The sequence below is a fragment of the Arachis hypogaea genome, chromosome 19, assembly GCF_003086295.3.
Source record: "Arachis hypogaea cultivar Tifrunner chromosome 19, arahy.Tifrunner.gnm2.J5K5, whole genome shotgun sequence".
NCBI lineage: Eukaryota > Viridiplantae > Streptophyta > Magnoliopsida > Fabales > Fabaceae > Arachis > Arachis hypogaea.
This window is the reverse complement of record NC_092054.1, coordinates 40492298-40558340: the sequence shown is the minus strand read 5'-3', so window position 1 is coordinate 40558340 and position 66043 is coordinate 40492298. Positions and strand designations below refer to the sequence as shown.

Sequence of the window (66043 nt, the reverse complement as noted above, 5' to 3'; positions counted from 1 at the left end):
TCAGCTTCTTTGGTGGGAAAAATTTAGTAAGAAACTCAGTAACAACCTTGTCCCAAGTATTCAAACTCTCCTTAGGTTGTGAATCTAGCCATAGCTTTGCTCCATCCCTTAGAGCAAATGGGAAGAGCATGAGTTTGTACACCTCTGGGTTCACTCCATTTGTCTTTACAGTATCATAAATCTGCAGAAAATTACAAATAAATTGATTTGGGTCTTCGTGGGGAAGACCATGATACTGGCAATTTTGTTGCACCAGGGTGACCAATTATGGCTTCAACTCAAAGTTGTTCACAGTTATAGGAGGCACCACAATGCTTTTACCATAGAGATTTGCAGTAGGAGCAGAGTAAGAGCCAAGCACTCTCCTTTGTTCTTCATTCCCATTCGGATTTGCTACATTGGCATTAACAGCATTATTATGATCCATAGTGGATTCTGTAGCCTTGCAAAGTCTTGCTTGTTGTAAACGTCACCTAAGAGTCTTTTCAGGTTCAGGATCAAAGTCTAAAAGAGGTTCCTTGTCTCTGTTCCTACGCATAAACAAACAGAAGATAAGAAAAGATGGGATTCTCTACGTCAGAGTGCAGAGAACTCCCAGTGAGGTAACATATGTAAAATACTAAAATAAAATTACTAAATAAATAAAAATTTGAAAATAATAACTGAATTAAAAAAATCAAAAATTAACAAGAAAAATAAAATTAACTAGGTGACACCAAACTTAATTTCAGAAATTAAAGAAAAATATTAATACTATTATTAGAGAAAATTTCGAAAATAAAAAGGCAAAATTTAAATAAAATTAAAACTAAAATGCCTAATCTAAGTGGTGTACGAAATTACAATCACACTTTTACAATTCCGCACAACTAACTAGCAAGTGCACTGGGTCGTCCAAGTAATACCTTACGTGAGTAAGGGTCGATCCCACGGAGATTGTCAGCTTGAAGCAAGCTATGGTTATCTTGTAATTCTTAGTCAGGATATCAATAATGATTCTTAGTTTTAATTGTAAAAAGTAAAAGAACATGAAATAAATACTTGTGATGCAGTAATGGAGAACAGGTTGAGGTTTTGGAGGTGCTCTGTCTTCTGAATCTCTGCTTTCCTACTATCTTCTTCTTCACACATGCAAGGCTCCTTCCATGGCAAGCTGTATGTTGGTGGATCACCATTGTCAATGGCTACCATCCGTCCTCTCAGTGAAAATGGTCCAAATGCGCTGTCACCGCACGGCTAATCATCTGTCGGTTCTCACTCATGTTGGAATAGGATCCATTGATCCTTTTGCATCTGTCACTACGCCCAGTACTCGTGAGTTTGAAGCTCGTCACAGTCATCCCTTCCCAGATCCTACTCCGAATACCACAGACAAGGTTTAGACCTTTCAGATCTCAGGAATGGCCGCCAATAATTCTAGCCTACACCACGAAGGTTCTAATCTTAGATTAGAAACCCAAGAGATATGCACTAAAGCTATTGCAAATAGAATGGAGGTGGTTGTTAGGCACGTGTTCATAGGTGAGAATAATGATGAGTGTCATGGATCATAACATTCATCAGGTTGAAATGCAAGTGAATATCTTAGAATGGAAACAAGCATGATAGAAATGAAAACAGTAGTAATTGCATTAATTCATCGAGACACAGCAGAGCCCCTCATCCCCAACCATGGGGTTTAGAGACTCATGCTGTCACAAATACAATATGAAACGTGTAAAGTGTCATGAGGTGTGTAAATACAGTGGCAAAAGGTCCTATTTATAGAAAACTAGTAGCCTAAGGTTTACAGAAATGAGTAAATGATGCAGAATCCACTTCCGGGCCCACTTGGTGTGTGCTTAGGCTAAGCATTGAAGCTTTCACATGTAGAGACTTTTCTTGGAGTTAAACGCCATCTTTTGTGCCAGTTTAGGTGTTTAACTCAAGCTTTTATGCCAGTTCTGGCGTTTTGACGCCATAATTTTTATGCTGACTTGGAACGCCGGTTTGGGCCATCAAATCTCGGAAAAATTATAGACTATTATATACTGCTGGAAATCCCAAGATGTCTACTTTCCAACGTAATTGAGAGTGCACCAATTGGGCTTCTGTAGCTCCAGAAAATCCACTTTGAGTCTAGGGAGGTCAGAATCCAACAGCATCTGCAGTCCCTTTTCATCCCTTGAATTAGATTTTTGCTCAGGTCCCTCAATTTCAGCTAGAAAATACCTGAAATCACAGAAAAACACACAAACTCATAGTAAAGTCTAGAAATATGATTTTTGAATAAAAACACAATAAAAACTAACTAAAATATACTAAAAATAATGCCAAAAAGCGTATAAATTATCCGCTCGTCACAACACCAAACTTAAATTGTTGCTTGTCCCCAAGCAACTAAAAACAAGATAGGATAAAAAGAAGAGAATATACAATAAATTCCGAAAACATCTATGAAGATCAGTCTTAATTAGATGAGCGGGGCTCTTAGCTTTTTGCTTCTGAACAGTTTTGGCATCTCACATTATCCTTTGAAGTTCAGAATGATTGGCATCTATAGGAACTCAAAATTCAGATAGTGTTATTGATTCTCCTAGTACAGTATGTTGATTCTTGAACACAGTTACTTTATGAGTCTTGGCCGTGTCCCTAAGCATTTTGTTTTCCAGTATTACCACCGGATACATAAATGCCACAGACACATAACTGGGTGAACCTTTTCAGATTGTGACTCAGCTTTGCTAGAGTCCCCAGTTAGAGGTGTCCAGAGCTCTTAAGCACACTCTTTTTGCTTTGGACCACGACTTTAACCGCTCAGTCTCAAGCTTTTCACTTGACACCTTCACGCCACAAGCACATGGTTAGGGACAGCTTGATTTAGCCGCTTAGGCCAGGATTTTATTCCTTTAGGCCCTCCTATCCATTAATGCTCAAAGCCTTGGGCCCTTTTTACCCTTGCCTTTTGGTTTAAATGGCTATTGGCTTTTTCTGCTTGATTTTTCTTTTTCTCTCTTCTTCTTTCTTTTTTTTCTTTTTTTTTCGCCATATTTTTTTTCACAGCTTTTTCTTGCTTCAAGAATCAATTTTATGATTTTTCAGATTATCAATAACATTTCTCCTTTTTCATTATTCTTTCAAGAGCCAACAATTTTAATATTCATAAACAATAATATCAAAAATATGCACTGTTCAAGCATTCATTCAGAAAACAAAAGTATTGCCACCACATCAAAATAATTAAACTATTTTAAAATTCAAAATTCATGTACTTCTTTTTCTTTTTCAGAAAATATTTTTTTCTTTAAGAGAGGTGAAGGATTTATAGGACAATTATAACTTTAAAGCATAGGCACTAGACACTAATGATCATGTAATAAAGACACAAATATAGATAAGCATAAAGCATAGAAAATAAAAAAACAGAAAAATAAGAACAAGGAAATTAAAGAATGGGTCCACCTTAGTGATGGCAGCTTGTTCTTCCTCTTGAAGATCTTATGAAGTGCTTTAGCTCCTCTATGTCTCTTCCTTGCCTTTGTTACTTCTCTCTCATTTCATGGAGGATAGTGGAATGCTCTTGTTGAGGTCCATGAGTGGGCTCTCTTATTTTCTCCATCCTTTTCTTAGTGATGGGCTTTTGAGATAAATCTCTCCATTTTCCATGACTCGGAGGTGGAAGCTTTTGCCTTCCCTTTCCTCTTTCTAGAGGTTTCTCTGGCCTTAGGTGCCACAAATGGTTATGGAAACACAAAAAAGCAATACTTTTTCCATACCAAACTTAGAAGGTTTGCTCGTCCTCGAGCAAAAGAAGAAAGAAGGGAGGAGAAGAAGAAGAAAATGGAGGAGATGGAGAGGTGTGAGTGGTTAAGAGGTGATAGAGAAGAGTATTTGGTGAAGGGTGTTATTGGAATGTGTAAACGCCCCTTTGAGTGCCAATCCTGGCGTTAAATGCCAGGTTGCTGCCCATTTCTGGCGTTTAACGCCAGCTTGGTGCCCTTTACTGGCGTTAAACGCCAGTCTGGTGCCCTTTTCTGGCATTTGAACGCCAGTAAGCTCCTCCTCCAGGGTGTGCTGTTTTTAATGCTATTTTTCATTCTGTTTTTGCTTTTTCAGTTGTTTTTATGACTCCACATGATCATCAACCTAAAGAAAATATACAATAACAATGGAAAATAAATATATATAATTAAAGAACATTGGGTTGCCTCCCAATAAGCGCTTCTTTATTGTCTTTAGCTGGACCTTGACTGAGCTTTATTCTAGTCTCAGTTTTGAGCATTCTTGCTCAAAATTGCTTTCAAGATAATGTTTGATTCTCTGTCCATTAACAATGAACTTTTTGTCATAGTCAATATCCTGAAGCTCAACATATCCATATGGTGACACACTTGTAATCACATATGGTCCCCTCCACCGGGATTTCAATTTCCCGGGAAACAATCTGAGCCTAGAGTTAAACAGCAGAACCTTCTATCCTGGTTCAAAGATTCTACATGACAGTTTCTTGTCCTGCCACCTTTTTGCTTTCTCCCTATAAATTTTTGCATTTTCAAAAGCATTGAGTCTAAATTCCTCTAGCTCATTCAGCTGGAGCAATCTTTTCTCTCCAGCTAACTTAGCATCCAGGTTTAGGAATCTGGTTACCCAGTAGGCTTTATGTTCCAGTTCCACGGGCAGATGACAGACCTTGCCATACACAAGCTGGTATGGAGAGGTTCATATAGGAGTCTTGAATGCTGTTCTGTATGCCCACAGAGCATCATCTAAGCTTTTTGCCCAATCCTTTCTACGGGCAATTACAGTCCGTTCCAGGATTCTTTTTAGTTCTCTATTAGAGATTTCAGCCTTCCCATTTGTCTGTGGATGATATGTTGTTTCTACTTTGTGGCTAATTCCATATCAGACCATAGCAGAGTAAAGCTGTTTATCGCAGAAATGAGTGCCCCCGTCACTAATTAGTACTCTGGGAACACCAAATCTGCTGAAGATATATTTCTAGAGGAACTTTAGTACTGTCTTAGTATCATTAGTGGGTGTGGCAATTGCTTCTACCTATTTAGATACGTAGTCTACTGCCACCAGAAAGTACGTGTTTGAGTATGATGGTGGGAAAGGACCCATGAAGTCAATACCCCATACATCAAATAACTCAATCTCTAAGATCCCTTGTTGAGGCATGGCATAACCATGAGGTAAGTTACCAGCTCTCTGGCAACTGTCACAGTTACGCACAAACTCTCGGGCATCTCTATGGAGAGTAGGCCAGTAGAACCCACATTGGAGGACCTTAGTGGCTGTTCGCTCACCTCTGAAATGTCCTCCATATCGTGATCCATGGCAATGCCATAGGATCTTCTGTGCCTCTTCTCTAGGTACGCATCTGTGGATCATTCCGTCTGCACATCTCTTAAAGAGATATGGTTCATCCCATAAGTAGTACTTTGCATCAGAAATTAGTTTTTTCGTTTGCTGCCAGCTGTACTCCTTGGGTATGAACCTCACAGCTTTATAATTTGCAATGTCTGCAAACCATGGTGCTTCCTGAATGGTGAAGAGTTGCTCATCCGGAAAGGTCTCAGATATCTCAGTAGGAGGGAGGCACGCTCCTGCTACTGGTTCTATCCGGGACAGGTGATCAACTACCTGGTTCTCTGTCCCTTTTCTGTCTCTTATTTCTATATCAAACTCTTGCAGAAGCAACACCCATCTTAGGAGCCTGGGTTTTGAATCCTGCTTTGTGAGTAGGTATTTAAGAGCAGCATGGTCAGTGTACACAATCACTTTTGATCCTACTAAGTATGATCTAAACTTGTCAATGGCATAAACCACTACAAGCAACTCCTTTTATGTGGTTGTGTAATTTTTTTGTGCGTCATTTAAAACACGGCTAGCGTAATAAATGATGTGCAGAATTTTGTTATGCCTCTGTCCTAATATTGCACCAATGGCATAGTCACTAGCATCACACATTAGTTCGAATGGTAATGTCCAGTCTGGTACAGAAATAACTGGTGCTGTGACCAGCTTAGCTTTCAGAGTTTCAAATGCCTATAGACACTCTGTGTCAAACACAAATGGCATGTCAGCAGCTAGCAGATTGCTCAGAGATTTTGAAATTTTCAAAAATTCCTTTATAAACCTCCTATAGAATCCTGCATGCCCCCAGAAAGCTTCTGATTGCCTTAACATTGGCAGGGTGTGGTAATTTTTCAATTACCTCCACTTTAGCTTGATCCACCTCTATTCCCTTATTTGAAATTTTATGCCCAAGGACAATTCCTTCACTCACCATAAAGTGACATTTTTCCCAGTTTAAAACTAGGTTGGTCTATTGGCATCTTTTCAGAAAAAGTGCTAAATGGTCAAGACAGGAGCTGAATGAGTCTCCAAATACTGAAAAGTTATCCATGAAGACTTCCAGAAATTTTTCTACCATATCAGAGAAGATAGAGAGCACGCACCTCTGAAAGGTTGCAGGTGCATTGCACAAACCAAAGGGCATCCTTCTGTAGGCAAATACTCCAGAAGGACATGTGAATACTATTTTCTCTTGGTCTTGAGGATCCACTGTAATTTGGTTGTAACCTGAATAGCCATCCAAAAAGTAGTAATATTCATGACCTGCTAGTCTCTCTAGCATTTGGTCTATGAATGGTAAAGGAAAGTGATCCTTCCTAATGGCTGTATTGAGCCTTCTATAGTCAATACACATATGCCACCCTGTAACTGTTCTTGTAGGAACCAGTTCATTCTTTTCATTATGAACCACTGTCATGCCTTCCTTCTTGGGGACAACGTGGACAGGGCTCACCCAGGGGCTATCAGAAATAGGATAAATAATCCTAACCTCTAGTAACTTAGTGACCTCTTTCTGCACTACCTACCTCCTTGATGGCTGGATTTAGCCGCCTCTGTGGTTGAACCACTGGCTTAGCATCATCCTCCAATAGGATCTTTTGCATGCATCTTGCTGGGCTAATGCCCTTAAGATCACTTATGGACCACCCAAGAGATGTCTTGTGTGTCCTTAACACCTGAATTAGTGCTTTCTCTTCCTGTGGATTTAAAGTAGAGCTTATGATCACCGGAAAAGTGTCACCTTCTCCAAGAAATGCATATTTCAGGGATGGTGGTAGTGGTTTGAGCTCAGGTTTAGGAGGTTTATCCTCTTCCTGAGGAATTTTCAGAGGTTCTTTTATTTCCTCTGGTTCCTCCAAATCAGGCTGAACATCTTTAAAGATGTCCCCTAGCTCTGATTCGAGACTCTCAGTCATATTGATCTCTTCCACCAAGGAGTCAATAATATCAACACTCATGTAGTCATTTGATTTATCTGGATGCTGCATAGCTTTGACAACATTTAACTCGAACTCATCCTCATTGACTCTCAGGGTCACTTCCCCTTTTTAGACATCAATGAGAGTTTGTCCAGTTGCTAGGAAAGGTCTTCCTAGAATGAGAGTTGCACTTTTGTGCTCCTCCATTTCCAGCACTACAAAGTTAGTGGGAAAGGCAAATGGCCCAACCTTGACAATCATGTCCTCAATTATGCCTGATGGGTATTTAATGGAGCCATCAGCAAGTTGAAGACATATCCAGGTTGGTTTTATTTCTTCAGTCAAGCCAAGCTTTCTGAAAGTGGATGCAGGTATTAGGTTGATACTTTCTCCAAGGTCACATAGAGCTGTCTTGGTACAAGCACCCTCTAATGTGCATGGTATCATAAAGCTTTCTGGATCTTTAAACTTCTCTGGTAAGCTTTTCAGAATGACTGTACTGCATTCTTCAGTGAGAAAAACTTTTTCAGTTTCTCTCCAATCCTTCTTATGACTTAAGATCCCTTTCATGAACTTAGCATAAGAGAGGGTATTTGCTCAAGTGCATCTGCAAACAGGATCTTTATCTCAAGAGTCCTGAGATAGTCTGCAAAGTGGGCAAATTGTTTATCCTATTCCGCTTGGCAGAGTTTCTGAGGATAAGGCATCTTGGCTTTATATTCTTCAACCTTAGTTGCTACAGGTTTATTTCCTATAGAGGTGGTTGGAGAAGCCTTCTTAGAGGGGTTACTATCAGCACTTGCAAGTGTGTGATCCCTCATTGGCGTTTGAACGCCAGGATTGGGTGCTGGATGGGCGTTTAATGCCAGCTTCCACCCTTTTCTGGCGTTTGAACGCCAGAACTGGGCAGGGAATGGGCATTTAACGCCAATTTTTCTCCCTTTTCTGGCATTTGAACGCCAGAAGTGGGCATCCACTGGGCATTTGACGCCAATCCTTCACCCTTTTCTAGCGTTTGAACGTCAGAATTATTCCTCTCTGGGCTCTTGCTGTCCTCAGAGGGATTTTGGGCAGTGGTTTGGTCATCCTCTGTCAGTTGTTCCTTTCTTGACTTTTTGCTACTTTGAGCAGAATTATTCAATGTCTTCCCGCTCTTTAGTTGAACAGCTTGGCATTCTTCTGTTATCTGTTTAGATAGCTGCTGTCTTGTGTGATTCAATTGTGCTTCCATATTCTTGTTAGCATTTTTAGTGTCTTGGAATATCTCTTTAAATTCTGCTAATTATTTTGTCATAAAGAGTAATTGTTGATTAAGGTCAACAATCTGTTCTTGAGGATTAGGATCAGTAGTTACTGCCCTAGCCTCTTCTTTTATGCAGGACTCACTGCTTGAGTACAAATGTTGATTTCTAGCAACCGTATCTATCAGCTCTTGAGCCTCTTCAATCATCTTTCTCATGTGTATAGATCCATCAGCTGAGTGGTCTAGAGACATTTGAGCTCTTTCTGTAAGCCCATAGTAGAAGATGTCTAACTGTACCTAGTCTGAGAATATTTCAGAGGGGCATTTTCTCAGCATCCCTCTGTACCTCTCCCAGGCATTATAAAGGGATTCATTATCCTCTTGTTTAAAGCCCTAGATGTCCAGCCTTAGCTGTGTCATCCTCTTTGGAGGGAAAAATTGATTCAGGAATTTGTCTGATAACTGTTTCCATGTTCTTATGCTTGCTGTGGGTTGGTTATTTAACCACCTTTTAGCTTGATCCTTTACATCAAATGGAAACAGTATTAATCTATAGACATCCTGATCTACGTCCTTATCATATACGGTATCAACAATTTCTAAAAACTGTGCCAGAAACTCAATAGGTTCTTCCTGTGGAAAACCGGAATACTGGCAATTTTGCTGCACCATGATAATAAGCTGAGGGTTTAGCTCAAAACTGCTGGCTCTAATGGGAGGTATACAGATACTACTTCCATATGAAGCAGTAGTAGGGTTAGCATATGACCCCAGAGTCCTTCTGGACTGTTCACTTCCACTTAAGTCCATGATGGAGAAAGGGAGATGATGTGGATAAAAAAATTTTATTCTTTTATTATTATTATTATTTATTTATTTATTTATTTATTTATTTATTTATTTATTTATTTATTTATTTATTTATTGAATATTGAAATTAAAATAAAATAAAATAAAATAAAATAATTGAAAAATTGAATATAAGTTCAAAAATTAGAAGAAAATGAAATAACAGCAAATTGAAAACTAAATTAATTAATTAATTAAAAAGATTTTGGAAAAAGAATGCTTAGTTAATTTCGAAATATGAAAGAGAAAAGTAGTTAGGTGATTATTTTGAAAAAGATTTTGAAATTAGCAATAAAAAAGATATGATTAAAAATTATTTTGAAAAAAGATATGATTGAGAAGATATGATTGCAATTTATTAAAAAAAAGATATGATTGAAAAGATATGATTGAAGAAATTAAAAAGATTTGATTTTTAAAAAAGATTTGAAAAGATCAATTTTTTAAAATTAGAATTTTGACTTGACTAAAAAAAAAGATATGATTTTGAAAATCTTTGACTAATTTAATGCAAATTTTCAAAATTTATGAGTAAAATAAGGAAAAGATATTTTTAAATTTTTGAATTTTAATGAGGAAAGAGAAAAACAACAAAATGACACTAAACTTAGAAATTTTAGATCAAGAAAGAACTAAGAACATGCAAATTCGACAAATTGAAACAAAATAAAAGCATGCAATTGACACCAAACTTAAAATATGAAACTAAACTCAAATAAAAGACTCAAATTTAGTGACTCTAAACCAACAAAAATAAATTATTCCTAATCTAAGCAACAAGATAAACCGTCAGTTGTCCAAACTCGAACAATCCCCGGCAACGGCGCCAAAAACTTGGTGCACGAAATTACAATCACACTTTTGCAATTCCGCACAACTAACCAGCAAGTGCACTGGGTCGTCCAAGTAATACCTTACGTGAGTAAGGGTCGATCCCACGGAGATTGTCGGCTTGAAGCAAGCTATGGTTATCTTGTAATTCTTAGTCAGAATATCAGTAATGATTCTTAGTTTTAATTGTAAAAAGTAAAAGAACATGAAATAAATACTTGTGATGCAGTAATGGAGAACAAGTTGAGGTTTCGGAGGTGCTCTGTCTTCTGAATCTCTGCTTTCCTACTGTCTTCTTCTTCACACACGCAAGGCTCCTTCCATGGCAAGCTGTATGTTGGTGCATCACCATTGTCAATGGCTACCATCCTTCCTCTCAGTGAAAATGGTCCAAATATGCTATCACCGCATGGCTAATCATCTGTCGGTTCTCACTCATGTTGGAATAGGATTCATTGATCCTTTTGCGTCTGTCACTACGCCCAGCACTCGTGAGTTTGAAGCTCGTCACAGTCATCCCTTCCTAGATCCTACTCGTAATACCACAGACAAGGTTTAGACCTTCCGGATCTCAGGAATGGCCGCCAATAATTCTAGCCTATACCATGAAGGTTCTAATCTTAGATTAGAAACCCAAGAGATATGCACTAAAGCTATTGCAGATAGAACGGAGGTGGTTGTTAGGCACGCGTTCATAGGTGAGAATAATGATGAGTGTCACGGATCATCACATTCATCAGGTTGAAGTGCGAGTGAATATCTTAGAATGGAAACAAGCGTGATAGAAATGAAAACAGTAGTAATTGCATTAATTCATCGAGACACAGCAGAGCACCTCACCCCCAACCATGGAGTTTAGAGACTCATGCTGTCAGAAATACAATATGAAACGTGTACAGTGTCATGAGGTGTGTAAATACAATAGCAAAAGGTCCTATTTATAGAAAACTAGTAGCCTAGGGTTTACAGAAATGAGTAAATGATGCAGAATCCACTTCCGGGCCCACTTGGTGTGTGATTGGGCTGAGCATTGAAGCTTTCACATGTAGAGACTTTTCTTGGAGTTAAACGCCAGCTTTTGTGCCAGTTTGGGTGTTTAACTCCAGCTTTTATGCCCAGGATGTCTACTTTCCAACGCAATTAAGAGCGTGCCAATTGGGCTTCTGTAGCTCCAGAAAATTTACTTCGAGTGCAGAGAGGTCAGAATCCAACAGCATCTGCAGTTCTTTTTCAGCCTCTGAAACAGATTTTTGCTCAGGTCCCTCAATTTCAGCCAAAAAATACCTGAAATCACAGAAAAACACACAAACTCATAATAAAGTCTAGAAATATGATTTTTGAATAAAAACTAATAAAAACATAATAAAAACTAGCTAAAATATACTAAAAACATACTAAAAATAATGCCTAAAAGCGTATAAATTATCCGCTCATCACTAAGCAATCAAACAACTGATAGTTGTTAATCACAGCCAATCCCCGACAACGCCACCAAAAACTTAGTGCAGAATTTATAACCCACAAACAAACCGACAAGTGCACCGGGTCGTACCAAGTAATACCTCAGGTGAGTGAGGGTCGATCTCACGAGGATTGAAGGACTAAGCAACAATGGTTGATTAATTTACTTAGTTAGGCAAACAGAAAGTAGTGTTTAAATGTTCAATGAGCATTAAACAATTGTTCAGAAATTAAAATAGTAAAGTAAATGAGTTGGGAATATGTATGGAGAAACAGTTAAGGTTTCAAAGTTATCTATTTTTCCGGATTAACTTTTCTTACCAACTATTTTAATTATGTAGGATTTAATTCATGGAAAACTATGTGTGACTAGACCCTAATTCCTTAGACCTTTCTAGTCTCCTCTAAAATTCATCAACTGCCAATTCTTTGGTCAATTAATTCCAAGTAGAGGGTGATGATCAAATTTCAGTTTACATGCCACAAAAATCCTAATTACTCAAAAATATAAGGATTATATGTCACGTATCCCATTAAATCCAGATAATTAAAATTTAGGAGAATATGTTTTCAAGCCGTTGTTCATGTAAAGAATTTTTCCAAGTTATACAAGAACACAATTAGAAAGAGGGTCATACTTCCGTTCCACCCAAATTCATAAGATAAAGAGCGAAAACAATTCTTAAATTATAAATCCATACATAAATTAAAATAGAAAAAGCAATAAAATCAATCCATACAAATAGACAGAGCTCCTAACCTTAACAATGGAGGTTTAGTTGCTCATGGTAAAGAGAAAAATAAGGATTATAAATTGGAATGGAATAATGTTGTCCTGGAACCCCCTGTTGGAATTCCCTTTTTTCTCCAATCCTCATTAATTTAAAATATATTCTCTAAAACTAAAATAATATCTTTTCCTAAAAATAATATTTGAATTTAAATTAGAATTAATTAACAAGTCTTCAGTTGATGGGTGGGAACCACTCGTTTTGTCCATTCTGTAGCTTCTAATCTGTGTTTTCTGGGCTGAAAACTGAGTCAAAATAGCCCAGAAATCGCCCCAGCGTTTTTCTGCGTTTTCTGCACGTGGCACATATCACGCGTACGCATCAGTCACGCGTACGCGTCGATGGTCTTCTTCGCGTGTCACGCGCACGCATCGGTCACGCGTACGCGTCGTTGAGAAAATCTTCAAATCATGCGTACGCGTCAGTCACGCGCACGCGTTAGTCACGCGTACGCATCGCTCCTCGCTCCCATCTCCTTTGGTTCTTGTGCTACAAAAACTCCATCAAATACAGCCGAATGCTACCTAAAATAAACAAAATTGCAAAAGACTCAAAGTAGCATCCATACTGGCTAAAAGATAATTAATTCTTTATTAAACTCAACAAATTAGATGCAAATTCACTAGGAAAAGGTAAGAAAGATGCTCGCGCATTAGCGCCTCTATCTTAGTATTGATAGCAACTAATACTTTTTGTTTGTTTAGTCCTAGACGAGTGGATATAATTAGAACATATATACTCATTTGCTCATTGCTTTTGTTGATATCATTGCATTCTATTTTTCCTATTCATCATGAATTATCACCCTTTTGGCTTGGAGTCTAGTTGTTATCATGTTGTAGGGGGTAGCAATTCCGACATTGGTTCACCTCAAGGTATGGGAGGTCAATTCGAGGAAGGGTCACAAGCAATCAACTCTTGGCAACAAGGACTGTTGCGAGGGCCCTATGATCTTAATATCTATCAACCTCTCACACCTAGTGGAACACGTCCTCATTACAATTTTGTCCATCTATATGCTTATGCTCCATGCCCTCGACATGAGATACAACCATCATACCCTCAAGCTCCTTTACCTTTTCCACCACCCATTTCCTCTCTACCCATCTACATACCGCTACATTTGGGACAACCTAGCTTTCACCACCATCCCATCCCCATTAACTTCCCTTATGGAGAGCCTTGCTTTCAAGCCGTCATCCAAGAGCAAAGGGAATTTCAAAAGAAGCAAGAGAATTGCATGGCAACTCTTGCCAAGGCTTTGTCACGTCTGGCACCCTCTCACTCCACCCCTAGTAACCTTGCTCCTTCACCCTTGCCACCCCCATTAATCCCAAAATTTATAGCATTAATGCTATAACTCTGGAAGGAAGTGAGCCGCTTATTGAGATAAACCCTCAACCCGCTCTTCCAAAGGAGGAATCTATTAATGGGGGCAAGAATTTAGTTGAAGATGGGAGAGAGGAGGAACTTGAGGTAGTAGCCACCATAAGCCTAAAAAAGGTCTAAGTGATGAGGAGAGCTCACAAGCAGGAGACCTTGAGGATGAAGAAGATAAAAATACCCCACCAAGTCTCCACAACCAAGAGGATAAGTTACCCCACCAAGAAGCAAGGGAAGATTTGAAACCACTACCACCCCATGTTAAATATGCGTTCCTTGATGAGGAACATAAATTTTCGGTGATAGTGGCAACTGATCTCTCCAATCAAGAAGAGCAGCAACTCCTCAAGGTTATCCGGAAGTATAAGAATGCGATCGGATGGAGCCTAAGTGACATTGTGGGAATAAGCCCTCAAGTGTGCCTCCATAGGATTTTCTTGGAAGAAGGTGCTAAGCCGGTCCGACAACCGTAAAGACGGCTAAATCCCATAATCCTTGATGTAGTCAAGAAGGAAGTAACTCGCCTCTTGGAAGCGGACATCATTTACCCCATTGCAGACAGTGAATGGGTAAGTCCGGTCCAAGTAGTGCCAAAGAAATCCAGGGTAACAATGGTGAAACAGAGAGTGGAGAGCTTGTGGCCACCCGAGTCCAGAATACTTGGCGAGTGTGCATTGATTACCGCCAGCTGAATCAAGCAACGCGGAAGGACCACTACCCGTTGCCGTTCATTGACTAAATGTTGGATCACTTAGCAGTTAAATCCCATTACTATTTTTTAGATGGATACACAGGGTACTTTCAAATTCACATAGCTCCTGAGGATCTGGAGAAAACTACTTTTACTTGCCCCTTTGGAACGTTTGCGTATAAGAGAATGTCGTTTGGCATATGCAATGCACCAGCAACATTTCAAATATGCATGATAAGTGTTTTCTCAGATCTTTTGGAGCATTGTATGGAAGTCTTCATGGACAATTTCAATGTGTATGGTAGCTCCTTTGATGCTTGTTTAGGGAACTTAGCTAGGGTACTAGAGCGATGCACCAATACTAACCTTGTTTTGAATTTTGAAAAGTGTCACTTCATGGTGAAGCAAGGTATAGTATTGGGTTATATTGTCTCTAAAGACGGAATCTCCATCGACCTGGCTAAGATCGATGTCATTTCAAGTTTACCTAACCCCTCCTCGGTGAGGGAGATCCGTTCCTTCCTTGGTCATGCAGGCTTTTGTCATCAATTCATCAAGGACTTTAGCAAAGTCACCTTACCTCTCTCCCGCCTACTGCAAAAGGATGTGAAATTTCATTTCAGTGAATATTTGCAAAAAGGCTTTTGACAAGTTGAAGGAAGCGCTAACCACAGCCCCTATTGTGCGAGGCCCAAATTGGAATCAACCTTTTGAGATCATGTGCGATGCCTCAAATCACGCCGTAGGTGCCGCGCTAGCACAGCGCGATGGTAACGCTCCCCACACTATAGCATATGCATCAAAAACTTTGGATTCAGCTCAGTCGAATTACACCACCACCGAAAAAGAGCTTTTGGCCATTATTTTTGCTCTAGACAAGTTTCGACCTTATTTGCTAGGCTCTAAAGTGGTGGTGTATTCGGACCATGCCGCATTAAAATATTTGCTAAAGAAGAAGGAGTCAAAGCTTAGGCTCATTAGGTGGATATTACTTTTGCAAGAATTTGACTTGGAGATCAAAGATAGAAGTGGATCCCAAAATCTAGTGCCGGACCATTTGCGTCGGCTCGAACATTTAACTCCGGATCCCTCTCTTATCAATGACTCATTTCCCTTAGATACCTTGCAAGCAATATCCCAAAGCACCCCTTGGTTTGCCCCGATAGCTAATTACTTGGTCGCTCGTGTTTTTCCCCCATAATTTTCAAAGCATCAAAAAGATAAATTGAGAAGCGATGCTAAGTATTATATTTGGGATGATCCACATTTGTGGAGGCGTAGAGAAAATCAAGTAATTGGAAAGTGTGTACCGGAATCTGAGTTCCAGTCTATCCTTCAATTTAGCCACTCATCTGAGAGTGGGGGTCATTTTGACCGGCAACGAACAGCGAGGAAGGTTTTAAACTGTAAATTCTGGTGGCCTACTTTATTTAGGGATGCCAACCAATTTTGCAAATCCAGTCATCAATGCCAAAAGTCTGGAAATACCTCACAAAGAAATGAGATGCCCCAATAACTGATGATTTTTTGTGAGATTTTTGATATTTGGGGCATGGATTTCATGGGGCCATTTCCAAATTCCAACGGGTTTGTGTACATATTGTTAGCAGTGGATTACGTCTCTAAATGGGTGGAAGCAATTCCTACCCGTTGCGATGACGCTAATTCCGTTGTTTCATTTTTTAAAAATAACATTATTTGTAGATTTGGGTCACCACGAGCAATCGTGAGCGACCAAGGAACCCATTTTTGTAACAGAAAAATTGAGGTATTGATGAAAAAGTATGGGGTCATTCACAAAGTTTCTACAACCTATCACCCCCAAACCAATGGGCAAGTGGAAGTATCCAAGAGGGAGATCAAAAGAATCTTAGAGAAAGTAGTTAACCCACAGAGGAAGGGTTGGAGTTCTAGATTGGGAGATGCATTATGGGCCTATAGGACCGCTTACAAGACCCCAATCAGAATGAGCCCCTTCCGTATTGTTTTTGAGAAGCCTTGTCGTGTTCTGGTTGAAATCCAACATAGAGCCTATTGGGCGGTGAAGAATTGCAATCCGGACTTAAAAGGGGGCGGGTATGGAACGTAAGCTTCAATTGGAGGAATTAGAATGTCTTAGGTTAGAAGCATATGAGAATGCTAAGTTCTACAAGGAAAAAGCCAAGGCATTCCATGACCAGAATATTAGGAGGAAGAACTTCAAGATAGGTGATGAAGTGCTTGTGTACAATTCAAGGTTGCGATTAATGCCCGGAAAATTGAGATCTAGATGGGACAGGCCGTTTAGAGTGGTAGATGTCAAGCCTTATGGGGTGGTGGAAGTGATTCACCCTATCAATGGAGTTAAATTCAAGGTTAATGGTCATAGGGTGAAGCTTTATCACACTCAACCCAAGAATGCCAAGGAGTTAGAGATTTTCCTCCTTGGTGAAGTTTCCAAGTGACCAATGAAGCCATGCAAGTCCAACTTAGGACTCTAAACCAAAGTGCTTGGTGGGAAACACCCCACCATGGTAACATTGTTCCAATTTTATCTCTTGTTTATAACCTTTTGAATTATTTGCTTTCTTGTGATATAATGGGTAGCTTAGGTTTGGTTTGATGATTTTAAGTTGAATAAGTTAAATTACTTGTGGACCATGAAATTGTGCTTGTTTGAATGATTTGGGGTTGGTGTGTTGATATGCTAAGAGTAGGAACCTTAGTTTTGAAGAGAAAAGAATTTTCTGAAACAGGGCATCTATGCGTACGCACCAAGCCGTGCGTGCGCACAAAACTGTATTTTTCGCCATCTGTGCAGACGCACTAGCCTGTTGGTGTGGGAAATCGTGATTCACACTTTTCACAACTCCGCACAACTAACCAGCAAGTGCACTGGGTCGTCCAAGTAATACCTTACGTGAGTAAGGGTCGATCCCACAGAGATTGTCGGCTTGAAGCAAGCTATGGTCATCTTGTAAATCTCAGTCAGGCGGATTCAAATGGTTATGGGGTTTTGATAATTAAAAGATAAATAAAACATAAAATAAAATAAAGTTACTTATGTAATTCATTGGTGGGAATTTCAGATAAGCGTCTGGAGATGCTTTGTTGCTTCTGAACCTCCGCTTTTCTATTACCTCCTTCCAACCATGCGCACTCCCTTCCATGGCAAGCTGTAAGATCCTCTCAGTGAAAATGGTCCTCTACGGTTTCTGCACAGCTAATCAACTGTCGAATTTCTCGTCTCGGATGAAAAATACCAAGTACAGCTACCGCATGGCTAATCATCTGTCGATTCTCGCTAGCGTCGGAATAGAATCCATTGATCCTTTTGCACACTGTCACTGCACCTAACATTTGCAGGTTTGAAGCTCGTCACAGCAATCCCTTCCCGGAACCTACTCGGAATACCACAGACAAGGTTTAGCCTTTCCAGATCCCAGGAATGGCTGCCAATAATTCTAGCCTATACCACGAAGATACTAATCTCACGGACTCGATCCGTGTATTAGATATCCAAGAGAATATACTCCGGCTGTCGTCCAATGACTATGTTGAACATCATGTAGACCGTTTTGTGGTTGTCAGGCACGCGGATCTTGGCTAAGCGAGTAATGAAGATTGGGTGATTGTCACGAGTCACCCCTTTATTCTGACTTAACTAAATTAAGTACGAGAGTATATCTTAGAGAAGAAGTATGCGTGAATTGAGAGAAAAACAATAGTACTTGCATTAATTCATGAAGAATAGCAGAGCTCCACACCTTAATCTATGGGGTGTAGAAACTCCAACGTAGAAAATACGTAAGTGAAAAAGGACTAGGCATGGCCGTGAGGCCAGCCTCCAAAACGTGAACAAATGGTCTAAGGACTAAACGTCCAGAGATGTAAAGATTTTAAAAATACAATAGTAAAAAGTGCTCTTTATACTAAACTAGTAACTTAGGTTTACAGAAAATGAGTAACTAAGTACAGATAGTGCAGAAATCCACTTCCGAGGCCCACTTGGTGTGTGCTTGGGCTAAGCAATGAGATTTACACGTGCATAGGCTATTCCTGGAGTTAAACACCAGCTTTGGTGCCAGTTTGGGTGTTTAACTCCAATTCTGGTGCCAGTTTGGGCGTTTTACGCCAAGATATTTTAGGCTGGCTTTGGACGCAAGTTTGGGCCATCAAATCTCGGGCAAAGTATGGACTATTATATATTGATGGAAAGCCCATGATGTCTACTTTCCAAAGCAATTGAGAGAGCGCCAATTGGACTTTTAAAACTCCAGAAAATTCACTTCGAGTGCAAGAGGGTCAGAATCCAACAACATCTGCAGTCCTTTTTCAGCCTCTGAATCAGATTTTTGCTCAGGTCCCTCAATTTCAGCCAGAAAATACCTGAAATCACAGAAAAACACACAAACTCATAGTAAAGTCCCGAAATGCGATTTTTGCATAAAAACTAATAAAAATATAATAAAAAGTAACTAAAACATACTAAAAACTATATAAAAACCATGCCAAAAAGGGGTATAAATTATCCGTTCATCACAACACCAAACTTAAATTGTTGCTTGTCCCCAAGCAACTAAAAACACAATAGGATAAAAATAAGAGAAAATACAATAAATTCCAAACTTATCAATGAACTTAGTTCCAATTAGATGAGCGGGGCTAGTAGCCTTTTTGCTTCTGAACAGTTTTGGCATCTCACTTTATTCTTTGAAGTTCAGAATGATTGGCATCCATAGGAACTTAGAATTCAGATAGTGCTATTGATTCTCTTAGTTCAGTATGTTGATTCTTAAACACAGCTACTTTATGAGTCTTGGCCGTGACCCTAAGCATTTTGTTTTCCAGTATTATCACCGGATACATAAAGGCCACAGACACATAACTGGGTGAACCTTTTCAGATTGTGACTCAGCTTTGCTAGAGTCCCCAGTTAGAGGTGCACAGAGCTCTTAAGCACACTCTTTTTGCTTTGGACCATGACTTTAACCGCTCAGTCTCAAGCTTTTCACTTGACACCTTCACGCCACAAGCACATGGTTAGGGACAGCTTGATTTAGCCGCTTAGGCCAGGATTTTATTCCTGTGGGCCCTCCTATCCATTAATGCTCAAAGCCTTGGATCCTTTTTACCTTTGCCTTTTGGTTTAAAGGGTTATTGGCTTTTTCTACTTGCTTTTTCTTTTTCTTTTCTTTTTTTCTTTTTTTTTTTTGCCTTTATTTTTTTGCCATTTCTTTTTTTTTCGCAAGATTTTTCTATTCACTGCTTTTTCTTGCTTCAAAAATCAATTTTATTATTTTTTAGATTACCAATAATATTTCTCCTTTTTCATTATTCTTTCAAGAGCCAACAATTTTAACATTCATAAACAACAAATTCAAAATTATGCACTGTTCAAGCATTCATTCAGAAAACAAAAAGTATTGTCACCACATCAAAATAATTAAACTAATTTTAAGATAGAATTCGAAATCATGCATTTCTTGTTCTTTTGCAATTAAAAACATTTTTCATTTAAGAAAGGTGAAGGATTCATAGGACATTCATAGCTTTAAGACATAGACTCTTGACACTAATGATCATGTAATAAAGACACAAACATAGACAAAACATAAAGCATAGAATTCGAAAAAGAGAAAAACAAGAACAAGAAAATTAAAGAACGGGTCCACCTTAGTGATGGCGGCTAATTCTTCCTTTTGAAGATCTTATTGAGTGCTTGAGCTCCTCTATGTCTCTTCCTTGCCTTTGTTGCTCCTCCTCATGGCTCTTTGGTCCTCTCTAATTTCATTGAGGATAATGGAGTGCTCTTGGTGCTCCATCCTTAGTTGTCCCATGTTGGAACTCAATTCTCCTAAGGAGGTGTTTATTTGCTCCCAATAGTTTTGTGGAGAAAAGTGCATCCCTTGAGGTATCTCAGGGATCTCTTGATGAGGAATTTCCTCATGCTCTTGTTGAGGTCCCTGAGTGGGCTCTCTTGTTTGGTCCATCTTCTTCTTAGTGATGGGCTTGTCTCCTTCAATGAGGATGTCTTCCTCTATGACAATTCCAGCTGAATTGCATAGGGTACAGATGAGATGAGGGAAGGCTAACCTTGCCAAAGTGGAGGGCTTGTCCGCCACCTTGTAGAGTTCTAGAGGTATGATCTCATGAACTTCTACTTCCTCTCCAATTATGATACTATGGATCATGATAGCCCGGTCTATTGTAACTTCAGACCGGTTGCTAGTAGGAATGATAGAGTGTTGGATGAACTCCAACCATCCCCTAGCCACGGGCTTGAGGTCAAGCCTTCTTAGTTGAACCAGCTTGCCTCTTGAGTCTCTCTTCTATTGAGCTCCTTCCACACAAATGTCCCTAAGGACTTGGTCCAACCTTTGATTAAAGTTGACCCTTCTAGTGAAAAGGAGAGGATCTCCTCTCATCATTGGCAAATTAAATGCCAACCTCACATTTTTCGGACTGAAATCCAAGTAATTCCCCCAAACCATTGTGAGCCAATTCTTTGGGTTCGGGTTCATACTTTGATCATGGTTCTTAGTGATCCATGCATTGGCATAGAACTCTTGAACCATTAAGATTCTGACTTGTTGGATTGGGTTGGTGAGAGCTTTCCAACCTCTTCTTTGAATCTCACGTCGAATTTCCAGATATTCACCCTTTTTGAGCATGAATGGGACTTTGGAAATCACTTTTTCTCGGCCACAACTTCATAGAAGTGGTCTTGATGGACCTTTGAGATGAATCTTTTCATCTTCTATGACTCGGAGGTGGAAGCAATTGCGTTTCCTTTTCCTCTTTCTAGAGGTTTCTCCGGCCTTAGGTGCCATTAATGGTTATGAAAAATAGAAAAGCAGAGCTTTTTCCACACCAAACTTAAAAGGTTTGCTCATCCTCAAGCAAAAGAAGAAAGAAAGGAGTAGAAGAAGAAGAAATGGAGGAGATAGAGGGGGTGATATTTTCGGCCAAGGGGAAAAGAAGTATTTGTGATGTGTGAAAGTGAAGGTAGTGAGGAGGGGTATTTATAGGGTAGGAGAGAGAGAAAATTCGGTCATGAAGGGGTGGGTTTGGGACGGAAATGGTTTGAATTTGGATGGTGAGGTAGGTGGGGTTTATGATGGATGGATGTGAGTGGTGAAGAGGATATGGGGAAGAGTTATTGATGGGATTGGTCAAGGGTATTTGGGGAATAGTATTATGGAAAGGTGTGAAGAGGAGAGAAGAAGAGGTGGGATAGGTGGGGATCCTGTGGGGTCTACAGATCCTGAAGTATCAAGGAATTCTGCTTCCTGTACCATTCTGGCATTAAATGCCAGCTCTGCTACCTTTCTTGGCGTTAAACGCCAGTCTGCTGCCCCTTTCTGGCGTTTAACGCCAGCCAGACACCCTTTTCTGGCGTTAAACGCCAGTCTGTCTGCCATTTCTGGCGTTTAACGCCAGCCAGACGCCAGACACCCTTTTCTGGCATTAAACGCCCAGAATGCTACCAGGCTGGGCGTTAAACGCCCATTCTGCTATCCTTACTAGCGTTTAAACACCAGTAAGCCTGTCCTCCAGGGTGTGCTATTTTTTATTTTGCTTTAATTCTGCAGTTATTTTTATGACTTCACATGATCATCATCCTAAAGAAAACATAAAATTACAATGGAATATAAATAAATATAATTAAATAACATTGGGTTGCCTCCCAACAAGTGCTTCTTTAATGTCAATAGCTTGACAGTGAGCTCTTAGAAAGCTTCACAGAGACTCAAAGCTTGATGATGGCCTCCCAACACCAAACTTAGAAGTTGAGTGTGGGGGCTCTGTTTGACTCTGTATTGAGAGAAGTTTTTCATGCTTCCTCTCCATAGTTACAGAAGAAGATCCTTGAGCCTTAAACACAAGGTAGTCCTCATTCAATTGAAGGACTAACTCTCCTCTGTCCACATCAATCACAGCTCTTGTTGTGGCTAGGAAGGGTCTTCCAAGGATAATGGATTCATCTTCATCCTTCCCAGTGTCTAGGATTATGAAATCAGCAGGGATGTAAAAGCCTTCAACCTTTACTAAGACATCCTCTACAAGTCCATAAGCCTATTTTCTTGAGTTGTCTGCCATCTCTAGTGAGATTCTTGCAGCTTGTACCTCAAAGATCCCTAGTTTCTCCATTACAGAGAGTGGCATGAGGTTTATACTTGAACTAAGGTCACATAGAGCCTTCTTAAAGGTCATGGTGCCTATGATGTAAGGTATTAAGAACTTTCCGGGATCCGATTTCTTCTGAGGTAATTTCTGTTGAACCAAGGTATTTAGTTTATTGATGAGCAATGGAGGTTCATCCTCCCAAGTCTCATTACCAAATAACTTGGCATTCAGCTTCATGATTGCTCATAGATACTGAGCAACTTGCTCTTCAGTAATATCTTCATCCTCTTCAGAGGAAGAATACTCATCAGAGCTCATGAATGGCAATAGTAAGTTCAGTGGAATCTCTATGGTCTCTCTATGAGCCTCAGATTCATTTGGTTTCTAAATGGGGAACTCCTTAGGGGTTAGTGGACGTCCATTGAGGTCTTCCACACTGGAAATCACTGCCTCTTCCTCCTCTGCAGGTTCGGCCATGTTGGACATATTAATGGCCTTGCACTCTCTCTTTGGATTCTCTTCTGTATTGCTTGGGAGAGTACTAGGAGGAGTTTCAGTAACTTTTTTACTCAGCTGACCCACTTGTGCCTCCAAATTTCTGATGGAGGACCTTGTTTCAGTCATGAAACTGAGAGTGGTCTTAGATAGATCAGGGATTATGGTTGCTAAGTTAGAAAGGCTCTGCTTAGAATTCTCTGTCTGTTGCTCAGAAGATGATGGAAAAGGTTTGCTATTGCCAAACCTATTTCTCCCACCATTATTATTGAAGCCTTGTTGAGGCTTCTGTTGGTCCTTCCATGAGAAATTAGGATGATTCCTCCATGAAGGATTATAGGTGTTTCCATAGGATTCTCCCATGTAATTCACCTCTTCCATTGCAGGATTCTCAGGGTCATAAGCTTCTTCTTCAGAGGAAGCTTCTTTAGCACTGCCGGATGCAGCTTGCATTCCAGTCAGGCTCTGAGATATCATATTGACTTGCTGAGTCAATATTTTATTCTGAGCCAATATGGCATTCAGAGTATCAATCTCAAGAACTCCATTCTTCTGAGTCACCCCATTATTCACAGGATTTCTTTCAGAAGTATACATGAACTGGTTATTTGCAACCATCTCAATGAGTTCCTGGGCTTCTGCAGGCGTCTTCTTCAGATGAAGAGATCCACCAGCAGAGTGATCCAATGACATCTTGGACAATTCAGACAGACCATCATAGAATATACATAAGATGCTCCATTCTGAAAGCATGTTAGAAAGACACCTTCTGATCAATTGCTTGTATCTTTCCTAAGCTTCATAGAGGGATTCGCCTTCCTTCTATCTAAAGGTTTGGACTTCCACTCTAAGCTTGCTCAACTTTTGAGGTGGAAAGAATTTGGCAAAGAAAGCATCACGGCTAATCATCTGTCGGTTCTCGATCATGTTGGAATAGGATCCATTGATCCTTTTGCGTCTGTCACTACGCCCAACACTCGCGAGTTTGAAGCTCGTCACAGTCATCCCTTCCCAAATCCTACTCAGAATACCACAGACAAGGTTTAGACTTTCCAGATCTCAGGAATGGCCGCCAATAATTCTAGCCTATACCACGAAGGTTTTAATTTTAGATTAGAAACCCAAGAGATACACATTCAAGCTTGTTTGCATGTAGAACGGAGGTGGTTGTCAGGCACGCGTTCATAGGTGAGAATGATGATGAGTGTCACGGATCATCTCATTCATCAAGTTGAAGAACGAGTGTATATCTTAGAGAAGAAGTAGGTGTGAATTGAATAGAAAACAGTAGTACTTTGCATTAATTCATGAGGAACAGCAGAGCTCCACACCTTAATCAATGGTGTGTAGAAACTCCACCGTGAAAAATACATAAGAACAAAAGGTCTAGGCATGGCCTTGAGGCTAGCCTCCCAAAGAGGGTTCAATCATCAAAGCATGATTAAAAGATTGACTGAAAGATGAAAATACAATAGCAAAAGGTCCTATTTATATAGAACTAGTAACCTAGGATTTACAAAAATGAGTAAATAATGCAGAAATCCACTTCCGGGGCCCACTTGGTATGTGCTTGGGCTGAGCATTGAAGCTTTCACGTGTAGAGGCTTCTCTTGGAGTTAAACACCAGCTTTTGTGCCAGTTTGGGCGTTTAACTCCAGCTTTTATGCCAGTTTTGGCGTTTTGACGCCAGAAATTTTATGCTGACATGGAACGCCGATTTGGGCCATCAAATCTCGGGCAAAGTATGGACTATTATATATTGCTAAAAAGCCCAGGATGTGTACTTTCCAACGTAATTAAGAGCGCGCCAGTTGAGTTTCTGTAGCTCCAGAAAATCCACTTCGAGTGCAGGGAGGTCAGAATCCAAAAGGCGTATAAATTATCCACTTATCACAACACCAAACTTAAATTGTTGCTTGTCCCCAAGCAACTGCAAATTAAATGGGATAAAAAGAAGAGAATATACAATGAATTCCAAAAGCATCTATGAAGATCAGTCTTAATTAGATGAGCGGAGCTATTAACTTTTTGCTTCTGAACAGTTTTGGCATCTCACTTTATCCTTTGAAGTTTAGAATGATTGGCATCTATAGGAACTCAGAATTTAGATAGTGTTACTGATTTTCCTAGTTCAGTATGTTGATTCTTGAACACAGTTACTTTATGAGTCTTGGCGTGACCCTAAGCATTTTATTTTCCAGTATTACCACCGGATACATAAATGCCACAGACACATAACTGGGTGAACCTTTTCAGATTGTGACTCAGCTTTGCTAGAGTCACCAATTAGAGGTGTCCATAGCTCTTAAGCACACTCTTATTGTTTTGGACCACGACTTTAACCGCTCAGTCTCAAGCTTTTCACTTGACACCTTCACGCCACAAGCACATGGTTAGGGACAGCTTGGTTTAGCCGCTTAGGCCAGGATTTTATTCATGTGGGCCCTCCTATCCACTGATGCTCAAAGCCTTGGATCCTTTTTATTTTACCCTTGCCTTTTGGTTTAAAGGGCTATTGGCTTTTTCTGCTTGCTTTTTCTTTCTCTTTTTTCTCTCTTTTTTTTCTCCTCTTTTTTTTCGCATATATTTTTTTCTGCAAGCTTTTCACTGCTTTTTCTTGCTTCAAGAATCAATTTTATAATTTTTCAGATTATCAATAGCATTTCTCCTTTTTTCATCATTCTTTCAAGAGCCAACAATTTTAACATTCATGAACAACAAATTCAAAAATATGCACTGTTTAAGCATTCATTCAGAAAAACAAAAAGTATTGCCACCACATCAAAATAATTAATTTGTTTTAAAATTCAAAATTCATGTACTTCTTTTTCTTTTGCAATTAAAAACACTTTTTATTTAAGAAAGGTGGTGGATTTATAGGATATTCATAGCTTTAAGGAATAGACACTTAGACACTAGTGATCATGTAATAAGACACAAACATAAATAAAACATAAAGCATAATTTTTGAAAAACAGAAAAATAAGAACAAGGAAATTAAAGAACGGGTCCACCTTAGTGATGGCGGCTTGTTCTTCCTCTTGAAGATCTTATGAAGTCCTTGAGCTCCTCAATGTCTCTTCCTTGCCTTTGTTGCTCCTCCTTCATGACTCTTTGGTCTTCTCTAATTTCATGGAGGAGGATGGAATGCTCTTGGTGCTCCACCCTTAGTTGTCCCATGTTGGAACTTAATTCTCCTAGGGATGTGTTGATTTGCTCCCAATAGTTTTGTGGAGGAAAATGCATCCCTTGAGGCATCTCAGGGATTTTATGATGAGGAATTTCCTCATGCTCTTGTCCATGAGTGGGCTCTCTTGTTTGCTCCATCCTTTTCTTAGTGATGGGCTTGTCCTCATCAATGAGGATGTCATCCTCTATGTCAATTCCAGTTGAATTACAGAGGTGACAAATGAGATGAGGGAAGGCTAACCTTGCCAAAGTAGAGGACTTGTCCGCCACCTTGTAGAGTTCTAGGGATATAACCTCATGAACTTCTACTTCCTCTCCAATCATGATGCTATGGATCATGATAGCCCGGTCTATAGTAACTTCATACTAGTTGCTAGGAGGAATGATTGAGCGTTGGATGAACTCCAACCATCCCCTAGCCACGGGCTTGAGGTCATGCCTTCTTAGTTGAACTGGCTTCCCTCTTGAATCTCTCTTCCATTGAGCGCCCTCTTCACAAATGTCTATGAGGACTTGGTCCAACCTTTGATCAAAGTTGACCCTTCTAGTGTAGGGGCGTGCATCTCCTTGCATCATGGGCAAGTTGAATGCCAACCTTACATTTTCCGAACTAAAATCTATGCATTTCCCCCGGACCATTGTAAGCCAATTCTTTGGGTTCGAGTTCACAATTTGATCATGATTCTTGGTGATCCATGCATTGGCATAAAACTCTTGAACCATTAAGATTCCGACTTGTTGAATGGGGTTGGTGAGAACTTTCCAACCTCTTCTTCGAATCTCATGTCGGATCTCCGGATATTCGCCCTTTTTGAGTTTGAAAGGGACCTCGGGGATCACCTTCTTCTTGGCCACAACTTCATAGAAGTGGTCTTGATGGATCTTTGAGATGAATCTCTCCATCTTTCATGACTCGGAGGCGGAAGCTTTTGCCTTCTCTTTCCTCTTTCTAGAGGTTTCTCCGGCCTTACTTGCCATAAATGGTTATGGAAAAACAAAAAGCTTTAGCTTTTACCACACCAAACTTAGAAGGTTTGCTCGTCCTCGAGCAAAAGAAGAAAGAAAAGAGTAGAAGAAGAAAATGGAGGAGATGGAGGGGGTTTTGTGGTTTGGCTAAGGGGGAGAAGTAGTGTGTATAATGTGTGAAAATGAATGAGTGAAGATGGGTTTATATAGAAGTGGAGAGAGGGGTACGGTTCGGCCATGTATAGGTGGGTTTGGGAGGGAAAGTGGTTTGAATTTGAATGGTGAGGTAGGTGGGGATCTATGGTGGATGGATATGGATTGGTGAAGAGATTATGGAGAAGAGGGTAGGATTTGATAGGTGAGAGATTTTTGGGGAAGAGGTATTGAGGTTATTGGTGAAGGGTATTTGGGGAAGGGTGTTATGGGAAGGTGTCAAGAGGAGAGAGAGAGATGAGGTAGCGGGGATCTTGTGGGGTCCACAGATCCTGAGGTGTCAAGGATTTCTCATCCCTGCACCATGTTGGCATGTAAACGCCACCTTGATTGCCAATCCAGGCGTTAAACGCCAGGTTCCTGCCCATTTCTGGCGTTTAACGCCAGCTTTTCTCCCCTTTCTGGCGTTTAAACGCCAGCTCTATGCCCATTTCTGGCGTTAAACGCCAGTCTGGTGCCCATTTCTAGTGTTAAATGCCAGTCTGGTGCCTATTTCTGGTGTTAAATGCCCAGAATGGTGCCAGACTGTGCGTTTAACGCCCATTCTGCTACCCTTACTGGCGTTTAAACGCCAATAAGCTTCTCCTCCAGGGTGTGCTATTTTTAATACTGTTTTTCATTCTATTTTTACTTTTTCAGTTGTTTTTGTGGCTTCACATGATCATCAACCTAAAGAAAATAACAAATAAAAATTTAACATAGATAAATAAAAATTGGGTTGCCTCCCAACAAGTGCTTCTTTAATGTTAATAGCTTGACAGTGGGCTCTTATGGAGTCTCATAGATACTCAGAGCATGATGATGGCCTCCCAACACCAAAATTAGAGTTTGAATGTGGGGGCTCTATTTGACTCTGCATTGAGAGAAGCTTTTCATGCTTCTTCTCCATGACTACAGAGGGAGATCCTTGAGCTTTAAACACAAGGGAGTCCATTCACTTGAAGGACCAATTCTCCTCTGTCAACATCAATCATAGCTTTTGCGGTGACTAGGAAGGGTCTGCCAAGGATAATGGATTCATCCATACACTTTCCGGTGTCTAGGATTATGAAATCAACAGGGATGTAGTGGCCTTCAACCTTTCCCAAGACATCCTCTACAAGTCCATAAGCATGTTTCCTTGAATTGTCTGTCATCTCTAGTGAGATTCTTGCAGCTTGTACCTCACGGATCCCTAGCTTCTCCATCACAGAGAGTGGCATGAGGTTTATACTTAACCCCAGGTCACACAGAGCCTTCTCAAAGGTCATGGTGCCTATGGTACAAGGTATTGAGAACTTTCCAGGATCTTGTCTCTTCTGAGGTAATCTCTGCCTAGTCAAGTCATCCAGTTCTTTGGTGAGCAAGGGGGGTTCATCTTCCCAAGTTTCATTACCAAATAACTTGGCATTTAGCTTCATGATTGCTCCAAGGTACTTAGCAACTTGCTCTTCAGTAACATCTTCATCCTCTTCAGCGGAAGAATACTCATCAGAGTTCATGAATGGCAGAAGTAAATTCAATGGAACCTCTATGGTCTCTGTATGAGCCTCAGATTCCCATGGTTCCTCATTAGGGAACTCCTTGGAGGCCAGTAGACGTTCATTGAGGTCTTCCTCAGTGGAAATCACTGCCTTTCCCTCCTCTATGCATTTGGCCATGTGGACGTGTTTATGGCCTTGCATTTTCTCGTTGGGTTTTCTTCTGTATTGCTTGGGAGAGTACTAGGAGGGAGTTCAGTAATTTTTTTACTCAGCTGACCCTCTTGTACCTCTAAATTTCTAATAGAGGACCTTGTTTCAGTCATGAAACTTTGATTGGTCTTAGATAGATCAGAGACTACAGTTGCTAAGTCAGAGTGGCTCTGCTTAGAATTCTCTGTCTGTTGCTGAGAAGATGATGGAAAAGGCTTGTATTACTAAACCTATTTCTTCCACTATTACTGTTGTTGAAGCCTTGTTGAGGCCTCTGTTGGTCCTTCCATGAGAGATTTGGGTGATTTCTCCATGAAGGATTATAGGTGTTTCCACAGGGTTCTCCCATGTAATTCACCTCTTCCATTGCTGGGTTCTCAGGATCATAAGCTTCTCCTTCAGATGAAGCTTCTTTGGTACTGCCTGTTGCTGCTTACATGCCAGACAGACTCTAAGAAATCATATTGACTTGCTGAGTCAATATTTTGTTCTGAGCCAATATGGCATTCAGAGTATCAATCTCAAGAACCCCTTTCTTCTGATTTGTCCCATTATTCACAGCGTTCCTTTCAGAAGTGTACATGAATTGGTTATTTGCAACCATCTCAATGAGTTCCTGAGCTTCTACAGGCATCTTCTTCAGATGAAGAGATCCTTCAGCAGAGCTGTCCAATGACATCTTGGACAGTTTAGACAGACCATCATAGAAGATACCTATGATGCTCCATTCAGAAAGCATGTCAGAATGACACCTTCTGATCAATTGCTTGTATCTTTTCCAAGCTTCATAGAGGGATTCACCTTCCTTCTGTCTGAAGGTCTGGACCTTCACTCTAAGCTTACTCAATTTTTGAGGTGGAAAGAATTTGGCCAGAAAAGCACTGACCAGCTTTTTCCAAGAGTTCAGGCTTTCCTTAGGTTGTGAATCCAACCATATCCTAGCTCTGTGTCTTACAGCAAAAGGGAAGAGCATAAGTCTGTAGACCTCAGGGTCAGCCCCATTGGTCTTGACAGTGTCACAGATTTGCAAGAATTTAGCTAAGAACTGATGAGGATCTTCCAAGGGAAGTCCATGAAACTTGTAATTCTGTTGCATTAGAGAAACTAATTAAGGCTTCAGCTCAAAGTTGTTTGCTCTAATGGCAGGGATAGAGATGCTTCTCCCATAGAAATCAGGAGTAGGTGCAGTAAAGTCACCAAGCACCTTCCTTGCATTGTTGGCATTGTTGTTGTTTTCGGCTGCCATGGCTTCTTCTTGTTTGAAAATTTCTGTTAGGTCCTCTCCAGAGAGTTGTGCTTTAGCTTCTCTTAGCTTTCTCTTCAAGGTCCTTTCAGGTTCAGGATCAACTTCAACAAGAATGCCTTTGTCCTTGCTCCTGCTCATATTAAAGAGAGGAGAAGAAAGTATGGAATCCTCTATGTCACAGTATAGAGATTTCTTGAGATGTCAGAGGAAAAGAAGAATAAAAGGAGGAGGTAGAAAGTAGAGAATTCGAACTTATAGAGAGAGGGAGTCCGAATTGCACATTGAGGAAGAGTGCTAGTCCCTTAAATAGAAGAAGGTGAGAAGGGGGAAAAAATTTTCGAAATTAAATTTTGAAAGATTTTGAAATAATTAAAAGAAATTTTGAAAAAAATTGATTGATGATTTTTGAAAATTAAAATTGAGAAAGTAGTTAAGTGATTTTGAAAAAGATTTTGAAATCAGAAATAAAAAAGATATGATTGAAAATTATTTTGAAAAAGATGTGATTGAGAAGATATGATTGAGAAGATATGATTGAAAATCAATTTAAAAGAAATTTTTAAAATTAAAGTTGATGACTTGACTAACAAGAAATTAAAAGACATCATTGTAGAATTTAAAATTTGATCCTTTCTTAATAGAAAAGTAACAACTTGAAAATTTTGAATTAAATCATTAATTGTAGCAAGGATTTTCGAAAATACTAAAAAAATGGAAAGGATTTGATTTTGAAAAGATATGATTGAAAAGATATGATCTGAAAAAGATTTGATTTTGAAAAATTATGAAAATTTGAAACAGATTTGAATTGAAAACAAAATCTTCCCTCTTGTGCCATCCTGGCATTAAACAACCAGAATGGTATCCATTCTGGCGTTTAATGCCCAAAATACTACTCTTTTGGGCGTTTAACACCCAGCCAGGTACCCTAGCTGGCGTTTAAACGCCAGTTTTCCTTCCTCACTGGGAGTTTTGAACGCCCAGCTTTTTCTGTGTAATTCCTCTGCTGCATGTTCTGAATCTTTAATTCTCTGTATTATTGACTTGAAAAGACATAATTTTGAAAAATTTTTGAATTTTTAATGATGATAAACAATAAAATGAAACTAATCATGGAAAATCAAGATCAAAACAAATAATGCATGCAAAACACCAAACTTATAAGTTTGTATACTAGGGACAACAACAAATTGAGAATGCATATGAAAAATAACAAAAACACACAAGACAAGAGAATTTAAAGATCAGAGTAAGGAAATCATCAAGAATAACTTGAAGATTAATGAAGAACATAATGCATGTATTCGAAAATTGCAAGAAATTAAATAAAACATGCAGGACACCAAACTTAAAAATTGACACTAGACTCAAACAAGAGACATAAATTATTTTTGGTTTTTATGATTTTATAAATTTTTGTTTATAATTTTTCAAAAATTGTTTGGAAAAGAAAATAGAGACATTCAAAATTTTTAATAAGAATTCCAGGAATCATGCAATGTTAGTCTAAAGCTTCAGTCTAAAAAGATTAGACATGGCTAGCCAAGCTTCAGCAGGACATTACATAGAACAGCCAAATTGATGGGAATCAATTAGCTTCTTTGATGATAAAAACATCATCTGAAACTCTAGAATTCATTCTTAAAAATTATGAAGAATAAAAATAAAATAAAGTTACCTAATCTAAGCAACAAGATGAACCGTCAGTTGTCCAAACTCGAACAATCCCCGGCAACGGCGCCAAAAACTTGGTGCACGAAATTGTGATCATCAATGGCGCCAACAACTTGGTACGCACAATTGTAATCTCAACTCTTTGTCACAACTCCGCACAACTAACCAGCAAGTGCACTGGGTCGTCCAAGTAATAAACCTTACGTGAGTAAGGGTCGATCCCACGGAGATTGTCGGCTTAAAGCAAGCTATGGTCATCTTGTAAATCTTAGTCAGGCGGATTCAAATGGATATGGAGAATTGATAATTAAAAGATGAATAAAATATAAAATAAGATAGAGATACTTATGTAATTCATTAGTGATAATTTCAGATAAGCGTATGAAGATGCTTTGTTCCTCCTGAACTTCTGCTCTCCTATTGTCTTCATCCAATCATTCGTACTCCTTTCCATGGCAAGCTGTATGTTGGGTTTCACCGTTGTCAACGGCTACCTCCCGTCCTCTCAGTGAAAATGGTCCAAATGCGCTGTCACCGAACGGCTAATCATCTGTCGGTTCTCGATCATGTTAGAATAGGATCCATTGATCCTTTTGCGTCTGTCACTACGCCCAACACTCGCGAGTTTGAAGCTCGTCACAGTCATCCCTTCCCAGATCCTACTCGGAATATCACAGACAAGGTTTAGACTTTCCGAATCTCAGGAATGGCCGCCAATAATTCTAGCCTATACCACGAAGGTTTTAATCTTAGATTAGAAACCCAAGAGATACACATTCAAGCTTGTTTGCATGTAGAACGGAGGTGGTTGTCAGGCACGCGTTCATAGGTGAGAATGATGATGAGTGTCACGGATCATCACATTCATCAAGTTGAAGAACGAGTGTATATCTTAGAGAAGAAGTAGGCGTGAATTGAATAGAAAACAGTAGTACTTTGCATTAATTCATGATGAACAGCAGAGCTCCACTCCTTAATCTATGGTGTGTAAAAACTCCACCGTGGAAAATACATAAGAACAAAAGGTCTAGGCATGGCCGTGACGCCAGCCTACCAAATAGGGTTCAATCATCAAAGCATGATTAAAAGATCGATTGAAAGATGAAAATACAATAGCAAAAGGTCCTATTTATAGAGAACTAGTAGCCTAGGATTTACAGAAATGAGTAAATAATGCAGAAATCCACTTCTGGGGCCCACTTGGTGTGTGCTTGGGCTGAGCATTGAAGCTTTCACGTGTAGAGGCTTCTCTTGGAGTTAAACGCCAGCTTTTGTGCCAGTTTGGCGTTTAACTCCAGCTTTTATGCCAGTTCTGGCGTTTTGACGCCAGAATTTTTATGCTGACTTGGAACGCCGGTTTGGGCCATCAAATCTCGAGAAAAGTATAGTTTATTATATATTTCTGAAAAGCCCAGGATATCTACTTTCCAACGCAATTAAGATCGCACCAATTGCGATTCTGTAGCTCCAGAAAATCCACTTCGAGTGCAGGGAGGTTAGAATCCAACAGCATCTACAGTCCTTTTTCAGCCTCTGAATCAGATTTTTGCTCATGTCCCTCAATTTCAGCCAGAAAATACCTAAAATCACAGAAAAACACACAAACTCATAGTAAAGTCCAGAAATGTGATTTTTATTTAAAAACTAATAAAAATATAATAAAAACTAACTAAAACATACTAAAAACTACCTAAAAAAATGCCAAAAAGCGTATAAATTATCCGCTCATGAAAAGCATTGACCAAATTTTCCCAAGAGTTCAGGCTTTCTTTAGGTTGTGAGTCCAACCATATCCTAGCTCTGTCTCTTACAGCAAAAGGGAAAAGCATGAGTCTGTAGACCTCAGGATTAACCCCATTGGTCTTAACAGTGTCACAGATTTGGAAGAATTTAGCTAAGAACTGATGAGGATCTTCCAATGGAAGTCCATGAAACTTGCAATTCTGCTGCATTAGAGAAAAAAAATTGAGGCTTAAGCTCAAAGTTGTTTGCTCCAATTGCAGGAATTGAGATGCTTCTTCCACAGAAGTCAGAAGTGGGTGCAGTAAAGTCACCAAGCATCTTCCCTGCATCTCCACCATTGTTGTTATTTTCGGTTGCCATGTCTTCTTCTTTTTCGAAAGTTTCTGTTAGGTCCTCTCCAGAGTTTTGTGCTTTAGCTTCTCTTAGTTTCCTCTTCAGAGTCCTTTCAGGTTCAGGATCAGCTTCAACAAGTATGTCCTTATTCTTGTTCCTACTCATATGAAAAAGAAGAGAATAGAAAAAAAGAGGAATCCTCTATGTCACAATATAGAGATTCCTTTATGTGAGTAGAAGAATTGAAGAATAGAATGAAGAAGGGAGAAGAAGAAGAATTTGAACACACAGAGAAAGAGAGAGAGAGGGAGAGGGTTCGAATTATAAGAAGAAGAGAAGTGTTAGTAAATAAATAAAATAAAGAAAAAGAGATGAGAGAGAGAAGAAATTTAAAAATTAATTAAAAGAAAAGAAAAATATTTTTTTGTTTTTATTTTAATTATTGGTTAGTATTCAAAAAAGAAATAAAATTAAATTAAAATTTAAAACAATTAGTTAATTAAAAGAAATTTTGAAAAAGGGGTTAGTGGTTTTCGAAAATTAGAGAGAGAAGAGTAGTTAGGTGGTTTTGAAAAAGATAAGAAATAGTAAAACAAACAAAAAGTCAAGTAGTTAATTGAAAGAGATTTGAAAATTAATTTTGAAAAGATAAGAAGTTAGAAAAAGATTTTGAAATTAATTTTGAAAAAGATATGATTGAAATTTATTTTGAAAAATATTTGAAAAGGAAATTAAAAAGATTTAATTTTTGAAATTAAAGTTGATTACTTGACTAACAAGAAACTAAAAGATATGATTCTAGAATTTAAAGATTGAACCTTTCTTAATAGGCAAGTAACAACTTGAAATTTTTTTTTTTTGAATCTAAACATTAATTGTTAGTAATGATTCAAAAATATGGAATAAAATTAAGAAAAAGATTTTGAAAATCAATTTTAAAATTTTCGAAAAACATAAAAAAAATTGAAAAAGATTTGATTTTGAAAAAGATTTGAAAAGATAGAAATTTTTAATTTGAAATTTTGACTTGACTAACAAGAATCAACTAAATTTTAAAAATTTTTTACTAAATTAAACCAAAATTTCAAAATTTATTAGTAAAATAAGGGAAAGATATTATTTTTAATTTTCTTGAATTAATGAAGAGAGAGAAAAATAACTAAATGACACAAAACATAAGAAATTAAGATCAAAACAAATAATACATGCAAGAACACTCTGAATGTCAAGATGAACACCAAGAACACTTTGAAGATCATGATGAACATCAAGAACATGTTTTTGAAAATTTTTAAGAAAAGAAAAACATGCAAGACACCAAACTTAAAAATTTTCAATGGTTAGACACTAATAATTTAAAAATGCATATGAAAAACAAGAAAAGACACAAAACAAGAAAAATTAAAGATCAAACAAAGAAAATCTTCAAGAATAACTTGAAGATCATGAAAGAACACATGCATGAATTTTTAAAAATTTAAAGAAAAATTAAAATATGCAATTGACACCAAACTTAAAATTTGACACAAGACTCAAACAAGAAACATAAAATTTTTGGTTTTTATGGTTTTATTGAATTTTTTTGTATAATTTTCGAAATTATTTTGGAAGAAGAAATTAAAAAAATTCAAAATTTTTAATAAGAATTCCAAGATCCATGCAATGTTACTCTAAAGCTTTGGTCCAAAAGAATTAGACATGGCCAAATGGCCAGCCAAGCTTTAGCACAACAAATACAGACATGTCCTTTCTACAATCGAAAGTAGAAACCTCGGTCCAAAAGATTAGACATGGCTTAACAGCCAGCCAGGCTTCAACCTATCTCTAGAATTCATTCTTAAAAATTCTGAAGAACAATTTTTTTTTGAATTTTTCGAAAAATATATTATTTATATTTTTTTTTCAAAAATAAAAATAAAAATCTTAAACATAAAATAAAATTACCTAATCTAAGCAACAAGATGAACCGTCAGTTGTCCAAACTCGAACAATCCCCGGCAACGGCACCAAAAACTTGGTGTGGGAAATCGTGATTCACACTTTTCACATCTCCGCACAACTAACCAGCAAGTGCACTAGGTCGTCCAAGTAATACCTTACGTGAGTAAGGGTCGATCCCACGGAGATTGTCGGCTTGAAGCAAGCTATGGTCACCTTGTAAATCTCAGTCAGGCGGATTCAAATGGTTATATGATTTTGATAATTAAAAGATAAATAAAACATAAAATAAAATAAAGTTACTTATGTAATTCATTGGTGGGAATTTCAGATAAGCTTCTGGAGATTTTTTGTTGCTTCTGAACCTCTGCTTTCCTATTGCCTCCTTCCAACCATGAGCACTCCCTTCCATGGCAAGCTGTAAGATCCTCTCAGTGAAAATGGTCCTCTATGGTTTCTGCACAGCTAATCAACTGTCGGATTTCTCGTCTCGGATGAAAAATACCAAGTACAGTTACCTCATGGCTAATCATCTGTCGATTCCCGCTAGCATTGGAATAGAATCCATTGATCCTTTTGCACACTGTCACTGCGCGCAACATTCGTAGGTTTGAAGCTCGTCACAGTCATCCCTTCCCGGATCCTACTCGGAATACCACAGACAAGGTTTAGACTTTCTGGATCCCAGGAATGGCTGCCAATAATTCTAGCCTATACCACGAAGATACTAATCTCACGGACTCAGTCCGTGTATTAGATATCCAAGAGAATATACTCCGGTTGTCGTCCAATGACTACGTTGAACATCATGTAGACCGCTTTGTGGTTGTCAGGCACGCGGATCTTGGCTAAGCGAGTAACGAAGATTGGGTGATTGTCACAAGTCACCTCTGCATTCTGACTTAACTAAATTAAGTACGAGAGTATATCTTGGAGAAGAAGTAGGCGTGAATTGAGAGAAAAACAATAGTACTTGCATTAATTCATGAAGAACAGTGGAGCTCCACACCTTAATCTATGGGTGTAGAAACTCCACCGTAAAAAATACATAAGTGAAAAAGAGATGTAAAGATTTTTAAAATACAATAGTAAAAAGTGCTATTTATACTAAACTAGTAACTTAGGCTTACAGAAAATGAGTAACTAAATGCAGATAGTGCAGAAATCCACTTCCGAGGCCCACTTGGTGTGTTCTTAGGCTGAGCATTGAGCTTTACACGTGCATAGGCTGTTCCTGGAGTTAAACACCAGCTTTGGTGCCAGTTTGGGCGTTTAACTCCAATTCTGGTGCCAGTTTGGGCGTTTTACGCCAAGATGTTTTAAGCTGGCTTTGGACGCCAGTTTGGGCCATCAAATCTCGAGCAAAGTATGGACTATTATATATTTCTGGAAATCCTAGGATGTCTACTTTCCAACGCAATTGAGAGCGCGCCAATTAGGCTTCTATAACTCCAGAAAATCCACTTTGAGTGCAGGAGGGTCAGAATCCAACAGCATCTGGAGTCCTTTTTCAGCCTCTGAATCAAATTTTTGCTCAGGTCCCTCAATTTCAGCCAGAAAATACCTGAAATCACAGAAAAATACACAAACTCATAGTAAAGTCCAAAAATGTGAATTTTGCATAAAAACTAATAAAAATATAATAAAAAGTAACTAAAACATACTAAAAACTATGTAAAAACAATCCCAAAAAGGGTATAAATTATCCGCTCATCACCTGTGCGTCCGCACGCATCTGGATATGCCCTCTGGTCGCAACGCCAGCATAGCTTGTGCGTGCGCGCTGCCCTGTTTTCTCTTATCTGTGCATGCGCACATCTGCGTGTGTACACACACGTTCCCTTTCATGCTTCATCTGTGCAGCCGCATAGACGTGTGCGCCCGCACACCAATTGCAAACCCCTCTGGTGGGAGCGAGAGAACAGCTTGTGCGCCGGATCAACCTCCCCCATTTTTAGCCTCTGTGCATGCGTACGGACCTGTGTGCACTGGTGGCGAATTTATAACCCACAAACTAACCGGCAAGTGCAGCGGGTCGTACCAAGTAATACCTCAGGTGAGTGAGGGTCGATCCCACGAGGATTGAAGGACTAAGCAACAATGATTGATTGATTGGCTTAGTTAGACAAACAGAAAAGAGTGTTTGAATATTCAAAGAGCATTAAACAATTGTGTAGAAATTAAAATAGTAAAGTAAATGGGTTGGGAGTAAAGTATGGAGAAGGCAGTTAAGGTTTTAGAGTTATCTATTTTTCCGGATTAACTTTTCTTACTAACTATTTTAATCATGTAGGATTTAATTTATGGCAAACTATATGTGACTAGACCCTAATTCCTTAGACCTTTCTAGTCTCCTCTAATTTTCATCAACTACCAATTCCTTGGTCAATTAATTCCAATTAGAGAGTGATGATCAAATTCCAATTTATTTGCCACAAAAATTCTAATTACCCAAAAATAAAAAGATTATATGTCATGTATCCCGTTAAATCCAGATAATTAAAATTTAGGAGAATATATTTTCAAGCTGTTGTTCAAGTAAAGAGCTTTTCCAAGTTATACAAGAACCCAATTAGAAAGAGGGTCATACTTCCGTTCCACCCAAATTCATAAGATAAAGAATGAAAATAATTCTTAAATTATAAATCCATACATGAATTAAAATAGAAAAAGCAATAAAATCAATCCATACAAATAAACAGAGCTCCTAACCTTAACAGTGGATGTTTAGTTGCTCATGGTTCAGAGAAAAATAAGGATTGTAAATTGGAATGGAATGTGGAATAAAAAATGTTGTGCTGGAACCCCCCTGTTGGAATCCCCTTTTATATCTAATCCTAATTAATTTAAAAGCTATCTTCTAAAACTAAAATAATATCTTTTTTTATTTTAAAAAAAAATTAAAGTTTTAAATTAGAATTAATTAAAGCAATTAGCATGTCTTCAATTGATGGATGGGGACCACTTGTTTTGTCCATTCTACAGCTTCTAATCTGTGTTTTCTGGGCTGGAAATTGGGTCAAAACTCGACCAGAAATCACCCCCAGCATTTTCTGCCAAGTCTGCATGTCGCGCATGTCACGCGTATGCGTCGGTCACGCGTACGCGTCGATGGCCTTTTTCGCGTGTCACGCGTACGCAACAGGTACGCGCACGCGTCGCTGAGCAGCTTTGCTTTTCACGCGTATGCGCCAGGCACGCGCACGCGTCACTCCTCGCTGGTCAGCTTCATGGTTTCTTCTCTTTCTCTGCAGAAACTCCATCAAATCCATCCGAATGCTACCTAAAATAAAGAAAAATTGCACAAGATTCAAAGTAGCATCCATAATGGCTAAAAGTTAATTAATTCTTGATAAAACTTAACAAATTAAATGCAAATTCTCTAGAAAAAGGTAAGAAAGATGCTCACGCATCATGCGCACGCACACATGATTCTGTCCTCAAGTGTAAAAAAAAAAAAAAGAAGAAGAAGAAGAGAGCCTCTCTGTGCGGTCGCACGTCTTTGTGCGTTCGCACGTCTTTATGCAATCTCTCTGGTCGCGGCGTTCGCACCCTTCCGTGTCGCGCTCTCTGTGCGTCCACACAGGCCCCTGTGCGCCCGCACACATCGCGTTCTGGGCGTTAACAGGGCAACCTGCCCTGTTGAGAGGCAACCCTCTTTTTTTTTCTTCTTTTCTTCACTCTGCTCTCTCTAACTCTTCTCTGCCCAGCTCCGCCGGTCCCTGTCGCCGGCCACCGCCGCTGTCAGCCCACCGCCGGCGACCACTCTCTCTCTCTCTTTCTCTTTCTCTATTACTTTTCTTCCCTTTTCTCTCTTTCTTTCTTCCCCTTATATTTTCTCTATTCACCACCGGTGAGATCTCTCTTTCGGTGCTTCTTTTTCTGGCGAATCTAAATGCCATGATTTCGCATTGGCTATAAGAAGTGCCATTGTTCCTCCCTAGTTCTTGTTCTTTTCAACCTCTATATCTCAGGTTCTTATTTTTCCTTTCTATTTATGTTAATATTTTTGCAATTGCTTTCATTTCTTTTATGTTGCTTAGATTAAATTAGTTGCTTTCTTTGTTGTTTCTTTGTATTGCGAAGTGTTGTTGCTTGATTGTTGGGTTGGTTATGATCAAATTTGAGCCTAATTGTGATGAACTTGTACATTGCATACCACATGTTCGATAAAATTCCTCAATGAACATTTTTTTGATTCATATGACTTGGCCATCATATGTGTTCAATTTATCTCTTGTTAGGCATATTGTATGAATTGTTCAACTTCTATTATGACTTTTGATGATAATTAAGTGAATTAATCAATGTATTTCCTTGATTGTCGATGCACAATTTTGGTTGCAAATGCATTGTATTGTATAAGACTCAATTGACATTGTTCATCTTGGAATTTAAATTGAGTAACCGCTCTACAAATGTTCAACTTTTAATGATGTCTTGATCAAACATCTTTTGGCTTTCAATTAAGAACATTGTATGTGTGATTACCACTTCTTGAAGATGAACAATTGACAATTCCCTTTTGGTGCTTGCTTGAAGTTGCTTTCATTTCTCTATTTTATATTTGCAACTTGAGCACTTAGTCGTGAAGCCTTAAACTGTGAATTGCCTTGAGGGTGTGATTGCCGTTGATATCCGGCCGGTGTGTGTGTTCCAACCGCGTGCATCATTGGAATATACACACCGTGTTTTTGTAAATCACACTATTTCTATAAGCTCTTTTAACCTTGTTAGTGTTTCCTCAATGATTTTAATTTATTGTTGCCCTATGATCTCAAAGTTCTTTTATTTGTATTTTCAGGATGAAGAAGAAGGGTAAGGCACTGGTTACTTTTCCAATTGAGCAAACTACCACTCGCTCTCCTAATATTTGGTGGGATCGCCAAGGGGATAAACCAAACACCTTGGTAAATATTTGACAATTAATATTACTTCTTAAGGGTTGTTTGCATGTTCAAATTCAATACTTTCAATAACATATTTACCATGCATGCTAAGTGTTTGTGAAAAAGCTCGTATGGCATTGTGCATATTTAAATATTCTATTCTTCTACTCTAATGCCTGTTTTTCACAAAATCCCTTTTTATATATTATTGATTGAATATAATTGTCAATACAAACAGATTGTTAGTTTGAAACACTTGATAATCAAATTGGGTAGTTAATGCTTCATCTATGCTACTCATGCCTTTGCCAGCATACCAATAAACATCTTGCATTTACTTGCCATAACATGCACTTGCTATATTTCCATTGATGAACTTTTCACATGTAGTCGCGACCATGTGTTAATGACATCCTTCTTTACCGTGCATTGATTATCACTTGTACCATCCTCTTCCTTGCTCTAACCCTTAGCTTTAAAAGTTACTTTCCTTTTTCCTTTTCAGAATGGCTACCAAGAAGGGTAAGGAGAAAGCTACTCCCAAACCACCGGCAAGGAAAGGAACAAAAAGAGCACTAGTTGCAGAGCCATCTTCAACTGCAGTAAAGACCTCAACAAAGCGAGTCAAGAGGATCATCAAGGTCGATGAAAAAGAGAAAGCCTTTCCATCAAAGGACACTGCACGGTTCACTAACCGCTACTATGAGCAAATGTTCCCCATCCTGGCTGAGAGGAACTATAATAATGAGTACCTTCTCATCCTTCCGACCAACATTGTTGAATTTGTTGAGCCCCGCATTGAGTGAAGACAATGGGGATTCCTACGGAGACAGCCACGGCAGGTCAATCTTTCATGGGTAGTCGAATTCTACTCCAATTTTCACATGCCAACACTGCAGTCTGTCTATGTCCGTCAGAAGCAACTTCCCATAATTGAAGAGGCCATTCAGCGAGCTTTAGATCTTCCGCCTGCTCCAGAAGGATTGGACGCATTCCAAAAAGCCTCATTCAAGCGCCAGACATACCAATTTGACTGGGACGCCATTCTCAGAGTTATAGCACAACCTGGCAGTAGATGGACCTATGGATACCATCGATCCTGACCTAAGGGCATATTGGCTTCAGCACTCACCTTGGAGGCTCAAGTATGGGCACAGATTATGTCCCATTACATTTTCCCGAGCACTCATGAGTCCTCCTTCACTGCAGACATGGCTGTTCTACTCTGGTGTATCCTTACAGACCAGCCGCTCAATGTACCAAGACACATCTGAAATTACTCTGGGACACTTACAGATTGCGGGTAATCTACCTTTTTCTGCCTTGGTTTCAGATCTAGTCTCAGCAGCCAGAGTCTCCTACAGAGCTAGGGACACCAAGGCCATGATTCCACGGGATGATCAGTACGTCCCTAACGGGAAGTATATCAGACCTCTAGCAGCCACTACTAGCCAGCCTGCAGAACCGGCTGAAGATATTCCTTCTCCTTCCACATCACAAGCACCTTCAACAAACCAACTGCTCCATCAGATACTTGAGAGGTTAGACCGGATAGACTGGCAAGGAAAGCAAAGAGAGCGCCGTAACAAGCGCCGATTTACATACCTCAAGGAGCTGCTTGTTGGTAACCACCCACCTGAAGAAGACCCAGACACCTCGGACTCCACTTCATTTACCAGCACAGGGAGCTATGACGGTCCCGATTGTGGAGATGCTGCTACCAACCCCCTTTGTTCCTGACTAATGACACCGAGGACGGTGCCAAGTTTTTAGTGTGGGGAGGTTGGTCAGTACCTGACTTCCGGAGGTAATTTCTCTTTCTTAGCACCAATAATTTATTTATTTTTCTTTTGGTTTAGGATAGGATAGATTGCATAGTAATAGGTATTTGCATACATGTTCTATTTGGTTAAAAAATAATAAGTTTCTTTTTAAGACTCTACTTTTTGAAAATTTCACTAATTTAAATCAAAACCTTTGTGTTAAACTTGTTTGAAGATTGTAAATTGGAACATGGTTTAAAGCTAGAACATACAACCCGTGAGATTTGAGCTTAATTACATGGTTACAATATTTAAACATAATATTTTATTCTTGTGTGTTTGCTTCTCTATGATTGTAATCTAAATAAATAAGGGGTAAAAATTACCCCAATATTAAGTTAATGAAAAATCAATGCATATGTGATAAAATTAAAAGAAGGGTTGATGCATGAGTATGAAATGCAAAAGTGGGAATTTTGGGTAGCTAGGCATGATTTTAAAAGTATATAGAGTATGTATAGGTAAGAGCTTAGGTTAATCAAGGATTCAATTTATAGCTCACTTAGCCATATATATACCCTCACCTTTACCTTAGCCCCTTTACAACCTTGAAAAGACCTCATGATGTTTGCATTGGTACGTTAAATATTTGTTGATTGGTTAGGTGAACAACAAGGTTTAGAAAGCATGACTAGAGAAGACTAGAGTGATTACCCTATACACCTGAGTGATTAGAGTGCACATATACTATCAGTAATGGTTCAAAGCTTAATTATATGTTCCCTGCTTTCATGAGCTGTCTTCTTACAAGTTTACTTATTTTTACTGTATAATTTTAATTGGTGATATTTGATTTATATTTGTCTTGAAGAACTTATTTACTTTTAACCAATTAGGAAAAATCATCTTAGCATATAGTTTCACTCATACATAGGTTGCATTGCATGAGTCTTACTTTTCCCTACTCATTTATTTTATCTCCTTGAACTGAGCATGAGGACATGCTAATGTTTAAGTGTGGGGAGGTTGATAAACCACTATTTTATGGTTTATCTTGTGTTTAATTGAGTGGTTTTTATCAAGTCTTTACCCACTTATTCATATGATTTGCATGATTTTACAATCCCTTCCTAGTGTTATTCTATGGTTGAAAACTTAAAGATCTTTAATTTGTATATTTTAATTCTCCTTTATACCATTCGATGTCGTGATCCGTGTGTTAAGTGTTTCAGGCTTTATAGGGCAGGAATGGCTTAGAGAATGGAGAGGAAGCTTGCAAAAATGGAAGGAACACAAGAAACTAAGGAGATAACCAGCGAGCATCGACGCGCACGCATGGCTCACGCGAGTGCGCGATATGGAGAAATTTGCAGCGACGCGTGCGCGTGCCTGACGCGTACGTGTGAATTGGAGTCTGCACAAGGATGCGTACGCGTGACATGCGCGATCTGCAGAAATAACAGAAAATGATGGGGTGATTTCGGGCCGAGTTTTGACCCAGTTTTTTGCCCAGAAACGCAGATTAGAGCCAGGAAACATGCAGAGACTCAACACACATTCAAACATTCTCATTAGCATAGTTTTAGGTTTTTAGATCTGAATCTAGAGAAAAATCACTCTTCCTCTAGGTTTTCTTTACATTCATAATTTATTAGTTTTATGCTTTTGCTTTTGGATATTGAAGAGTCATCACCTCCGTTGAAGATATTATTCTAGTTTGTTTTCTTACTCTTTTATTTATTCCATATTCTTAATTCTTGTTTAAAGTTACAATTGGATTATTTTCATGGATTGTTAATGCAAAGGATTACTTTTACTTTTAATTAATTTTGAATCTCTATTTTATTTACATTATTATGTCTCTTTTCTATTCCAAATTCCCAATAACGAAGATGGTATCCATGTCAATAGAGTGGATTCCCTACTTGACATGGGAGTTGATTAAGAAGAGACACTTGAGTTGGAATGCTCAAGCGATTAGTTAAATTGGAAGTTGTTGGCTAATTCTGTATTTACTAACGCTAGACCTTCCCAAGGGAGAGGACTAGGATTTGTGAATAAGAGTTAGCTCAATCACTTGACTTTCCTTCATTTAGTAAGGGTTAACTAAGTGAAAATAACAACCTCTTTATACTACACTTGAGAGAATTCCAACAAGGATAGAACTTCCAATTAATCATTCCCCCAGTCAAGGCTTTTTATTTTGAATAATATAAATTCCTTTTAATTTTCATTGCACTTAATTACAATTATTTATTTTCTGTCATTCAACTTTCAAAATCCTCGGAAAACTCCTAATTAATAACTTAGAACCCTTTCTAGCAACTCGTTGGGAAACGACCTGGGACTCATACTCCCAGTATTTTTATTCTAAATTTTTGTGACAACCTTTCTAAATTGATGAGGCGGATTTTTGGTGGTTAAGAGCTATAATCGCAACGCTGTTCTACTATATTATAATCTCTTAATTGGTCTAACTTCTGCCACGCATCAATTTTTGGCGTCGTTGCCGGGGAGTTGCGATTGAGTGCTGAATTATTAATTAGTGTACATATTTTTATTTTATTTGCATATTTTATTTTATTTTATTACCATACGCTGTATGTTTCTTTCATTGAATGACGCATTCACTGCCTGATCCGAGCTTAGCTGCATTTGATCCTGAAATTGAAAGAACTCTTTCACGTATTAGGCAAGCTCGGCGTCGGTTAGCCTCTGAGAGTGGTGAAGTGATTGTTATCGATTCACCAGTCTCATCTGAGGGCGAATCTGAACCGCCATCTGAGGAAGAAACAAGCTCCTTTACTACTGATTCAGTTGATTCACGTGCAGATAACTGGTAGCACCTAGGAGGATTACTCTCCAGGAAGGTGGAGCTCCAGATTTTACACTGCAACCGTATCAAGTGCATCATCCAACTCTAGCTGCAGATTTTGAACTGAAGACTGCACTAATCAACTTGATGCCCAAGTTTCATGGCTTACCTGCTCAGGAGCCCATCAAGCACCTCAGGGATTTTCAGACAGCCTGTTCTACTGTTAGGCGTCATGGTGCAAATGAAACTTCTATTCTGTTAATCGCCTTCCCGTTTTCTCTTGAAGGAAAGGCGAGGGAGTGGTACTACTCCCAACCTGAAGCAACTGTTACCAACTGGGATACACTCAGGAGAGAATTCCTGGAAAAATACTTTCCAGCTGAAGTTACAGATAGATTGAGAAAAGAGATCTCCTGCATTGTTCAAGGAGAATCAGAGACTTTTTATGAGTACTGGGAGCGCTTTAAGAACCTTCTGGACGCATGCCCCATCACATGATTGACAGGTTAATGTTGATCAGCTACTTCACTCAAGGCATGAAGCCTAGGGATAAAACTACATTAGATGGTGCCAGTAACGGTTCTCTGAAGAAGTACAAGACCGCAGATGAAGCATGGCAACTGATGCAGTTGACCATCCCACTCCTGAGTCCACTAGCTGGGGAGGAGCATCATCCGAGCTAGCTGGCGAGGAGCATGATGCAGTTGACCATCCCACTCCTGAGTCCACCAGCTGAAGGTGGCCCCTCTTCATCCTCCTGGATCGTGAGCATGCACGGAGGACCGTGCACAAATTAAGTATGGGAGAGGACCGATGACTTCAAGGGGTAAAAATTTCTCTCTTAAAGACACTGTGCAATGTTTCTTGTAGTACTTTTTCTTCATTTTGAGTAGCTCTATTTCTATTGCATCTGGTTTGGTCTATTGTAAATATTTCTTTATCGTTTATGGATACTTAGTAGTTAATATTTGCATGTTGCATGATAGAATGAATAAATGGTGAAACACCAAGGAATTTCCATGAAACCTTTTCTAGGGGCATACCATTGATTGAATTGAAGAAAAATTGTGTTTACCAACTTGCTTGGAGTATTTTATTTGTAGAACATGGAAACGAGCTAGAACAACATACCTTGTGAGATTTGAGCTTTAATAGATGGTTGCACTTTTCGGCCATAATGTTGTTCTTGTGTGTGATTATACTCCTTTTTTATTGTGATCATCGATTTGCATGATTCTTTATGTCCTGTATTTGTGTTTGGATGCATTTAGCATGATTGAGGCCATCTTTAATGATAAACTCACTAACCTATATGTCCAACCCTTGCATTCACCTTTGTGAACTCCTTTGAGCCTATGAATCCCCTTTTGAGGGATGGTATTTTGAGTGAGGAAGAAGAGAGAAAAGGAAAATGGGGTTGGAAAGGCGTGATAGGATTCTCTTTCGAATTTGTGCCTAATTCGATGTGTGTGCATACACACACAGGTCCGTGTATACGCACGCTAAAGGAAAAATGCAGGGTGTGCACACGCACAAGCATGTGCCAACACACCCAACAGGGAGGTTAAAAACGGGTGTGCGTACGCACAGGCTGGTGCGTACCCACAAAAGGCTTTTTTTTTAAGAGTGAAAGGTCATGTGTGCGGGGGCACACGCGGCAGGGAGGCTAAAATAGAGTGTGTGCATGCAACTATCCATGCGTACACACAAAGCAATGGAAATGGGTCTTGTGTGCATACGCACAGGTATGTGCGTATGCACAAAACCCTGTTTTTGCAAAATTTTAAGCCTCCAAGGCCATCAAACATGATATTCAACATAGTTTTTCAACCCCAAAATATATTATTCCTCAAGAACACATGATCAAAACTAAAATGCAACTAAACTAAGCTAAGCAAGATAAGCAAATATTAAAGAAACAAAAGCTAAAAGAAGAGAAAGGTTAGAAGGATATTACCATGGTGGGGTGTCTCCCACCTAACACTTTTATTTAAAGTCCTTAAGTTGGACTTTTTAGGGAGCTCTTATTAAGGCGGCTTATGCTTCCATTCCTCCTTGAATCTCCACCCAAGTTTGCAAGTCCATTGTCCTCCGGGGTCCCAAATAAAGCGCATCAAGCTCTCAAGAAGCTCTAAACAAGAATTAATAACCCAAACTTGTTGATCATTGAAGCTTATATCGGGATCCCATATTCTAATCGTCCATCCATTTTCTTGTTGATCTTTATGTCTCAATTCGGATGAACAAACTCCCAAATTACCCTTAAAGCACCCGAACACTTTCCGGGATTCACTCAATTGCGCTTTGCACCACGCTTGAACTCCAAATCTTGATTTGGCTTCTTTGATGAATTTTGAACCCTTTTTGCAACCAACATCCATTTCTTCATCATTTAACACTCCAAGAAAGGCCTTGAGTTGATGATCCATTTCCAAGATAGCATATTAATGTGGCCCGATAAAGTTCATTGGTGACACTCAATTTGCCCTTGGAATGGAGTTACTCTTTTAGACTCTTGCATAAAAGCCTCCACCTCTTGGTTGTCTAATTCTTCCCCACCAACCTCTTCTGGCTCTTCCTCACTAACCTTTTCAAGCTCTTCCCCATCACTCAAGTCATATTTTGGAGGTTGTGTGAAGTCTATATCAACATCCATTCCAAATCCAATGGGAGAAGGTTCATCAAGATCATTGAAGGATTTGACCAATGTGGACAAAAATCATCAATGATAGAATCCACTTCTTGATTAATTTTCCCCAATTTTCTATTTATCTCTTCTGATTCAATTGTTTCACCTTCTTTCTCTTGTTGCAATTCATGCCTTAGCCCCACTTCTTTTACTTGAAACTCCGTGTTCTCCTCCTCACTAGATTCTTTAGTTGATCCCCCACATTCTTCAAGAAAAGTGCTTTGATTGCATGAGCATAGTAGGATTAAGCGGTTCACCGCTTCAGCTATGGTAGCCATGAATTGCCCTTGCCTCTTGAAGAATATTTCTTGCTCTTAGAAAAAAGCTTGAAGCTTTTGTTGTTCTTGGATCAAGGGTTGGATAACTTCACATTTTAGATGAAAAAGAAGGTTCATTGTTTGGGAGAAAGATTGTATAATCGGAAGGTGGTTTATATTAGTGAGTATATTGAGGTGGTGTATAAGGAGGTGATGGTTCATATGGTTGGTGACAAGGTGGATAAGCATTCAGATTCTATAGAGGTGGATGGTATGGTGCTTGAAGTTTTAGTGGTTGAGGGTTGGGTAGAGGGTATGGTTCATATCTTTGGGTTTGGTATGCAGATTGGGGAGGGTTTGGCTCATTGTGACATGGAGGGAGTTGCTCCTTTCTCAACTAGTTTTTCCATCCCATAATGCAATCCGAAGTTGAAGTTATCATTCCCTACAATATAAGCACAACCATACTCCAAGCAAAGAGGGTGATAACTCATAGAGAAAATAAAAATAAAAGACATCAATAAACAAGAGAAACAAAATCCTAATTACTAACAAAATCAAGCAAACAAGCAAAAAGCAAGCTATTTACACTATTCACATTCACAACAACAAAAAATGTGACACCAATTATATAGTACCCGACAACGATGCCAAAAGCTTGATGAGGGAATTTATGCCAGTCTAGAATTTCTCAATAGAAAATAATTGTTTCGTTGCAAACATAGTCCAAACCGGTAATTGATCTTCACATCAAAGTTTAATTTTTTTAATGTGAAAACGGGGCCACTGGCCCAAACAAAATAAAAACTAAACAAAAGAGAGTCTTGAAAAGGTTATCCCTCTTTTATCTGGGTCTAGTTGCAGGAAAATAAAAGCAGGAGCTTGCTCACAAAGATGGAGGCCATGGGGGGTTTCATGTGCGTACTTAGCCAGAGCGTCCGCCGAAAAGTTTGCTTCTCTAAAAATATGTCTCATTCAAAAATACCCAGGTCTAGCTAGCAAAGCCCTAATTGCACGGATAATGAAAGTGGATGAATGCCATTGAACAGGGTGATCATGGAGGAGTCAGAGAGTGCACATCGAGTCGGTTTCAATAATCAAGCTCTGGATGTTAAGCTTCAGGCCAATGTAGATGCCCCAAAACTCCGCTTTAGTTATGGGGTCTTTCCAATGTTCATCCAAAATCCAACTACAAAACGCCTGTGGCGATCTCGAATTAATCCTCCACAAGTTCCAGTCATGGAAGTTGATAAGAAGGAGCCATCCATGTTGAGCTTATAGCCTCCTTCCTCCAGCAGTTCCCAACCGATGTGCTGTATCCTAGTGTAGGTGAGAATTTTCTTACTGGTCTCGGTTAATGAATTCACCCCCTTCATATCTTTTAGCAAGATTCTGCGCTAAGTAAGAAACACTATTACCAGGGATGTTTTCTTGATTAAAAATCAATTCATTTCTATTTCTCCATGCTGCATTGCACACGGTGATGAAGTATATGGGCCAAGAGGTCCCATTATATTTATGATTCACCAAGCTTAAATTCTCCTCCATCCAGCTGTGAAGATCTTGATTGATGAAGTTTCTTTGCAAGGTGTTGTCGACGCTGCTTACCCAGGCATTCCAGATGTAAGGACAATTCCTTAGCACATGGAGAAGCGTTTCATCCTGACCAGGACATCTGGGACAGCTTGCATCACTGGTAAGTCCCCTTATCTGTCTTTTAGAATTAGTGAGTAGAGCTTTATGCATAATGAGACAAACAAAGATTTTAAGGCTCTGAAAAATTTTTTGCTTCCAAATATTTTTGGTATAGTTACCTGTATCCTTATTACTCTCATAGAACTCTTCATAGGTTAATTTAATAGAGAATTCTCCGTCTGGTTCTAAAAGCCAGGCTATACTATCTGGCCCAAGGTTCATCTGGAGGGATTTCATGAAATGAATGACATCCAAAATGTCCTCAAGAAGGACTCGGTGGAGATTTTCCCACCTCCAATTACCATTCTGGTCGGCAAACCTATGAAATTTCTCTTTAAGATCACCTATCTCAAGATTCTCAAAAGCAAATGACTTTAGTGATTCAATTCTTGGAACCCAATGGTCCTCCCAAAAGCGAACTGTTTCTTTGTCACCTAACCTCCTGACGATGCTGGTCTTGAACTAGTTCCACACCTTGACTATACCCTTCCAAGCATTAGAATAATTAGGCTTTTGTTGTACTTTAGGAAGAGCATCACCACCGCACCCATATTTTGATTTCATCACCTTAACCCAAAGGAAATTAGTCTTAGTAACTAAGTTCCAAGCTATCTTCATGAGGAACAAGTTGTTGGATTCTTGAGCTTTTCGAATACCAAGCCCTCCTCGATGCTTGGATCTGCACACTGTATCCCAATTAATAAGATAAATTTTTCTCTCACTCTCACTTGATCCCTAAAGAAAGTATCTAGAAGCTTTGTCAATCTGATTGCATACTTCTCTAGGAATCTTCATAGTTTGCATAACGTAGGTTGAAATGGTGGAGAGGACGGATTGAACAATGGTACATCTTCTGGCAAGGGAAAGAGTTTTCCTGTTCCAGGAGTTGAGCTTTTGGTGCATCTTGTCCAGAATAAATTAAAAATGTTGCTTGTTGCATCTTTAATGAATGAGAGGTACACCTAAATATTTTTTCAAATTGTTGGTTAAGTTAATACCTAGGTGCAAGCTTAGATCTTGTCTGACAGTGTGGTTGACGTTCTTGGCGAAGAAAACGCAAGACTTCTGAAAATTAACTTTTTGTCCCAAACTTTTACAAAAAATTCTGAGGGCTTCCTTGATGACACAGACCTGCTCATTATTAGCTTGAGCAAAAAGAACCAAATCATTTGCAAAGCAAAAGTGAAAAATCTTAGATCCTCCTCTAGAGAGGATAATAGGCTTTCACTTCTTATTATTCACAAGAGAAGTAATAAGGTGAGATAATCTTTCAATACATAAAACAAAAAGATAAGGGAGCGGGGGTCTCCTTGTCTAACGCCTCTGGTAGGGTAAAAATCTTCTGAGTGTGAGCCATTCCAGAGGACATTCATAGCTGGTGTGAAAATGCAGTGATGGATCACTTTAATCAGGTTCTCTGGGATGTTGCAATCCTTAAGGGTTTCCATGACAAAATCCCAGCTCAATCTATCATAAGCTTTCTCAAGATCAATTTTTATTGCCATTAATCCTGTCCCTGAATTTCTAGTTCTCACGGTGTGGATAACTTCTTGAGCAACAAGGATGTTATCCGCACTCACTCTTCCTGTAACAAAACTAGCTTGATTATCCGTAATAAGAGAAGACATGTGTGGTTTAAATATCTCGGCAATAATCTTAGTGATAATTTTGTAGCACACATTACAAAGACTTATAGGTCTAAACTGCGCAAACCAATAAAAATCGAGAGTATTTAAATCTTGGGTCGTCTCCCTAGGAATTGCAATTAAGTGCTCAATTATTAGGTATGAGAAAATGGAGGTTATGATAACAATTGACAAGAAATGCAAATGACAAGAAAGTAAAAGAAGCATGCAAGGTATTAAATGAAAAGCAAGTAAAGTAATAAAAATGAAACTCAAATGGCAAAAAGGAACTCTTGGCAAAGGTTGAGATTTAAGGTTTCTTATCCTAGTCATTGACCATAATTTTGTGAAGAATTAATCTCATTTCGTCAACCCTTCATCTAGGATAAGTCAAATAGGCATAATAGATCTCAATCCATAAATCCTAGCCAACTAACTAGTTAACTTAGTGAAAGACTAGCGTTAATGAAACCAAACCAACTAACAATCCTAGTCATAATCAAGAATGGACATCAATGACTCAAGGTCATCTAAGTCCTCAATTCCAAGCCAAGAGTGTGAAAAACTACACTAAAACTTACCCAAGCATTTTATCAAACACTTGGTGTGCAAAAAAGGAAAAATAATATAAATTACAATAATAATAAATTCTATAACTACCAATTACAAAAAAAATGATAATAACAACTCAAGTAAGCATCAAAGAAACTTAAAACATCAAAATTGCATTAAAAGGAATCAAAATTGACAAGTGTTCATAAACTAAAAGTGCCAAAATTGAGAAAATAACAAAAGAAACTAAGAGGATCAAGACAAAATAACATGAAAATATAAATAAAACTACACTAAAACAATAATCAACGACTAAAATTAAAGAGAAACTAAACTAAGAATCCTAAATTCTAGAGAGAAGAGAGAGCTTCTCTCCCTATAATATAACCTAAAACATGTTACTAATCTAAACCTAATTGCTCCCTCCCCCCCTCTTCATCCTTCTTGAATTTGGCTTCAAATAACTTCATAAATGAGTTGGATTGGGCTTGGAAAGCCCCAAAATCGCGACCCACGTGTTGCATTAAATGAGCTCATGTGATTGCGCTCGTGCGTACACACGACTGTCTGCATGGTCGCACATAATTACAACCGTGCATACGCATGATTGCACGAACTTCAAAACGTGCGTAAGCACGCATCACTATGCGTACGCACAACCTTGAAGAGCTCCAAACTCCATTTCTTCATGAATTTTTCACTTTTGCATGCTTTTTCCTCACTTCTTCAATTCATACTTATCTTATAAGCCTGAAATCACTTAACAAATACATCAAGGCATCAAATGGAATTAAAGTGAATAAAATTTAAAAATTTTAGGGTCTAAAAAATATATTTTTATTTTTAAGCACAAATTAAAAAAAATTCATAAAATTATACTATTTCAATGAATAAATATAGAATAAATTGATCAAATTCACCTAAACCTTCCTTCCCTCAATAGCATAAATATGAAAAAACTACAGGACATCATAACCTCAGCCTTTTCTCAGAACACAAAAGATCCAATCCACACAAACAAACCACTTCTAAACAAATGGCAAACCTAGGACTAGAACCAATTGAAGACAAAACAATCACTCTAACCATAACCCCAGCGCGCAGGTTACAATCCAAACTATTTTATTGTCTTGGAAAAGTTTTATTTGAGAAAGCAATCAGATTCAAGGTCAATAAAAATGCAAAGGTGGCTTCAAGGAATATATAAAATATATAAGATAATATTGTGCAAAATATAAAATATCTTTCGTTGTGTATAAAAAATATATAATTTTATTTTTTGGCCAATAATTGACCAACAAAAATATTTGTATACTAAAGTTTATTATCCAAATACTAATAATATAAAAGTAAAGTGTTAGCCTGGAATAGCTATGATGTTTTTAAAATATTGTGAAAATTAAACTGACGTTCTTTTATTGTTAAACAACACTTTTTAAAAAGTATTACTTAAAAAAATATTACCAAATTATAGAAAAATATATTTTAATTTTAACAATAGTTACATAATTAATGTAACTACATTATTTTAATTTTTAATAATATTTGTATAATTTCCAACTATTGTAATATAACAATACTAAAACACTTTTATAATTATTTTTCTTAGCACTTGATGTTTCAGGTGTATTTTAAATAATTTACTCCGAATTAAAAGTACAAAAATATTATATTATTATATATGTGCATCTTTTAATTTTAATATTAAAAAATAATTCATAAAAATTTAAAACAAAAATAAAAAATTATATTTCGTTGTGTATAAAAAATATATAAAATATATACATAAACATTGTGCAAAATTTAAAAAAATAAAATAAAATAAATTATCAAAAATATATTCGAATTATTTTATTACTGACAAAAATAATCTCAAATTTTATTATCAATAAAAATATTTTTAAATTATTAAAAAACATAACAAAATGAACTCTCTTAAACGAGACATTTTTTTTTTGAAAGAAAAAGCTCAACACATACGTAGAGCAACAGCAACAGATACAAAACAAGTCATAATAATTTCACAACTCCTATGTCATCCATTGCCATCAACAATATAAGTTATTTATAACACCATTCTCTGGCATATGAAAAAGATTGATTCACGCGGTCTCTAATTCCTATTGCCTTGTTGTGAAAAATGACATCATTTCTACGTAACTATATAGTTCATATCACTGAGAAGAAGCTAACTAGCCAATACCTGCGTATCTCCTTTCTCATTGGGACAGTTCTCGAGCTCTCGAATTGCTGTTTCACAGTACTGGGCATAAGCCATTCTTGTCCAAACGCCGATATCCAAGCACACCATACCTGCCAAGAGTAGTGCTCACATGTACTAAACAGATATTCTATATTTTCATCATCCTTCTTACATAGCATGCACATAGTATCATGCTGTTGCAGTGCACCCAGTCGACTAAATCGATCATTTGTATTGACTCGGCCTACCAAAACAAACCAGGAAAACAGCTCCACTCGTGACGGAACTAAACCTTTTCAAATGTCTTTTGTGAACCTGTAGCTTAGGATCTTCTCATCCATATTCTCTTCCTGCAAAACCTGCACAAATGAGTTAGTTGAATAAACTCCTTCCTTATGAAACCTCCATACCATTCTATCTTGCACATCTGCTATCAGTCTAATAGATTGCAGGATAAGTAGCAACTGGTCCAGTACATCTGTCTTCCATTGTCGGAATTCTCTTCTCCATTAGAAGTGCCACACCCACTCTATCCCATCCCAAAATCCACAATTCTCAATAACTGATCCTTTAAACGAGACATTTGGCAAACAAAGTTTTTTAAATGACAAGATTCTGAAATTAACAAATAAATCACGTTATGTTTTTCTGTTAACAGGCTTTTAAATTACTTGATGATATTTTCAAGGCTTATGCTACGTATATACCAAAATCAGTCATTAAAGTAAGTTATTAGTATAAAATATATGTTAAAATATAAATATATATTAAAAATAAATTAAATCACACATATATTTATACATAAATATATTAATAACTGATTTTAGTGATTGATTTTAATGTAAAAATAGTACTTTTGTATTTTCATTGTTATATTTACCCCGTATAGTGTACCAATAGCATAGATAGAGAAACGAGAACCACAGAAAGCGGATAAGAGTTATCCGCCGTACTAATGGAGAAGAGTCACAAACGCCCCCACACTCAGTAACATCGATCACCACTTCATCAGCATTTTCCATTAGACGAGACTTGATTTCGAAACCAAAATAGTTCAAAACCTTGATTTCAAGCATTCGAAATAAACCAGTGCCCCTTTTTATTAGTTTGGAATTCAAATGAAAGTAAAGCATGGCGTTGCAATGCAGCTTTATTAGTAACACATTGAACCGTTTTCGCACAACACACTGTTGTTCACAACAGCAACAACGAGAAGAAGAACAAGGAAGTTCCTTGTTGGGGTCTTCTTCTTCTTCTTCGTCGCCAGCTGAGCAGTTTGCACCTTTGGCCAATAGATTTCAGCGCCGGCTTCTTGTCGGCGTGGGCTCAGCTTCACTTGTAGCTGTGGGTGCCAACTTCGCCGGAATCACGAGCTTTCTGCTAGGTTTATCGCCGGAAAATGGCCGAAATCTGAAGCTTGACGTGCTTTATCCCGTTGGAGGTTACAGCCGTTGCCTTGACACAAGGGAAGGATTTGGTATGACTATTTTAAACCGGTTATTAATCAAAATGGTTCTTCTTTCAAAAACTAAGTATATGTTAATTTAATACTTTAGGTTATATTAGAATCCAGATGAGATGACTTTAATTCAACGTTAAAAGTTAGTTTAGGAGTGAGCAATGTCTCACATTTTAAGTAGTGTTTATTCGAAGAGACTGGAATTGAATATGGGCGCACAAATTGAATATTGTGTTTGCTAAAAAACAATTTTAGTATTAGAGATACAGAATTAAGGGCTAAAATTTTAAAATATTTATTTTTAAAAATATCATCATTTAACTTTTAAATTTTTATTATATTTCTTTCATCATTCTCTTGACTCTAACTTTCTATTCTACTCTTATTTCCTCACTTTATGAGGACACTTTCTTTCCTCAAATAAGATACTAATGTATATTTCAGTTATACGCTTCTTAATTTCAGTTATACGCTTTTTAATTTGAATATGGAAACAAAGGAAGTGTTTGGACTCATATATAAAAAGGAGGGATGCTTCACTTTATTGTGGGATCAAAGAAAGCAGAATTTGAACTCTGCGAGTTGTGTCCCTCAAAATATAAAAAAAAAAAAAATTGCAAATCGAATCATGCGATTTGTGAAGCAAAATTTCGAAAGAATTCACATGGTCCGAGTTGTGTACTCCGAGTTTTTTCAATTTTTTTAACACAAATCGGAGCCTCCCATTTGTGTACTCTTAATTTTTTTTAACTTTTTAAACACAAATCAGATGGTCTGATTTGTGGACTCCCACAATTTTAAAAAACATAAAAAATTACCATGTTAAAGTATATCACTCATTTTGCTTCCATATCAAAATTTTTTAGCCTTCAGTTATATCTATTTCGTACCAAACACCCTTCAAAAATTTAATTTAATATTTATCTCTTTGTTGTGGATCTGTCTCCTCTAAAATTATATTGTCATTTTAGAAAAAAAAATATCATTAATCAACATTAAATTAAAATATTGGGACTCAGATAATAAATGTTATAAATTCATAAGTGATTAAAATATTACTTTATCACCTTTTTAACATTATCACTTTAGAAATTTTTTTTTCCTTCATCTTTATTTTTTTATTTCTGTCTATCAATTTCAGTCTCTCTCTTAAATACTATTTTACAGATTCTCTAAAATCTTATTCTTAAAATATGTAAAAATTTTAATACAACTTCTTTATATCTTTTATAGAAAAATACACATAAATATTTATATTTTTAACACATTTCATCACGTAAGAATTTTTTTAAATATACGTGATTTTTGCATTATTTTTTTATTTATTTTATACTATTTTTTAATTTTCAAAATTTTCTAAGATAAAAGTTCTAATCCGATTTAGAGAATTAAGATTAGGTGGACTAACTAATTATAAAAGATACAACTTTTTTTATTTACCAATTTTAGGAGGCATTCGAATTTTGAAGTACCAAACTGACGTATGTGATTTTGTTGGACTTTTTCGATTTTCGACCATTTAATCCCTATATCAATTCAATTAAAAATCGCTACTTTGAATGATAGGTAATTAGCTTTATTTAAACTATTTGAACTTAATTACCATTTTGTCCTGGGTATATATTATATTATAAGATTTAAGTATTTTTATTTAATGAATATAAAATAAATATATTAAAAATTTAAATTTTTTATATTTTTAATAAAAAAAATTTTATTTTTTAATCTTAAAACACATAATAAATAAATCCTATATTGTATTAGGTTCGGTTGCTTCTACTGAACATTGAAGTCTTACCATCATCAGTTTTTTCACTGAAAGTCTTTGCTATCATCATTATTGCCAGCAAAAGTAGTTAGAAATTTTCACAGAAGAAACCGATAATGATTAGATTAAATACAATTAGCATAGCCTATTTGTTCTTTGAGATCGGTTACATTAACAATATTATCCGATACAAATTGTGTATGAATGAGTAGGTTATTATAGTTATTATCATTTATTCTTATTATGATGATATGGTATTGTATGTTAGAGTATAATTAGGATTACTTAGATTAATTAATATTATTTAATATATTTAAATATTTATTATAGGATATTATATTTTTATTATTTTATTTTTTTTAACATTGAATAAACATAAATATTTTTTTTATTGTTCTCTTTTATCCCTTTCTAACATGATATCACCTCTTTGAAAATGATAAGTTATTTTTCTTCCGATGAAATTATCGGATTTTTTTACACTTTTTCTCTATACCATTTTTCTTTGTTTTTGGTCACTCTTATTATGCCTTTCACCTCACCGATTATCCTATCTTTTTCATCTTATATCATTTCGAGTCTAATGAGTCAAACACCACTGTCATCCATTGCTTATCTATTCTCAAGATAAATCATATATTTTTTGTCATTTTCTGGTAGTTCTTTATCCGCAGACATTTTACCATCTCTTTGTAGTATGCCACTTTTTCGGTAATTTTTGGGTAGTTCGCCATCTTTTTTACAGTTTGTCATCTTTTTCGCAGTTTGCCCCTCTTGCGGCAGCTTTGTCTGCGTTTTTCTTCCGATAGTTCTATTTGCGTTCCTTTTCGACAGTTCCGTCTGCTTCTTTCTGTGTTTTCTTCAGGCAATTCCGTCTGCATCCGTTCTATCAGTTTATGTTTTTTTTTTCTATCAGTTTAGAGCATAATTAGGATAAATTAGATCAATTAGCATTATTTAACATATCTAAATATTTATTATAGGATATTACGTCTTTATTATTTTGATTCTCTTAGAATCTACATATATCTTTTTATATTATATAATTTCATATAACCTTAAATATAGATAAACCTTTTCTTTACTGCTCTCTTTTACCCCTTTTTAACATTGTATTATTGTATATGAATTTGAATGAGCAGAATTTATATACCCAGCAAATTGGGTTGGAGACCAGACTGTGCTGTACCGTGCCGCTAAGAAAAGAGAACTTGAACTGTCACTGGATCCACCAGCATTAAATGCTACTCCAAAACGTTCCAACTTCAGTGAACCGGTTGTTGCATTTGGTCCCCCAGGTTCCACTGGAGAACTCAATGTCAGTGTTATTGTTTCCCCGGTTGCCCAAGATTTCTCGTAAGTCTCGCTACTCAATACTCAATAACTGCACAAAATTTGTATTTGGTTTAATTGGCTTTAATATTTAAAATAATTTTAGCAATTTTTCTGGTATTCTTCCAAAACTAAACCAGACTTGGGTATACTTAAAAGCAGTTGCAGTGACTTGTCCTTTTTATTTTTAAAACAGTTCATTTTGTGATATGAGAAGACAGTCGAAAGAACTAGGAATTCATGATGCAATAAGTAGTAAACTAACTCGCTTCAAACTTCAAATTATCACATATCACAGATGTGACTTCACTTACTTTAGCAACCGACCAGCCAACTAAAAGAGCTAATTATTCATTAATGAAAGGACGGACTTTTCCACACTAGCTTTCGTAGCGGCAAGTGGAGGGTCTAAATCGCGTATAAAAACAAAATTGAAATTATACTTGGTTTACAAATCATCTTTTCTCTAATAATTTCATAAACTATTATATTTCTAATGTTTCTTTTGACAAGAATTGAAGCATTTGGAGGGCCAGAGGAGGTTGGTGAAGCCGTGGTTAGGACCATAACAGGATCAGGGCAGCGCCCAGAAGTGAAGGGCACATTGATAAGATCAAGTTTGAGAGAGGATTCCCTCAGAAATGCAAAATATTATGAAATCGAGTTCAGAGTGGAGAGTCCTTCGTTCCGGCGACACAATGTTGCAGTCTGCTGCGCTCGCCATGGCAAGCTGTTTACTTTGAATGCTCAGGCACCTGAATCAGCCTGGCCAAGAGTGAAGTCAGATTTCTATAGAATTGTCGATTCATTCAGCCTCACAGCATAAAGTCCAACATTTTTTCTCCTTCATGGAAATATACCTTGATATTTGATAGTGTAAACTATATTTTTTGTCGGTAACATTAGTTATTTTCTTCAAAAAGTATCCTTAATGCTTAATTTCTTCCAAATTTATCCGAAATTTGTGTCAAAATTATTCCTAAACATTAACTTCATCTAAAATATTAGGGACAAAATTGAAAAGAATAATTTTAACACAAATAAACAAAGGAAAAGGGTTAAGAGTAAAGTGATCCCCATTCTTTCTTCAAAACCAAAAACAGACACTCCCTAAAAGTTCAATTATAGTTTCAATTTGTGAGGTGCTTGTATTGTATCCAGTTATTTCTGGACTCAACTACATCAGTATAGGATTAGAAACAAGTTTGTACACGTTACATGTTTCTTTTAAAATACAGATTAACAATGATTGTGTCTCTAATGTCTCTCTAACTCTATTATACACATCAAGTGATGACCTAGATATTTGATCAAAACTACACTGAAAATTACCAACCAACATAATACAACTACTGTACATAACTGCTTTCCTGATTCAAGGACTGGATTGCATGTGGCACGTGGGAGTTCAAGCACAAGTAATCTGCCGTTGCTTAACCATCTTCTCGTAATTCTCAGATACCATTGCAGTCAAATTAGGGTCTCCATATCCGATCTCTGCACCAAGCCTGTGGTAGAAACATGCAAGACATTTCAATATTATGATTATCAAAGAAAATATGGATATATGGTCTGGTGACTATTTTTTCACAATGAATCAGCCAATATGGAAAAAGACATAATTTCCGTCAAGTTGATCTCACAAGGAACCTAACAGAGGATAAAGATATCAGCAGGCATAGAGAATTTTATTTTCTATTTGAATAAGACCCCAAATTAATCTTCAAATGAGTTGTGAAACACCAATTTGGTTCTTGGAAGATTTGTGATATGAATTTAACCCTTCAAATAATTGTTGGAAATCAACTTGGTCCCTCAATAGATTTGTGTTATCAAGTTAGTCATTTGAAAGATAAACATTATTTCAAGTCCAAACATTTTCTATTGGTATTTTTTATATGAATTTTAATCTTTCAAGAATCAAATTGGTGTCAGGCTCCTTCAATGACCAAATTCATATCTTACAACTCTTTCGAAGCTCAATTTGAGGTTTTACTCTCTCTATTTCAAACATAGGATTAGAATGTTACGAGAGGAAATAAAATAAAAGGGGGAGACAGTAGAGATAATGAGCAAAAGAACTAATGCAATAACAAAGACAAGTATGAAGTTTGCATACTTTGGATCAAGTACAAGTTTCTGAACCTCTTTGATAGATGAACTTGCAGCATAAAGAGAGATCTTCCCAACCTGCATAGATGTCCAAGAGTATTTCAAGACTAATAAACACAAGTCAACAATGAATCACAAGCATTTTAAAGAAAACATAGGATAGGAACGAACAAAAATGAGCTTAATTAAATGTAAATCTTCTCTTCTGACCTCCAATACTTGAGGTTTTGCTTCATGTTCATTAGGTAGACTGCGGACTTCCTCTGCCAGTCTAACAGCCTCTCCCAAGCTCTCGGGAGATAAGAAATCAAGCCCCAACTGAACAGTGGACTGAAATTTTCATAATACAGAGATAATCACATACACTATTGTGAGAGAGGAATCCATGTCATTGAACAAAAGGAGTTTCATTTTAATTCATCAAATAAAATATTCAGTTATTATCTTGCACAGATATATGAGTATGAGTATCCAATAAGATACGAAATATACTAATGATCTTTCTAGAGGACCTTTCCTCTGGGATGAAAGATTGGAAAGCTTTTTTGAGGTAGGCAATGGCTCCCATGCCAACATTTGGTACAAGCATTGGATAAGAAACTCCTCTTTTAAAGTAGCCTTTTCATGTTATCCTCTTAAGAATACCTCAGTCCCCAGAATTTTTTTTTTTTTGAAGTTCTTTTCATGTCTATATCTATGGACTTTTAACTTTTTCAGAAATTTTATGATAGAGTCTTCAGATTGAGTAATCCGTTTAGGTCTTCTTGATTCTATCACTCAGTCTCTTTGTCAAAAGTCTGAGTATCTTGAATCCTCTAGAGTCTTTGGTTATAAATATTACATTCATTTCACATCCTATTCTCTAAATATAAGCTTCTTTTCACATTGATAAATCCATTTGAAGTTTGAAGCTTCCTCAAAGGCAAATCCATTATTTGAACAGAGCATGATAGAATTAACATCAACGAGATTAAGTTGTAGGTTTGAGGACCATAGAACGCTATCTCCCCGGGTATGTGCCACATGTATAGTGAATCTGCTCATATCAACTACAGATATATTTTTGCATTACTATATGGTTAACTTTTCATCAACCACTCTGTTTGGTATCTTTGGTGACTATTGGGTATGTTCAAGAACTTTAAATTTGTTCGCAATGACTTGTTTTGTTGGCCCTGAAGGAGAAAGGAAGCCACATCTTCTCAGTAGTGTGCTGCTGTTTGGTTTATTTGGCCGAAACATATCTAGTAACTTCATCGGTAGACATTTGGACAAGCATATGTTTGGCTTATTGATGCAAGGCATCTGATCTTTCTAGAGGGGCTTCTCTTATAGGTATGCTAAGAAATGGAACAATTTGCTCTTTCGATATCTTCTTTTGTATATTATTATTATGAATCTCTTGTCGTCTATTCTTTTTTTAATTATTCCTCTTATAGATAAAATTCCTTCTTTTCTAAAAGATAGCATTTAAACCTGATATTAATAATGGTAGACTCTTAATCACATGAAAATTTACCCTTTCAATCCGTTTAACCAACACTTATCACACTATCAAGGTTGTCAACTAAAATAGATGAAGTCACAAGGAAAAATGAACTCACCTGAACATTTCTTGCCTGGAAAGGGCAACCAGCAGGAACAAAGATAGCTTCCCCCAAATTCTGTTCAAATGACCAGGGCTCCACTCCTATGCAGAAGATGGTAATCATATTTTAAAACAGGAACATCAGAGCTTTATCCTACTAGATTGGGTCAGCTAAAGAATCACAGTTAAAAACAAGACAAAGAAAATTCGCGATAAGCCGATAAAGTAGTCTATCAACAGTTTAATTTAGAGCATTGGTACCAAGTTTTCCATGATTAATAGTATGCATGGAAAAATAAACATGAATCCCTTCAATTAAGTCTTGAACAGTGTCCACATCTCATTGTTCAGCCAATTTAGGTGTAGGTGTAAGTGGACTAAATGGAAAAGGAAAAGATGGAATAGGAAAGAGTAGCATTCCCCGTGTTTAGACTTTAGATGATTAACGAAGGAAGCAAACGCAAAGCTTAAAGGTTGCAAGTAATTTTTTTTAAAAAAAAAAAAACTATTTTTTAAGAGAACTAAGAAATCCTTCTAATTGGTATGCCCAGAGATTCTCCTAACTTGAAAATGTTGCTCGCATCTACCTCAAGGATCCAATATTCTTCTCCCTCAAATGAGAGAAAGGAGGGGGAAGACTATTCAATAGTTTTGTTTTAAATAAAAATAGGATGGAGTATAAATTCTTACCAAATTCTTCCTTCAGCTTTCTTTTTTGGTGTCTGTCAAGAAAAATAGCTCCATCATAAAGAGGCCATGTAACCTTGCAATGAAAGCGTACCATCAGCAATATAAAATTGAAGCAGTAGATGGAGGCACAGCTGGAAAGGATTTTTCATTTCTTTTTTAATAATAATAATAATTAATTAATTAAAAAAAAAATTGGACTTACATATTCATTTAATATATCATCTGGCTTTCCAAACTCATTCCGATGTGTTTTCAAATATTCATTCAACTTTGGAACATCCTGCCGACGAAAGACATCCCAAAGAACTCCAGGATGCATTTGCTCAGAGAAATTTCCGTTTTGTTTGAATGGAAGTTCATGATTGACCATATTCCCATCAGAACTAGAATGATTTTCAAACCCTTGATCCAGTGACTTACTCTGGTTTGGATCCAAATCCAGCCCATTATTTTCTGTACCAAATGCCGAGTTAGGTGAACTCCTGCTAGAACACATTTGATTATCTCCACGTGATTCCTTCACCTCTAACTCCTTGTATTCTTTTTGGATCATTTCAATTTTAGTTCTCTGCCAGTCCTTCAACATTACTTCACTTGTATGGACCAAAAGGTACACCTGTGGAAAGTTGGTGAGTTTATTACGACTACCTTTATTCATGAACCCACTTCTTTCCTTTTTTTTTAAAAAAAAAAATCTTTGTTAAGGTTAGAGGACCTCTTTCCTTTTGCATCATTTTACTCCAGACAGTAAAAGAGCAGAGAGAGTACTAAGCAGAATTTAGGTAAACAAGACACATCACACATGCTAAGTCTTTTCACTTGAAACAGCATAGCAAATTATAAACTGACACGTAGCACCTAATATCAACAACTTATAAATATAATGAAAAAATAACACATGATAGATACCTAAGGAAGACAAACTAATATGAAGCATCAAATTTTGTGTATATATATAATTAGAAATCCTTTCAGTCAAGAAGCCTGAGTATCATAATATTATTGCAATACATACAAGACAAAACAACCATTTCTCAATTGTGGGTTAATAGGATAGAGTACCATGTCCCGCATATTGAAGTGGAGATTGGTCACTGAATCACCTCTACCAAGTTCATGATTGATTCCATAAGATATATAAATCTTGGGTCCTACATCATTCTGCAAGGAGTAATGAGGCAATTTAGCTGCAACATTAAGAAGGCCCCACTTGGAGTGAATATACTGAAGTAAAGGCAGTTTGCCGATAAATTCTGGTCTTTGGTACAAGAGAAACTCTTCAGATGCACTAGGTGAAGGCCAATCCTTCAACTTCAATAACTGTGGCCAACCATTTTCATGAGTACGCCCCTCAGTGTAACCAGTCATGAAGTAACTAAGCTCAATATCAATCTGCCAGTATAAAATTGAAAGGAAAAAGAAGTGCAGCCGGAAAGTGAATAATTAGATAAAGATGTCTAATCCATGAACACACTGCAGTAAAAAATTGCAATCTGAATTGACAAAAAGAAGTGCTATAGATGCGTACCTCAGACCCATCTAAGCAATCTATGGCCCTAACCACTCTGTTTTCATCTTTCATTTTCTCATCTGTTGTCTCTAGAATCCCTCTCCAGATGACCAGCGGATCCCAGCTAGAAGAGGATGATCTATCAAACACTTGCTTAACAATAATGGGTTTACCGGTTTTCCAGTGCTTTCTAAAATTTCCAATCCCATCTTTCATGAGATCTTCAGATGCAGGACAATAAAGATAGTTATCATCACTAGTCTCTCTATGGGAACATTTGCGCAATCTGAGAGCATTCAACTGAGTTTCTGGTAGATCATCAGCATTATTAATCTTACAGCCACCAACCATTTCTTCTACATTTTTCACCAACTTTGCAACCCAATTCCTCTTGAAAATCCTGCTCAAATTTAACGACGAATAACCACAGCCACCATATTCCTTAGGGGGGCATGGAATATTTCCATTATCATTGGATCTCCAATGAGGAAACTTACTTAATATGTTTTGGTCATAAGCTTTCGCTAATTCTGTTTGTGGTTCTTTGTTGTAATCTGAAGTTGCTTCTCGAAGATCATGACAACAATTAAGGCACAAGTCATATGAGCAAATTGGACAGCGCCGATGATAATCAGTGATGGGTATCCTACATAAATTGCTGCAAGAAAACAAAATCAAGAAAAATATTGACCCTATGAAAAGGAAGCATGCATAAACATGATGCTTATACACAAAAATTGAATCTATCAAGTCTAAAAGAAATTTACCAGCACATCTGTTCATCTGCTCCCAATTTTATCCGGGGAAGATCTATGTCCACACCTGAGGGAAAAACCATTAGTTCAACATTGTCACCTATTTGTTCATCAGAAAGGGCAAACAATATATGCTACTTGCAGTGCAAGGCAACTTCTTACCACGTAACTTCTTTTCGAGCTCAACTTCAAAACACTGTTCTTGGTGGATCTGTTTTACTACAGGAAGCACTGCTGACAACAGCGAGTGGAGA

The 66043-nt window shown here is 37.6% G+C and overlaps 3 protein-coding genes across 3 annotated transcripts in view; 2 read left to right on the top strand and 1 right to left on the bottom strand.

The window, feature by feature from the left end:
- The first annotated feature begins 16586 nt into the window (after positions 1-16586).
- LOC112778276 (uncharacterized) lies at positions 16587-16952 on the top strand. Its single transcript, XM_025822612.1, has one exon. It carries the CDS (start codon positions 16587-16589, stop codon positions 16950-16952), a length of 366 nt encoding a protein of 121 aa, XP_025678397.1.
- A 37423-nt stretch (positions 16953-54375) lies between these two features.
- Positions 54376-60095, top strand: LOC112779525 (psbP domain-containing protein 7, chloroplastic). Its single transcript, XM_025823824.3, has 3 exons — positions 54376-56052; positions 58945-59158; positions 59648-60095. The coding sequence occupies exons 1-3, from the start codon at positions 55707-55709 to the stop codon at positions 59958-59960; spliced, it is 873 nt and encodes a 290-aa protein (XP_025679609.1). The 5' UTR covers positions 54376-55706; the 3' UTR covers positions 59961-60095.
- Positions 60096-60192: 97 nt separating this feature from the next.
- The window catches only part of LOC112779524 (E3 ubiquitin-protein ligase JMJ24), a 7770-nt gene continuing 1919 nt past the window's right edge, over positions 60193-66043 (bottom strand). The window contains exons 4-13 of the mRNA XM_025823822.3: positions 65952-66043; positions 65802-65856; positions 65053-65692; positions 64587-64916; positions 63727-64140; positions 63525-63597; positions 62851-62936; positions 61457-61576; positions 61254-61324; positions 60193-60642 (exon numbers count right to left, since the gene is read on the bottom strand). The exon at positions 65952-66043 is cut by the window's right edge and continues 41 nt beyond it. Coding sequence (XP_025679607.1) covers positions 60543-60642; positions 61254-61324; positions 61457-61576; positions 62851-62936; positions 63525-63597; positions 63727-64140; positions 64587-64916; positions 65053-65692; positions 65802-65856; positions 65952-66043 — 1981 coding nt within the window. The 3' untranslated portion in view covers positions 60193-60542. The remainder of the gene's footprint in view (positions 60643-61253; positions 61325-61456; positions 61577-62850; positions 62937-63524; positions 63598-63726; positions 64141-64586; positions 64917-65052; positions 65693-65801; positions 65857-65951) is intronic.

Bases quoted from the DNA above. Each gene is read 5' to 3' on its own strand.
- LOC112779525 (XM_025823824.3), top strand. From the start codon at position 55,707: ATGGCGTTGCAATGCAGCTTTATTAGTAACACATTGAACCGTTTTCGC. The intron at 56,053-58,944 runs GTATGACTATTT...TTGAATGAGCAG, and splicing joins TGACACAAGGGAAGGATTTG to AATTTATATACCCAGCAAAT. The intron at 59,159-59,647 runs GTAAGTCTCGCT...TCTTTTGACAAG, and splicing joins CCGGTTGCCCAAGATTTCTC to AATTGAAGCATTTGGAGGGC.
- LOC112778276 (XM_025822612.1), top strand. From the start codon at position 16,587: ATGGAACGTAAGCTTCAATTGGAGGAATTAGAATGTCTTAGGTTAGAA.